Consider the following 72,089-nt stretch of genomic DNA (forward strand, 5'->3'; position numbering starts at 1 on the left):
TTAAGCTTTATTTGCAAATATGTGTGTCTGGCCTCTAACTTAGTTGGTAAGATGGCTGGGATCATTTGAACCTGTGACTCATCTTGTGATGTCTTAGTAAGTTTTCTCAGCCTGAGGTATAGTGCATACTCTTCAGAAATAGCCTCAATAAAGAGCTTCTGAAGTCTGTGTTCCCTTTTGTGTTATCTCATTGAACACACTCCCAAACGTTATGATGTCACCCCTTGTTATTGTCAACTCCAGTTCAGGCCCAGTGAGGCCACATAGAAGGAACTCCCAGTTTCAATTTCCTTTCTCTTTACTGTGACCAAATACCCATGTACACATAACTTAAGGGAGGGTTTATTTTGGCTCAAAGTTAGAGAAGAGAGATGGTCTATCATGACAAGGATACAAGGTGCCTGGTCACATTGTGATTGCATTTAGGAAGTAGACAGTGGGCAGGAGGAGGGATATGGCTATTAAATCTGAAGGTGAATCACTTCCTCCAGCAAGACTCCACCTAGTAATTGTTTCACAATATTCTCAAACACCACCACCAACTGGGAACCAAGTGTTCAAACACATGAGCCAAGAAAGACATTTCACATTCAAACTACAGCTCTCCATCCTGGCTAAATGATTGAGTTCCAAATTGTATTTGTTTATTTGGGAGAAAATGGCAGAGACAGAGAGAGGGAGAGAGAATGGGCACACCAGGGCCTCCAGCTACTACAAGCGAACTCCAGATGCATGCACCCCCTTGTGCATCTGGCTTATGTGGGTTCTGGAGAGTTGAATCGGGATCCTTTGGCTTTTCAGGCAAGTGCCTTAACCACTAAGCCATCTCTCCAGCCCAGTAAATTCATTTTAAGTATGAGAGAATATTTAGACATTTACTCCAAGGTATATAATTGTTCAACTAAATTTCAATCCCAGGACTAGAATACAGCCTGCAGCTTTGGCGTGGGACTCTAATCCCTAGCCATCACTTCAGTATGGAGAGATAGCCCTGTGTTATCCTGGTTCCTGCTATAGTCTTAGCATCCAGTAATCTTACCTCTACTGGGATCCACTTTATAGTGCTTAGCTTTCCAAAACTTTTGAGATTCCTTCTTTCTCCGTAAGCCTTGCATTTTCTAAGAAGTTGGTCACATCCTTGTTCTTTAGAAGCCCTCCTCTTGGGTGGTCTAGGCAAGCTTCCCAACAGAAGGAGGAGGAGGAGAAGGAGGCCACACTAAGTAGGCTGGCAGTACGGGGTGTTGTGCTTGAACTCCAGTGTGTCTCTCACAGGCTCATGTTATGAACCAATTTGTCCCCAGCTGGTTGCACTATTGCAGGAGGCTATTGGGTCTTTAAGAGGTGGCCCTCAGTGGCAACAGTGTGTCATTATAAATGGGTGTTTTGAGTTTCTACAGCCACTGGCTCTGGTCTAGATTTCTTTCTTAAAACATATTTTATTTATTTATTTGACACAGAGAAAGAGAGGAGAGAGAGAGAAGAGGGAGAGAGAATGGGCATGCCAGGGCTTCCAGCCACTGAAAACACTGCAAACAATCTCCTGACACATGTGCCCACCTGTGCATCTGGCTTACATGGGTCCTGGAGAATCAAACCAGGATCCCTTGGCTTTGCAAACAATCTCCTTAACTGCTAAGCCATCTCTCCAGTCCCTGGTCTAGCTTTCTACTTCTAGACCTGCCATGATGGAGAAGGCTCTGCCATATGCTCCCAGCCATGATCTGAGCTGCTACACCATGCCTTCCCCACCTTGATGGACTCTGAACTTAGAGCCAAAGTATATCCTTCCTCCTTAAAGTTGCTTCCATCAGGAACTGTGTTGACAGTGACATGAGAATAAGTAGCACAAGGCTGGAGAGATGGCTTAGCCATTCAGGCACATGCCTCTGAAGCCTAAGGACCCAGATTGTATTCTCCAGGTCCCACATAAGCCACATGCACATGGTGGCACATGCATATGGAGTTCATTTCCAGTGGCTAGAGGCCCTGGTATGCTCATTCTCTCTCTCTCTCTCTCTCTCTCTCTCTCTCTCTCCCTCTCTTTCTCTTTTTCTCCCTCCCTCTGTCTCTAATAAATAAATGATAATAAAAAAGAATATCTAATACAGGGGCCATTAGAAGAAGGGTGCTAGGTAGAAGTTATGGTCTCTGTATCTCACAAATGAAGGAGGACAATCTCACTGATTCTTAGCTCAGCCACACTGTCAAGCCCCTCCTGGCCCTTTTTTGTTTCTCTCTTTCTAAACAAGGACAATAGTGAAACCTTCACCAATATAGAAAATAATGGGTATGGGGGCACATGCCTTTTATCCCAGCACTCAGGAAACAAAGGTGGGAGGATTTCTGTGAGTTCAAGGCTGGCCTGAAACTAGCCTGGGCTAGATCGAGATCCAACCTCAAAAAACATACAAACCAACAACAACAAAAAAAAAAAACAAGAGAGATTGTTTAGTGGTCAAGGCTGTTGCCTATGAAGCCAAAGGACCCAGGTTCAATTTCCCAGTACCCATGTGAGCCACATGCACAAGGTGGTGCATCCATCTGGAGTTCATTTGCAATGGCTAGAGACCCTTAAATACCCTTTCTCTCTCTCTCTGTCTCTCATAATAAAAATAAATAAAAGAAAAATAAAATGATGATAAAATCAAGACAGATCTCAGTGGAGTGGTTACACATCTCCATGGGCTCAGGAAACACTTCAACTCGCCTAGCCATGAAGCCAGACAATGTCTCAAAAAAACCAGAAGATCTCTATGAGGCATACAAAGGGTGTGTGTTGGTGACAGTGAGTCAGTAGCTTCAGAAGGGGCCAAGCAGTGCCAGACTACAAAAAGCCACAGAGCAGCCATTTGCAGAGATCCCGTGTGCCAGGCTCACCCAGGCACATGCACAGCTGCCTGCGCCTCTCTCTGAGGGGTCTAGTTGCTGGTCAGGTTGGGGGACTAGAATGTAGGGGTTCAACATGTGTCCTCATGACTCAGACATGTGGGCCAGTCTACACGTCCACTGTGCACAACGCATGCTACCCTAACACACCTGCATTGGCCAGGCAAAGAGGTGGGGACACTGGAGGGTGTCAGCAGAGGCAGTTTTAAGGTTTAATAAGATGCCCACCCTTGTCACAGCACCTGGCCTCTCCCTGCAAGCCACTTCCCCACCTGTGAAGAGGTGCTGTTGAAGCCTCACTCAGGAGGCGGAAGCTGAGACTTTAGCAGGTCTGGCCAGAGATGACAGTTCACTCATGGTAGGAAAGAAGAGGTGAGTGTAACACAGGGGCATTGGGGCTGGGGCGATGGCTCAGTGGGCTGTGTGCTTGTGGACAAGCATGAGGAGCTGAGTTTGAAGCCTCAGCACCTGCATAAATGCTGGGTGCAGTAGTGTGTTGCTGTAAGCTCAGCACTGGGGAGGTGGAGACAGCTTAATTCTTGAGGCTTGCCAGCTTGCTAGTCTAGCCAAACCAGTGAGCTCCATGGTCAGTGAGAGACCTGGTGTCAATTAATAATGTGGAGAGCCTGCAGGCTGCTACTTGGGAACCTGGGTTTGACGCTGAGAAGAAAGAGAGACATTTGTGGAAGGCAGAATGGCAGCTGATTCAAGTCTCAATTTTCCTTTTTTGTTTTGTTTTGTGAGGGAGGATCTTACTCTGGCTCAGGCTGACCTGAAATGTACTATGTAGTCTCAGGGTGGCCTCAAACTCATGATGATCCTGCTACTTCTACCTCCCTATTGTTTGGATTAAAGGCATACACCGCCATGTCCTGCTCAATTTTCTTATCAATAGCAGGCAAGGATTCTGAGATTTCACAAAGAGCTAGTCAAGATTTTCACTCATGTCACCAAATGCGAGTTAACATGAGGGACATGAGAGTTGAATGTGAGTTGTCTATGAAAACTCTCTGCCATCTTCCCACCCTTTCCCTAAGCTTCATTATCTCCACATATAAAGGCAGGCTTTTTCCACATTTGTGTATGTGTAGCCATGTCTATATGCACATGGGCATATGTGTGTGTAGGTGCACATGCAGCATGTGTGTGGAAGCCAGCGATTAATGTCAGGGATCTTTCTCAGTCACTCTCCACCTTATTCTTTGAGACAGTGTCTCTTGCTAAACCTTGGAGCTCACTAATTGAATGGTGCTAGATGTGGTGGTTCACACCTTTAATCCCAGCACTTGGGAGGCAGAAGTAGAAGGATTGCTGTGAGTTTGAGGCCAGTCTGAGACTACATAGTGAATTCTAGGTGAGCCTGGGCTAGATGGAGTGAGACTCTACTAGAAAAAATATGGTGCCAGGAAGATGCCACCCTCCACTGTGAGGATATTCATATATTTCTCACACTGCAGGGAACAGAGCTGTGACTGTCACCCTCTCTTGGGGCTCTTCTTCCTCATGTCTTAAGCAAAGTTAGTAACCTGTTTGCAGTCAACTGTGGCCCTGGTAAATTTCCCCCCACCCCCCGTGGTGATGGGCATTGCACCTACCTGCACTCGATGGTTTCACACCTTCGAGGCTCCAGGCGCAAGGAAAGGCATTCCCAGTTCTGGCCTATTATTTATGAGACTTCCCAACAAGATGTCACCTTTCTGAAGGGGAACCTTCTCTCTGGGTTGGGCACCTGTGAGAACTATACTTCCCTTCAGTGGAGAAATCATATCACCATTTTCATTGTACTTCCTTGTGTGGTACAGGGAAGATGCTCAGGGGCCTCCAAGGGACTAACCTCATTCCTGCCTCTTCCTGTTTGTAGCTCACCCTTTCCCTCACTATGGCTTTATACCATCTCACTGTGTCACACAAGGTACCCTAGAATCCACAGGCTTATACCACTCACACCCCTCCTGGCCATGTGGAAGTACACATAAAAATTTCTAATGTGAAGATGCTTGGGTCTATAATTGTGTGGCCAGAGAAACAATCCAAATGTCCAGCACAGAGTGATGGACACAACCATAAAACAAATACTCTGCCCCTATGAAAATATCTAGACTGTTCTTTCTGTACTGACATGGGAAGATGTCCAGGATAACTTCAGTGGAAATGGCGGCATGCAGAAGAATGCACAGAATGTACTACTGTGAGCTGGCTGGAGAGATGGCTCAGCTGTAAAGGTGCTTGCCTGCAAAACCTACTGACATGCGTTCGATTCACCAGTTCTCATGTAAAGCCAAATGCACAAAAAGAGTGCATGCATCTGGAGTTTGTTTGCAGTAGCTAATGGCCCTTGTGTGCCCATTGTCTCTCTCTCTCTCTTTGTGTTTGCAAATTAATTAATTAATTAAAAATCTATTACTTGTGTGTGAAAGGGCATGAGAATATCAGTTTATTTACAAGCACATACATACAGAAAGTTTAGATGGACATGTAAAAAGACTAAGAAGTCGGCAATGTGTGGATATGGGAACTTAGCAGATGGAGGACAGGGAAGGAGGGAAAGTTTTGCTTTCTCTCTTAGAGAAATGAGCAATGAAATTGCAGTGTGGTGTAATTTCTCTGCTCTGAAAGCAGTAAACAACTATGGAAGCTTTATCAAAGGCAGCTGGGAGATGCACTTGAGAAGGGAGAGTCATCTGGCCCCACTTGGTATCTCAGGTGGACCCCTATGCCAGCTGTGTGCACTGATGCAGAAGGTCTCCTCAGTGGAGGTGGAGTACATAGAGGGCAAAGATCCGGGGACAATGAGCCCCAGTGAAGTGCTTCTTCCGATGGCCAGGCTCTGAGCAAGCCCTCACCCCAGGGCTGAGGTAAGAGCATCCTTGGGGATGATCCTGACATAGGGAACTCTACCTCACAAGGGTAGAGAGGTTGTCATCAGGGTTGGGGTCAGACTTCTCAGGTCTGTGTCTGCATTGGGAGCTTCACTTTCCTGTAAGTAACCCCTCACCAATACCACCCTGGTATTGGTGTAATCATACTTTGGTCTGCCATCCAAGCTTTACCTGATGGAGACAGGGTGCTCATCCAGGCTGCCAGATTTGCTAATCCAGCTGAATAAATGAGTTCCTTTGGCAGTGAAACCCTGTCTCAAGAAATGAAATGGAGGAGTTACAGAGCACCTAATGACCTCTGGCCTCTTCATATATGCACAAATGTGCATGTGCACTCACACACAGCATGTGAGCCCCCACACATATGAACATGCACATACACACACTCCACACATACAAATGTACTTGTAAAAAAAACAATTTTTAAAACTTGTTTTGTTGGCTGGAGAGATGGCTCATCAGATAAAGGAGCTTTCTTTTATTTGGAAGGAGAGGGGGGGGGAGGAGAAACACCAATAGAGAAAGAGAGAGAATGACAGTGAGGTAGAGTGAATGGGTATGGCATGGCCTCTTGCTAGTGCTTAAGAACTCCACATGCATGCACCACTTTGTGCATCTGGCTTTATGTGGATAATGGGAAATTGAACCAGGATCCCTAGGCTTTTCAGGAATGCACCTTAACCTCTGAACCATCTCCCCAGCCCTACAGGTGCTTTCTTGAAAATTCTGACTGTCCAGGTCCATTTCTCCAGTGCCCACATAGAGCCAGATGGTGCATGCATCTAGAGCTTGATGGCAGTGGAAGGAGGCCCTGGCATGTCAATTCTCTCACCCTTTCTACTCTCAAATTAATAAGTATTTTTGTTTAAAACTTATTTCGTTTTTAATACTCTAGATAAAGTATATGGTGTTAAATTTAATCATCTACACCATAACATTGGAATTATATGATTTATTCCACAGTAGATTTGCTTGCAATACAGAAAAGCTTAAAGGCATAATAAAACAAATTTCAAATATAATCAACTTTTCCATGCAAACAACTTTGCATACTGTGGTGTCAACTTCTGTTCTCTTCCTATGATCCCTTCAACTGTAAATTTTGGCCTTGTAATCTAATGATTTATCATTAGTATGTGTCAGTCATTATTCATATTATATCAATAACTAATTTTCATCTTATGACATTTCTGTGACTTCTCAACTTGCACGAGACATTAGCTATTCTCACTTTCCCCTAATACATAATGCTGTCACAGAATTCTTCACATAGGAACTGAGCAAATTTCTTCATCAAGTGCATGACAATTTTATAGTGCTGGCTGGAGCTGGGTGGATCATAGCTTCTAAAAGGGTAGAGCAATTTAATTCCTTCATTGTGGCCCTTTCAAGGGGCTCATTAGCCACCTTCCTTCTGTCTGTGTCACCCCTTAGAATTGATTTCATTTTCTCTAACTGGAACTTGTTTGGCCAGGAGCAGACCTCATTGGTCGTCATGAGTCACTCTTTGATTGACCCTGGGGAAATGTCAAGACAACTCTACCCTCTTCCTTGTAACTTGCAATTCAGTTGTTAAGCCACTACTGACCTCAGGGACATTATAGTCTGCCCTGGGATTGACTTGGAGTTAGTGAACTCACAAATTCTGTATCTGGGGGACAGTATGGGAGCTGCAGGAAATCACTGGCAAAAGCACCTGTGATGTGAATGCGCTAACATCTCACTCCATGGTAGGTGCTTATAGACACTTGTCCCTTCGGTTCATCGCCTCATGATGCTGGAGCCAACTCGCTTTGTGTAAGCATGCATTGTGATGTTTGCTTGGTGACCAAGTGCCAAGGCAAGTGTCAAGTGCCACTTATTTATTTACTTATTTGTGAATAGAATATGGATTCTTAGGTTTCACAGGCAATTGCCTTAGCCAGTAAGTCATTTCTCCATACACCAGTGTAGCCTGCTTGCTTGTTTGCTTCCTTCCTTCCTTCTTTCCTCCCTCCCTCTTCCTCCTTTCTTTCTTTCTATCCTGGAGAGAGAGAGAACCAAGCAAAGAGGAAGAGAGAATATGCACATCAGGGCCTCTATCCAGTGCAAAAAATCTACAAATGCATGTGCCACCTTGTGCATCTGGCTTACATGGGCACTTGGGAACCAAATCTGGGTCCTTAGGTTTCACAAGCAAGTGCCTCAACCAGTAAGCCATTTCTCCATTCCCCAATGTAGCCTTATTAATAAGGAATGCTAGATCCATGTCAGCATTAAAAAAAATATTTATTTGAGAGAGAGAGAGAGAGAGGGAGGATGGGTATGCCAGGGCCTCAGTCACTGCACATGAACTCCAGACTCATGTGCCCCTTGAGCATCTGACTTATGTGGGTCCTGAGGAAACAAAGAGGATACTTAGGCTTCACAGGCAAATGCCCTAACTGGTAAGCCATCTCTCCAGCCCCACGTCAGCAATTTTTAAAATTTCACATATAGCATGACTTGGTTCGGGTTCCCTAGCAAAGTCAGCTGGGATGTTTATTCAAGGGAGAACTTGAGGAAACCTGTTGCAGGAAAGGAGGTTAATCCCAAGGGGGAGTTCATCCCAAATGAAGTCAAAGAATGTGGATGATGTCACAGTGCTGCCTGCAAGGGCATGACAGAGACATTGGCCTTTTATACCAAATATCACTCAGGCATCTCAAGCTGTAGCTCCTGGGGTAGGGGCACAGTGTTGGGAGGGAACAATTCTCTGCAGAGGGGAACAGTTATGAGCTGTTAGCAGCCAATACTCCCAGCAACTGTGAGCTGCTGTGAAAGCAGGTGTCCTGAGTACTTGGTACACCATAAGCTATGCTGATGGCACATATCAGTGTGTCAGGGAACCTTAGAACCCCTATTGCCCATGTCATCACCAGGCCTCAAAACCCACACAGCAATGCCCCCGCCATACTAGTCTCGGAGAGGATCCTGGACCCTATTTATTGTCTAATCAAAGATTTTTTTATTTTTAAATTATTTTATTTATTTATTGGAGAAAGAGAGAGAGAGAGAGAGAGAGAGAGAGAGAGAGAGAGAGAGAGAGAATAGGCACACCAGCCATTGCAAATGAACTCCAGATACATGCATCACCTTGTGCATCTATCTGGCTCACATGGGTGTACTAGGGAACTGAACCTGGGTCCTTAGGCTACGCTGACAAAGGTCTTCACCACTAAATGAGCTCTTAAGTCCCCCATCACTACCTTTTGATGGCAAAAATAATAAAGTCACATTATGAAAAGATTATATGGAGTATGGTATGTCATGTAGTCTGTATTTAAATAATATTATCTGCCGTAATATTTAGTTTGGTGAGATTATATTTTTTGCATGTGCATGTGGATACTATGTGGTGTGTGTGTGTGTCTAGTGTATGCATGTGTGTGTGTGTAGATGCATGTGCCCTATGTGCATGCACACAGAAGCCAGAAGAGAACATCTGGGGTCCCCTTTCCTTTTTGTTTTATTTCAAGGTAGGTTTTGCTCTAGCCCAATCTGATGTGGAACTGACTCTGTAGTGCCAGGCTGGCCTTGAGCTCACAACAATCTTCCTACATCTGCCTTCCAAACACTGGGAGTAAAGGTGTGTGCCATCATGCCTGGCCCCTCTCCACTTAGCCCAGCTATTTAAATGGTTCCTGGGGAATCAATGGAATCTTGGGGATTTAAGGCCCTCATGTTTGCATGGGAAGGGCTCTTACCTGCTGAAACATCTCCCTAACCTTTAGTGTTTTTTATTTATTTACTTGAGAGAAATAGAAACAAAGAGAAAGAGGCAGCCAGAGAGGGGGGGGGAGAGAAAGAGAGGGAGAGAGAGAGAGAGAGAGAGAGAGAGAGAGAGAGAGAGAGAGAGAGAAAGGAAGAGAGAAATTAGTATGGGTGTGCTAGGGCTTCTTGCCACTGCATACAAACTCCAGATGTGCATGTACCACTTTGTACATCTGTATTTACATAAGTATTGGAGAATCAAACCCAGGCAAATAGACTTAGAAACAAATGTCTTTAACCACTGAGATATTTCTCCACACCCTTATTTTTTAATTGGAAAATTTGACCTGCTGTGGAACATGATACGTTACTGTTTTTATCTGACATGGTCACAGTTTGCTTACATTGCTACCATTTCTGTTTTAAGCTTTTTGTTTGTAATGTTTTTTCTTTGATCTTTTTTTTTTTAATTAACAACTTCCATGATTATAAAAAATACCCCATGGTAATACCCTCCCTCCCCTCACTTACCCCTTTGAAACTCCACTGTCCATCATACCCCCTCCCCATCTCAATCAGTCTCTCTTTGACTTTGATGTCATGATCTTTTCCTCCTCTTATGATGGTCTTATGCAAGTAGTGTCAGGCACTGTGAGGCCATGGATATCCAGGCCATTTTGTGTCTGGAGGGAGCATGTTGTATGGAGTCCTGCCCTTCCTTTGGCTCTTTCTGCCACCTCTTCTGCATTAGACCCTGAGCCTTGGAAGATGTGATACAGATATTGCAGTACTGAGCACTGCAGTCATTTCTTTCCATCACCATGATACCTTCTGAGTTGTCCCAAGGTCACTGCCATCTCAAAAGAGAAGATTCTCTATCAAAAGTGTGAGTAGCATTAATATAATGGTGTGAACATTAACAGAAGTGCTTACTGGGCAATTTGATAAGCATAGTATATACATTTGGCCAGACATCAGCAGATGTTACACTCCTAGAGCTCATGACTAGCCCTGTTTTAAGTCACTCTTCTTCTCCAGGCCACCAGGCTGAGGTCTCAAAATCAACTCCAGGTGGCAGCAGCAGTGGCTCCACTTCCCTCACAATGGTGGGCCATGGCAAAGACATTTTGGCAAAGATGACCACCTGGAATGTGGTGGGCCCTCCCTCTTTCTGCCTTTCTCAGTAGCCAGCTCTTTCATGATGCAAGACCAATACCCACGAATTCAAGAGGGTCATAGGAAGTAGATGTAGGAGGAGTCAGCCTTAGAAACATCTGATAACAACTGGCTATGATAGGAGCTTGCCTGAGAAACTAATGTAGCTCAGTGCCCCAAATGCTGGGGCAACATGCTTTTGAAACAAGGGCATAGAAAGTGCTGAAAGAACCGAAGACAGAAGGATCTAGGCAAAAGCCACCTGGAAAAACATGAAGGTCCAAGTTGTGCTTTTGTCTAGCTTCTGGATCTTATTGAGATGGTGCCTAGAAACACAAGGGCAGTTCCTAAAAGCTGGGACAGGCCCTGATTCGACAGGACCAATAACTTCTGCACTAGAAAATGTATACATAGTCCCAAATAAATATAGTTGATGAAAGAAGCAGGAGGAAGGGGCTTTTGCCAGTTCACTCTCCCTGTACAATCTTAGCCCCAGAGACTCCACCTCCACTCACCCTTAACACTTGAATACTATCTGTGGAGTCCTGAGGATTCCAGAATATTCTAAGACTTGTCCTTTGGACCTAGACAAGAATACATCATGAAGCCTTCCAAAGACCTGATGACCTACCCTGATGGGGAGTCTACTGACTTACCCAAGTTATCAGGATTTTCTACATATTACCTTAGTTAAAATTATACACCATACCTGTCATAACCCAAACTTCAGTGCCCCTGAGAGACCCCCTGCACCATCCTCAGCCTACAGTCAAACACTTCCTACACTTGGATTTGTCTCAGAGTGGGTCATGGTGTTGGAAAAGAATGAATATGAGTTCTGGAGCCCAACCATCCTGAATCCCAACCCCAAATCCATTCTTGTTCATTAAGTATTTAGGCTTACGTGATTTTTGTCCTTGGGCCTTTAGTTTTCTCGTCTGCAAAATGGGGTAGCAATAAAATTTACCCCAGAGGATTTTTGAGAATACAGCTTAAAAAGTCTGATGCATGGACAAGCTTGCTTTGTGATGCTTAGCACTGGGGCATCTAAGAAGCATTAGTGGGATGAACTGGCGAGTGTTGCATGTAGGTCACTAAGAAAACATTCCCAGTGCTATATTTATTAAACATTTTGCTTGTTGATGTGATGAAATACCTAAGCAAAATGATTTAAGGTGGGAAAATTTACCCTGGATCATGTTTCAGAGGGTTTGGTCCATCATGGCAGAAGGGCATGGTGGTCTGAAAGTGAACAGAGAGAATGATGTATTTGTTAATCCTCTCCTTTTCCTTCTTTAACTCCATCTAGATTCTCAACCAGTGGAATAGTGGCCCACACATCCAGAGCAGTCTTCTCTCCTTGGGTACTTCTTTCTGGAAGCATCTCACAGACATGCCCCCAAATATGGATTTGTAATCTACTAGGTTCTTCTCAACCCAATCAAATAAAAACTGACCAACACAGTACCTATTGCTGAAGACACCACATGCTTCAAGTAGCAGGACACAGAAAAATCAAGTTAGGATTGAGTTGGAAGCTCCACCCTGCTATCTAGTTTTCACAGTGCCAGAAAGAGTGATGCAATCTGCTCACAGTGAAAAGTCATCAACAAAGTTAGCCAGGTGTGGATACTATGCTCCATAACTGACCTGCTAGGCAAGATGTGCCCACTGGTATAATAGTGATATGACAGTTAAAGTTGTAACTAACTGCTCTCTGATGGGAGTTGAGGCCTGCTCCAAAGAAGGGAATTCATGCTTGACACTGTAAACCTGATCAACGTTCATGGCTAGCGAGGGATGTAGCTACCACGGTTGTTATATTTAATGGACAGGATTTGAAACTGCCTTCTGAATATTCATGTTAATAGTTTATTGTTGTATCCAATCACAGCAGTTTCTTTTTTTAGAACAGACTAAGGTTAATGCAGAGACATATCATTGGCTAAAGTTCTGAGAATAACTGACTTATGTGCTCAGCACTAAATGGAATGTCTTATACCACCCCCTCCAAGACTCAGGGAAAGTCATGAAAGAATGAGCAGAAAAAACCATAAAAGTTGGGGGGAGGGAGGGAATTACCATGGGATATTTTTTTATAATCATGGAAAATGCTAATAAAAATTTAAAAGAAAAAAAAAACATAGGACTGGAGAGATGGCTTAGCGGTTAAGCGCTTGCCTGTGAAGCCTAAGGACCCCGGCTCGAGGCTCGGTTCCCCAGGTCCCACGTTAGCCAGATGCACAAGGGGGCGCACGCGTCTGGAGTTTGCAGAGGCTGGAAGCCCTGGCACGCCCATTCTCTCTCTCTCCCTCTATCTGTCTTTCTCTGTGTGTCTGTCGCTCTCAAATAAATAAATAATTCAAAAAAAAAACATAAAAGTCAGAAGATGGGGAGGAGTACTGTATATGTTATCCATTGAACAACACAGCTGTTACACTCAAGAACTCACAAAATCTAAAGTTAAGATTGAGCCCATCAATATTCCATCATGAACGAGGGAGAGATCTGTGTTTGACTTCTCCCAGAGGAGCTTTGGGCAGTTATTGGTTGCTGAAGGAATTGGAGTCATATTCTTCAGTAGTGTAGCCACTGGTAAGCTGCACATTCTCTGGTTATCACTCACCCACCTTGCTCCTGCAAGCAACCCTAATTAAACCCAGTGGATCACCAAAAACAAAACAATACTATGAATGAAGGAAAGAGATTAATTGGGAAGAAGAAGGGGTATAGCAGGAGTTGGATGGAGCAAATAGAGGGTAATAGGTGAGGATTATCAAAATATATTACATATGTATATGACATTTCAAAATGTAAATTATAATATAAAATCTTATTGAGCAGCACATGGTGGCACAAGCCTTTAATAGCAGCACTTGGAAAGCAGATGTAGGGGGATTGCCTTGAGTTCAAGGTTACTCTGAGACTACATAGTGAATATAAGGTCAACCTGAACTAGAGTGAGACCCTACCTCAGGAAAAAAAAAAAAATTGACCATCAGGTACACCTTTCATCTCCTCTGCTACTCTCATAGTACCAGCCAGATGCTCAGCAGCTGCATATAGACCTGTCTACGCATTTTGCTTATTAGTTGGCTTTGAAGCTACATTTTTTATTTCTTCTGTAAATGTGTACAAATAAGAGCATCTTCCTCCTAGTTAACTTATGAGGATGACATGAGTTATCCTGGATAAAGCTCTTAGACCACAGAATAAACGTTCATAATACCTGCTGGCTGGCTTCATTATCTCCCATGTGGTAAATGGTAGTAATGCCTGAGTGGGCCTCTGCATCTGGTCATGTGAGTCACCTCCATGCAGCAATATAACAGTCAAGGTATTACTCTCAAAGTACAGATCTAACCGTATCCCCTTTCTTTCTAAAACCTACAGTGACTCCCCATGGTTCTTAAATTCTAGCATAAGATTTAGTCAGCTGGCTTTTCTAGCCATATCAACAGCTAGACTATTCTCATACTTGTTTTCCAGTCAATGCACACACACACACACACACACACACACACACACACACACACGTGGTCTGTCTTGAATCCTCATTTTTACCTCTCCACACCAGGGACAAAACTACTTTCAATTTTTTACTTTCACATTCAGAATCCTCAGTTCCAGAGGTGTCTCCTTGAAAACTATATTCACTCCCAATGCCAATGACATTCAGATGATCACATACTCTCCTAATGAAGTCAAGACCCTAAGTTGTCCATGAGACCCAGATGCTCTGCTTTAACCTGGGCTTGACTGTAGCTCTTCAGCAGCAATCCACCTCATGAAGACCACCAAGTAGACCAGATGTTCCTGCAGTTCTCCACACATTCCCAAGAACATTTCTTCCCATCAAGGTAATAAACCCTGTGTAGAGCCCTGGCTCAGGCTTCTGATCCAAGAAAGGAGAATTTCATTATTTATATGACATGGTTCAGCTCATTGCCTGACTTCTCTACAAAATCCCTAAGTGTGATAACTGCTTTTCTCCTGGTTCCCATAAAAGCAAAGCTGTCTTTTAATTTCCCTCACTGCCATGTCTCAAAAGAAGTATGACTCAGCATTCTGCAGAAAGCCTGTCAAACACAGCATGTTTCTCATAGATCCCCTCCTCAAGGGAACACCACATCACTTCAAATGAGGTCACAGGTGAGGTAGGGATGGTTTAAGATACCATGCTTCAATGACCAATGGTCCCAGAACCTCGAGTTCCTTAAAGTCAGAGCCGTTAGTTCCTTAAAATTTCTAGATTCCAATGAGCCTCCTGGCAGAGCTGTGACCCCAGCTACTTAGGTGGCTGAAGGTGGAAGATGAAGAGTCCAAGGCCAACCTGGACAATTTAGATTCTGTCTCTCAATTAGAAAATGAAGTGAAAACAAAGCTGAGAGCACAGAGATGGGTAGAGTGCTTGTCTTGTATGCACACAAAATACTAGACTGCCCAGCACATAGGTACACTTGATAAATCCAATCACATTTTACTTTAATGTGTTCTGCATATAATTCCATTATATTAAGCAAAGCTTAGTGAAGAGAAATGTAAAATGAATACAAATGTTGAGTCAACTTGTGAAAGGCTTTAACACAATCATGTATTCAAGTGCAAGCCAGTTCACTGTGCAAGTATATCCTTGGCACTTTGTAATGTCCCTTTTAATCCAAACCTAGTGACATACTTTATTAACCTCTGTTTTGGCACTGAACACGCAGAGACATGGAAAGTATCTGATTCTGAGGGCAAATGTTCTTTCTCCTTGACTTCTAGGGTCATTACAGAAGGTATTCAATGAAAACTACATGTTGAGGAATCACATACCTTGGCATCCTTCCAGAGCTGAAGAGGCCACATCTGTTTGCAATGTAGTTAAGTTATTATCAGCTGAAATTCAAGCACTGCAGAAGGGATAGGGGTGACAGGAGCCAAGGGGGGGGGGTCTAGGAAGCTGTAGAAGTTGGCCAATCAAATGTCTTAAATTGCCTGCATTTTAATGACTTCCATAAAATTTTCTATAATGCATGTTACCATAAATAAGGGAGTGCTGAGCAAGCTGCAGTGAGATGGCTTTGTGGCTGAGCTCCATGAAACCAGCCTCGTCATGACCCCCCCCCCATGATCTTGCTGTACAACGTCTGGCTCCCCAGGCCTAGATTTACTGGGTTCAGTCTGGCTAAGTTGTCTGCAAAGGGAGGTATTCAGGATTCAGCACTTAGTGGGGGGCCAGTTCCATTCTGGAATCCATCTCTGCTTACAAAGATATTGGAAGGGGGTCTGACCAAACCTAGAATCTATTTAGTCATCTCCATCTGAATCCAACTTCAACCTATCAGACAGCATAATCCCAAGTTCTGCCCCCAAGGAACCCAATCCAGGTATTGACGTCACCAGGTACACTTGAAATGTTCTGAAGACATGTGTTCAGGATGCACCTGGGCAATTGAAGGGACATGTGGAAGAGACATATTCAACTGGTGGTTTATCCCATACCTGCCTAATATCCAAAAATTGCCCTGGGCTGCTTGGACGTGTCAAGAGTGAGGAGGGCGATGATGACAGAGGTGAGCAGGCAGGAAGAGCCTGCATGCCCGAGTGTTTGCAGAGTGCCTCCTCCTTCCCTTCTTCCTTTAGTGTGTATGTGTGTACATGTGTGTACGTATGCTAGTATATGTGTGGGTATATGTACACATGTGGCCAGGGGGCAGTGTTGCAGGCTTTTCTCAGTAACTCTGCATCTTATTCTTTGACATATGGTTTCATTATTATTTTATTTTATGTTGTATTTATTTTTAAGTACAGAGAGATATAGAGATGGGGGGGGTAGAGAGAGAGAGAATGGTTGTGCCAGGGTCTCTAGCCTGCAAAAATTCCAGACACATGTGGCACAGCTGGTTTTATATGGATACTGGGGAATGGAACCCAAGTCATTTGGATTTTCAGTCAGGTGCCTTAACCACCTAACCATCTCTCCATCCTCCGTGGTTTCCTTCTTCTTTTTTTTTTTTTAAGATACTACTTATTTGTTAGAGAGAGGGAGCCAGAAAGAGAGAGAGAGAATGGGCATGCCAATGACTCCTGCCAAGGCCTCCTGCCAAGGTAAATGAACTCCAGATACATGTGCCACTTTATACACCTGGCTTAAATGGGTACTGGGGAATGAAACCCTGGAATAAAACTCAGCTTTTATCTACTGAGCCCTCTCCAGTCCTGACAGACAATCTCTTACTGAACCCAGAACCATTGATTCTACTGACTAGCAATATAAATTCCCTGGCCCAGCCTCCTTAGCGCTGGGATTACAGGTGTACACCACCACAGCTGGCATTTTACACATGCTGACACAAGAAGTACTTTACCCACTGAGCTCACAATGAGGCCATAACTCACTTTGACCTCTTGTGGTAACCATCATCCTTGGAAAAAGCAGTAGGTACAGAAATGCTAAGTGAGCTCGCAAGAAGGAAAAGGTCGGGATGGAGAGAAAGGAGGGAAGAGAATATCACATGTGCTGTGTCCTGGAGCCTTCACATGCTACAACAACAAATGCACACTTACTACAGGTTTCCCACCTGCCAGGAATCAGTGTTCAACAATGGATACATGTCATCTCATTTCATTTTAGAAAATCCATGAAGTACAACTAGTCCATTTCCCAGACCAGAAATCCCAGGCCATGTCCTGCTCTGTCTCCCCCAGAATGGATGAGGAAGTAGAGCTCAGAGTGCGGGGCCAGGAGGAGGCAGGGTGGGGACCTGGGATGATCTTCTTACTACTGCTTGTGAGCTGTTTGCTGTTTGGGGTGGCTGCTTCCTATGGCTTTATCATCCTGATGATGAAATACCTGATAGAAACACATCAATGGACAAAAGATTTATTGTCACTCATAGTGGTCAGAGGGTCAGTCCATCATGGTGCAGAAGGTGTGGTGGAGCCACCTTCATGGCAATGGGAGCCTGTGCCAGAGACTGTTCACATGTTCTAGACCAGGAGGGAGAAAGTGCAGCTGGAATCAGAAAGGGGCAGGACCTTCAAATTCTGCCCCTAGAGTGACCACTTCTACCAGCTCTATCAGAGTTCACTGGCTGAGTTTGGAATCACCTAAGAGACATGCTCTGGGCATGTGTGTGTGAGAAAGTTTCCAGAAAGGTGTTCTTTTCTTTTCTCTTTTTTCTTTCTTTCTTTTGTTTTTGATTTTTTTTTAATTTACAAGGGCTCAGAGAGAGAATGAATGAATGAATGAATGAATGAATGAATGAATGAATGATTATGGACATGCCAGGTCCTTCTGCCACTGCAAAAGAACTCCAGAATCATGCACCACTCTGCATCTGGCTTTACATGCATACTGGGGAATTTAACCTGGGTCTTTAGGCTTTGTAAGCAATAACCTTAACCATCTCTCTGACCACATTTTTTGTTTGGTAAGGTTTTTTATTTAATTTCAAGGACACACACACACACACACACACACACACAGAGAGAGAGAGAGAGAGAGAGAGAGAGAGAGAGAGAATGTTTCCAGAGTTTTAACTTAGTGGGAAATCCATCCTGTATGTGGGTGGCACCATCCCATGGATGGAAGTCCAGGACTGAATAAAAAGGAGATGCAAAGAGTGAGATGGACGAGGCATGGCGATGTGTTCCTTTCATTCCAGCACTTGGGAGGCAGAGGTAGGAGGATTTCTGTGAGTTCAGGGCCACCCTGAGGCTACATAGTGAATTCCAGATCAGCCTGGGATAGAGGGAGACAGCACCTCAGGGGAAATAAAAAGGAGAGGCACCACTGCTCATCCCTCCCTGCTTCTTAATTCCAGGCACAACCTAACCAGCTGCCTCCTGTTCCTGGCACCATGCCTTCCCGCCATGGTGGAGCATATTCCTTCTGATTGTGAGCAAAGTCAACCCTTCCCTCCTTAAGTTGCTTCATGTCAGGTCACAGCAGTAGGAAAAATAACTAATATACTAATATGTCTACCAAAACAGCTCCACCATCTGGGGACCAAGTGACACATGAGCCTGTGGGTGACATTTCACATTCAAACCATCACCCTCCCTTTAAAGTATTCCACATGACAGGTTCTCAGACAAGGCTATCTCACCCCTCCATCCCAACAGACATTTATCCATGTCTAGAGACATTTTTGTTGGCCATCACTGGGAATGGGGATGTTATTCGTATCTATGGGTAGGGGCAATAGATTAAGGTTGTTACTAAACACCATTCAATCTATAGGGGGGCTCCCCTACAAAGAACCACCCTTCCATGACTGCCAAAAGTTTAAAGCCAGGACATCCTCATCATGAACAAGGTCCCAAGGCTGGCTGCTCAGAAATCTGTTGCAAATGAAGATTTCCAGGCCCCCTATAGAGTTGGCTATTGTTTGTAACACTGACCCAGGGTAGGCAAGCATTCTACCATCTCTACAACTCTTTTTTAATATTTTTATATTTATTTATTTATTATAGGGAGGAGAGAGCTAGAGAATTGGCATGCTAGGGTGTGGAGCCACTGCAAATAGTCGACTCGTGTGCCATCATGTGCATCTGGTTTACATAGGTCCTGGGGAGTTCACTGCAGTATTTATCCTTCTCAGGCAAGTGCCTTAACCAATAAAATCCATCACTCCAGCTTTCTACCAAAATTCATCACTCAAGCCATCTACCCCTCTGTTGGAGACAGAGTCTCCCTAAGTTGCCAGCTCTCTAAGTACCCAGGCTCACATTAAACTTATCATCTTCTCACCTCAGCTTCTAGAGGAGCTAGTAATATGGGTCTGGGTCCACAGACCAAGATTCCCATGTAGAAATTGTGGTGGAGACTGGTGGGGTATAGCTCTGCCATTTGTATTTCCAACTAACAGGATTCAGGAGGGTTTTTTTTTTTTTTTCCCAGGTAGGGTCTCACTCCTAAAAATATTGTCTTACTTGGTACACAGAAAATGAATTTAAAATTACTTTATTGTATGTTTTAGCAATAAATACAGTGAATCACACTTGTTAGAAAAAAAAAGACTTTATATTTTATTCTACAATAGAGAAATTACATTTAATCAGTGAATAATATTACACTCATTTCTGGTTTTCTTTCAAATAATTTCATGTGCATACAAATACTGTACTGGCTTTTTTTTTTTTTTTTTTTTTTTGGTTTTTCAAGGTAGGGTCTCACTCTGGCTCAGGCTGACCTGGAATTCACTATGTAGTCTCAGGGTGGCCTCGAACTCTCGGAGATCCTCCTACCTCTGCCTCCCGAGAGCTGGGATTTGTACTGGCATCTTATAACATGTGGCCACCATTATAGGCTAGTAGGATAGAATTCAGTTAAGATTATCATGGTGGACACGGCATCTTTCTTTTAGGCATCACGTTTTCATAAATGTTACCATCTTCCTTGTGCCAGTAAAGACAAAAGTGTGGATTCTGGTTGTACTGATCAACCAGTGTGCATGATAGTTATCAGTTACTGTCTAATAGAAGCTTCAAAATCATATACTTTTAGTCTTTCATATTTTTCTATTGTCTATAATTCATTTTGCCTGTTTATATAAAAGAATGCAAGCATTCTGCAGAAAAATCAGAACTCAGGTAAGATTTTATACATTTCTAAAAATCACACATTAGATAATTATGGAATATCTAAATAAGAAACGAACATGACTCCTGGGAAGATGGCAAGAAAGAGAACCGGATTTTAGATTTTTAGGTCATATGTAGAATTTTGATCCTGGTGACATGTGCCTGTCACTCTAGCACTGAGGAGACACATCCAGGAGAGTCTTTGGGGCAGTCTGGCTACCTTGTTTAGCTGAGCAGGTGAGAGCAGTCTGGGTACAATGAGAGACCTTGCTATAAAATAGGTGGAGAGCAATTAAATAGGATCTCTGACAATAACCTTGGCCTCCAAGCTCTCATGAATACATAACACACAACAAATACAAAATTACATGCACTAAAACATCCATTCACACACACACATGCGAAAATATTTAAATAAATATTTAATATTTAAAGTATATTCTACTAAACCTTTTGCCACCAACAGACTTAGCCTAAACTGCATTAACTATGGTTGTAAGATGGATGGAAAATTCCAGGTGGGGAATGATGTTCCCAGAAGTAAAGCACACAGCTCTATGCCAGCTCCCTTGATCTCTCCCACCTCTGACTCAGACACTCCCTTTCCAGAGACTTCCTCCAGGCAAACTGGGATTGATGATTTCTGTGTTGGGGAAAGGACATTCCCAATAAATACATACACAGTTGGCTTTTGTACAACTACCATAGCAACACTAGAAACATTTCTTTGGGGGATTCTATTACTGTTTAAGGGCTAAGCAAAGCTTAATAGTTTATTTTTAAAACAGTATGTTGATTTACTTGACAGAGAGAGAAAGAGAGAATATGCCTGTACTATTACTCTTGCCCATGAATAGGAATTGTACACATATGAGCCATTTTGTGGGTATTGCTTCACATGAGTACCATGGTATCAGACCCAGGCCATCTGGTTTTGCAAGCGGCTCTTACCCCTGAGCCATTACCCAGCCCAATAGTTTCTTTTTAATAGATGCATTCTATGGTGAAAAGAAAACATGACTGTCTTTGGAAAATTTTAACTCTACTGCTTACATTTTGAAGCAGGCAATGTCAGTGGAGAGTGACAGTGCATCTGCTTACTTGTTTGGGGTTTATCAGTTAAGGTAGCACAAGTTATGCCAGCCATTGATTAGTCTTAGTTCTTCTTTCATTTCACGCAAAATTTAAAGACAAATCTTTTTCAGGCACTGCTACCTTATTGGCTATAAGTACTGGTAGGGAACAATCTGTGTTTACCCAACATTTCTAAGATGGAATAGGCACGAAGAAAAAGCATAAATGAAGCTATTGTAAAAGAAGAATATATGATTATAATTACAATGTACAGACACTTGAAATTTCACCTGTGTTTTGTAGAAGTGTCATATTTACTCATTTCATTGTGCATTTTGCTTTTCAGGCCTTATAACATTTCTGGTCATGAGGTGCCCTAACTACATCCAGTACAGATGAGTGCAATTTTAATGCCAAGGTAAAGAGCATTCTTGTGAAATTAATCTTCCTACTGTAAAATTGGTTTCAGTCTTATTTGCCCTTAACATTTCATATGACTTTACCTGTCATCTTTGTGAAAAAGTTAGTTAGAGGATATGATATTATAAGACTGATTAGTTATGCATTAAAAAATTATTACCACAGGACGAGTTATGGGAATATGGAGTGAAATAGATAGTTTAAAGGAAAATTTACACAGGAATAGGATTTCTATAACATAAAATTTGAAACTTGGTTAGTAATTATTAGTAAAAAAAAGTAAGTTGTTATAGGTTTTAAACAAAATTTTATTAAAGATTTAGTAAGTATTGAAGTCATTTTGCTTAATCTAAGGAGTATAAAATGGCAGTAGTGTCAATAATAAATAAAAAGTTACAAGGGGGCTGGAGAGATGACTTCGTGGTTAAGAAAATTGTCTGTAAAGCCAATGGGTCAAGTTCAATTCCCTGGGACCCATGTAAGCCAGATGTACAGAGTGTCAAGTGCATGTGCTGAGGTTGGATTCCCTGGCATGCCCATTCTCTTTTTCTATTTGTCCTCGTTCTCCAACAATAAACAAATAAATAAAAATATTTTTCTGGGCTTGGTAGTTCACACCTTTAATCTCAGCACTCAGGAGGTAGTGGTAGGAGGGTTGCTGTGAGATCAGAGTCACTCTGAGACTACATAATGAGATCCAGGTCAGCCTGGGCTAGAGCAAGACCTTACCTTGAGAAACAACAACAAGAAATACAAGTGCAGGGCTGGAGAGATGGCTTAGCGGTTAAGCGCTTGCCTGTGAAGCCTAAGGACCCCGGTTCGAGGCTCGGTTCCCCAGGTCCCACGTTAGCCAGATGCACAAGGGAGCGCACGCGTCTGGTGTTCGTTTGCAGAGGCTGGAAGCCCTGGCGCACCCATTCTCTCTCCCTCCCTCTATCTGTCTTTCTCTCTGTGTCTGTCGCTCTCAAATAAATAAATAAAAATTAAAAAAAAAAGAAATACAAGTGCACATGGATAATTAAGTTGGAGTATGACAAATGTTTGTAATCAATGTATGAAAACATTTTGTAGGAATATGATGACTTGGTGACTAAGATCTTTCTGATGTGATATTAAACGTTTTGAGTTTGCATGCATTTCTTTTATCATCATTGCTGTGCTATGTGGATGTTGCTTTTGCCAGATGAGGGTTTACCTATAGTCTTAATATAGAAAAATATAGTAATGGATGATGGAAAGAATGTAAGAGCCACAGGGTGGGAAGGTGTACTCTGATGCATGGCCCTCCCACCAGAAGCAGACTAGTGCAATGATTATCCCAAAGTGAAGACCAAAATCACAAAGGAGAAGGGCCCACTGTAAAATTTAGGTTGCTGAGAGGGGACATAAGTGTATAACCCTAGGGGAACATGACCAATTTGCACTAAGAACATACAATAAAGTTCTCCATAAAAACTTATGTAAAACATAAAATAATCACACACAAGTCATTAGAGCTGCTTTTAATTTTTTATTCAGTAATTTGTCAGCATTTATTTTGATCCAAAGAGTCTCTGTGTGTGCTCCTTTGTGTGAGTAGAGGTGCATGTGTGTTAAAGCCTCTGTGTGGAAGTTGGAGGACAATTTTTGGGTTGGTCCTCATCTGTCCATCTCATTCAAGGTAGAGTTTCTCACTTTAGATTTCACCTGCTGTTGTTTTTTACTCCGCTCACCAAGGACTTTCAGGAAAATGTCTTGTCTCATCCTCCCATTAGCATCAGTAGGCTTTGGATATAAAAGCTTGCTATGGCTGCTGGTTTTCCCCAGAAGTTCTTGGTGTTGAAATAGGGCACATCAGCTTGAGCAGCAAGCTCTGTATTGACTTGGGCACCTCAGCAGATAAAGCACTCTTGATTTCTTCATATTGTATTTATGCATATGTGGGTGTGCATGTGGAAACCTGTGAACAACCTCCTGAATCCTCTGGAATGATTTCCTTCTCCTTTGTGACAGGACATCTCAATGGCTTGAACCCACTAATTAGCCTAGACTGGCTGGCTAGGATGAATTACAGGTGTGTGCGACCATACCGGGCATTTTACAGAGGCACGGGAGATCAAGCTCAGGTCCTCAAACACTGTACCAACCAACTGAGCTTTCTCTCTCTCCAGCCCCACTACAAGTGGTTTAGAGAAATAAAAATTTTTAGTATACCTGTTGGCCAGAGTGAAGCACATTTTTAAATGTTTTTCTTACATTCATGAAATTATACCCAGAAATTTTATTTCCAAGCCATGTATCCTATTTAAGCACTCATTAATAGTAGGTTAATCAAAATACTAAAACCATGCTTTTAAGGTTTAAGTTTTTATTACTATAATTTTATTGGGTTTTCAAGGTAGGGTCTCACTCTGACCCAGACCGACCTGAAATTCACTATGTATTTTCAGGGTGGCCTCGAACTTGAGGTGATGCTCTTACCTTTGTCTCGCCAGTGCTGGGATTAAAGGTGTGTGCCACCATGCCTGGCAGGTTTATCTGGTTTTAATAGTATACAAAAAATGAATTTAATCATGACATTTTAATACACATTTGTTGAACTTTGTTCACATTGACCCCTACTAAACTATCATGTTTACCAAAGGATGTTCCAGTTACCTTCTCATGATGGGGACAAACACCTGAGATATACCTTCTGGAAATACCTTCTGGAAAGAAATGCATTATTTCAGGCATACTGACTCCAGGACAAGCTTTATCATGGTGGAAGAATTTGGCCCACTTCATAATCCACAGCAGAGCAGAGAGAGAAACATCAGCCAGCACCAGCAAAGGAGATCTGACCCTGCACACATCTTAGGGCTGAACTAAAGATCTGCCCAAGTAGGGCTCCACCTGCTGGAGAGGAAATCAGAAGCTTAATAAAAAACACCAGAGGTGCCTGAAATATGGTGCATCCCTTTAATCCCAGGACTAAAAAGGCTAAAATAGGAGGATCATTGAGAGTTCGAGGCCACCCTTAGACTACATAGTGAATTACAGGTCAGACTTGGGTATAACAAGACCCTTACCTTGCAACCTCCCCCCCAAAAAAAAACCTTACCAGAATCTACGGGGTCAATTACAGTACTCCAAAGTGAGAATCTTATTATTCCATGTCCTGGTACTATTCCTTTCCACCCACCTTCCTCAAAGATATACTGCTGCTTTCATGTTTTTTTTTTTTTTAGCTGTAAACACATCTAATATTGAAATATTATAGTAAATATGTGATGTTTTTCTGAATTAGGGTTTATTTTGCTTAACAATATACAATATAAATATAAGATATTTGTTCATAGGAAGTCTTTAAAGTGTAACATAATGTAGCAAACCCAATCTAATTTGAGAATCAATAAACACTATAGACTTCATTTTAGAACCAAATTTTACTGTAGTAAATATTCATCTCATTTCATACCACTATATTTTCTCCATAAGTATATTTAATTTCCATTGTCTTCTAGATGACTAAAACACCTGCCAGCATTCAAACGAATGGTTTTATAAGCTAAGACTGAGAATCAATTCCATTTTAACAACTTTTATCTGCAGGGGTGTATTGTATGATGTGCATAGGTTCATGTATGTGGAAACACATGTATATGGACATGCACATGGATCGAGGAGGTCAATGTTGAATAGTTTCCCCATTCACTTTGCATACTGTGTTTTGAGACAGGTATCTGATTGTTCCTGTTGCTCAGTTATTTGGCTAGATGAGCTAACCACAAGGCTGCTTGGATTATCTACTGCTAGCACCCCAATACAGGGTTAAAGGCCTGTGCCATTCTACCTGGCTTTTGTGTGAGTGCTGGGAATCTGAACTCATGTTCTTATGTTTGTGAGGCCAAGTCTTTACCAGCCAATCCATCTCTCAATGGCCCCTATTGTGATTCTTTACAAGGATGTATATGCTTAGTGTTAATATTTAGAAGGAAATTATGATGCTTTCTGGAACAAGTACAGAAATGTCCCAATGCAAAGGTAATAAGTTTATCCTGAATTATTATGTATGCATTGTGTGACATATGTAGCAATTAAGTGTCCTGCTTTAGAACCTATCCAGTTTGCCATTGAAGAGAAAGTACCTGTTTCAAGGGACACACAAGAAATGACTGAGGCACAAGAATTGATCATTGTTAAAGTTTGCCTTATAAATCACTTGAATATAAGTATAGTAAAGTTTAAAATGATAGCTGTCATCTCATGCCTAATTCTGATTACCTCCAACCAAACATTATGGTCAAGAGTTGTATAAAATGCAAATCCCACAGTTGGCATCTATCATAGAAAATGCTATTATCCAATACACAATGATGTTTTACATCATTAAATGTTCAAGCAAGGCATTTCTAATTTAATTTTTCAGTACCCCAAACAAACATTGTGGAATGTCGTTACTTGAGGATTTATGGAGTTTGACTGTGGAACTCATGTCACCTTTCCTAAGACTATAAAGTGTTTCTGGAAAGTCTGAGTCTAAGTTGCACACCTGTAATTCTCCACATATTGAAACAGGCTACAGATTTATTTATAACTCTTTTGTTGATGTTGTTTATTTAAGGTACGGTCTCTTGCCAGCACTGATCTGGGACTCACTCTCTAGACAACAGCTGTCCTCATTCAAACTCACACCAATTCTCCTATCTCAGTCTCCCAAATGCTTTTGATTAAAGTGTGTACCACCTTGTCTGCTGTTTCTGTTTTTTTTTGGGGGGGGGAGGGGGGAGGGATGTTGAGGTAGGACCTCATTGTAGACCAGGATGACCTGTAACTTATTCTGTAGCTCCAAAAATAGTCTCTAACTAGCAGCTTTGCTTCTACCTCAACCTCCTGAGTGATGAGGTTAAAGTTATGTTCAATAATGCCTGACATCATTTATAACCCTTGAAACTGTTATTTAACCTTATCTTTTGCTCCTGGGCAACTTTATTCACCATCCTCCATAGTACCTCTTCTACTTTCATACATTTTATGCATAGGTAAGTCTAGAATCCACACCTCAGAAAAAAAAAAGTGCTTTTGCTTTTATTCAAGCTGACTTATTTTGCTTAAAATGCTGCATTAGATTGATTGCAGATATCTAATTTTTGCTTCAGTTATTTGCTTTATAAAATTCTTCAAATAAAACAAATTACATGGGCTAGAAAGATGGCTTAGCAGTTAAAGAACTTGCCTGCAAAGCCTAAGGACCCACGAATGATTCCCCAGCACCCACATAAGCCAGACGCACAGTATGGCACATTCATCTGGAGTTTGTTTGTACAGGCTGGAGACCATGGTGTTCCTATTCTCTCTCTCTGTCTCGTCCTGTATCTCTCTCTCTCTTCCTGTGTCTATCAATCTCTCTCTCTCTTTCTCTCTTAAATAAATAAAATATTTTTAAAAATTTAAATGATATTGCAACCTAGTCTAAAATGAGAAACAACAACATATCATGCTTTATTTTATTCTTGCCAATATTCTTACTTTTAGTAATATTCCCATGACTTTTAAAAATATTTCATTTTATTTCATAAGTTCAGAGAGAGAAAGAGAGACAGGTAGAGCGAGATAAAGTGAGCATGTCAGCGCCTTCAGCCACTGCAAACTAAGTCCAGACACATGTACTACATTGTGCAGCTGGGTTACCTGGGTCATGGAGAGTTGAACCTGGTCCTTTGGTTTGAAAGCAAGTGCCTTAACTACTAAGCCAGCTCTCCAGCCCTCCATTGATTTTTTTTAAATGCTTCATTTATTTTATTTTACTTCTTTATTTGAAAGAGAGAGAGAGAGAGAGGGAGAGAGAGAGAGAGACAGAGAGACAGAGAGAATGGGCATGGAAGGGCCTTCAGCCACTGCAAACAAACTCCAGATACATGTGCCACTTTGTGCAACTGGCTTACATGGGTCCTTGGGGACATAAAACATGGATCCTTTGGCTTTGAAGGCAAGTGTCTTAACCATTAAGCATTTTCTCTAGTGTTGCGCCCCTCCCGCCAGCAGGAAGAACAACAACAACAGGATTCTTCTCAAGCACACTTTATTGGGAGCTCCAGACTGAAAGAGAGAAGGACCCTGACCCTACAGAGCCCCAAGCTTATATACTAGTGGTCAGATGATTGTGCAGTGTCGTCTGATTGGCTTAAGTCTCATCAGCTGACTATGCATCACCCAATCGGGATAGGTGAGCAGCCATGTTAGGATAACATCATGTGCTCATGCACAGACAATTAGGATACAAAAGCAGTAAACAAGCTGACACAGCAAAGCCTGATAAAGCCAGCAAGGCTTCCCACAGTAGCTGACACAGCAAAGCCTGATAAAGCCAGCATGGCTTCCCACAGTTCCCCCTTTAAAAATTGTTTTGAACCTCAGGATACCCGATCCAGGACCAGCCCTCATGATGGCCAGTCTGATCAAGGGTAGAGCCCAAGACCAAAAGCCTGCTTCAGCACCTTCCCGAGTGCAATGGAAAAATCCCTTCAGGGTGCAAAGGCTGCTCATGCAGGAATGTAAGCCTTCCAAGGTGCAATGACAACAAGGTCACTTGGTGTGCAAAGGCCTTACAGTAAGCAGGGTGGAACTAACCATTTTGCAGGCTTGCCAGCCACACTTGTGGAGATGCTCCTTGATCCAAGGCCATAAGTGCCTGAACAATCTTTATGTTATCCTGGTGACGTTGTCGTCTGATTCGACAGATAAGCCAGAGACAGAACACCATACCACACAAAAGGGCTGCTCCAAACATAGCCACCCCCACCCATTCCTTAAAGAAAGAAAATGCAGAAGATAACCAAGAAGTAAAATCTCCCAAAGAGATTGGCTCCAAATGAGTTCCATTCAGCTGTACAATCTGGAACAGTAACTTCCGAGATAGCTGCTCTCCTTCAAGCGTCCAGTTTCCTGCCAAAAATTTAGCTAGCTTGTGACTCTGATTAAAAGAAGCAGTAAAATTAAATTGTAAAGGAGTAATACACAAATGTTGATACTGAGACACACATCCAAGTTGTATTATTTTATATAATTTCTCTACTTGATTTTGTACCAAATCTACTCTTTGATTGACTAGATGAATACCAGCAAGAAGGTGTGTATTAATTGCTTCTTGTGTTTCTAATGCTGTAGAAGTCTTTTCTACTATATTATTAACAACTTCCACAGTTTGAGCCTGAGATGTCATGGCAATAGCAGCAGTAGTTGCTGCTGCAGCTGAAATGACGATGGCGGAAATGATTGCTGCAGTAATACCAAAATCTCTTTTATGACGAATAAGTCCTACTAAAGGAAAGGTATTTGGATCCGCCTCTACTGGAATGGGGACAAAAGTAGGTAATTTTACTATTAAAGCTAGATTAACTCTAGCATTCCAGCACTCTGCAAGCCAACATGTGATAGTTCTACAATCTATCAAAGAGATGTTAGTGCTAACATTTGCTGTCAGAAAAAAGAATGGAGCTTGTACACAAATTGAGGCTGGATTGAAGCTACTATTAATCCATTGGTGATTTTTATTTATGTCTTTAATATAAATTTTATCATTTATATTAACTCTAACTGCTGAAACATTCCATAATGCATGTTTAGTTCCCAATAATCCTGCTAAAGCTGACACATCTGCCATAGCACCGGCCTCATTGGACAGAAGCCATTTATACCAGGGCCAACCAGCACTATTACTAAGAGTATCATCTCCTTTACTTTTAAATTGGTAACGCCTTAATGGAGGGGTCATTTGAAATCCCTGTAAGATCTGTTTCTGGATTTTATCTGAACTCTGACATGGAGTAAAAATCGGAGGAAATGTATAATTAGGTTCACACCAGGGAGCACCTTTTACATTACTAGCATATATCTTAAGATTGGGCTGTCTAGAAGGGACAGTCACTTCACTCTGTATCAATAATGTGGTAATATTAACATTTGTAACATTACCTCCCTCTCTTGACCCATTTTGTTTTTTCTTAGTAATCTGAGTTAAAGTTGCAAGTATTATACTCATATCAACTTTAGACTTTTCTAATGGGTCCTGCCAAGCACTAAGATTTTGTTTTTGTAATACAATACATGGGGGAGCTAGGTTCTTATTACCCTGGAAAAAACACAAAGTGCCATTCAGATGAAAAGAAGTTTGATTATAAATTGTTGGTGTTTGCATAGGATCCCTGATGTAAGGCATTTCCCCTTGGCAAGATGTGGAAAATAGAGTAGGTAAGACACTAGAATATGAATGAACTGGCATAGGGACAGGCCATGTTCTGGCCATAGCCCAAAACTGCATCTTAATTCCCTTTATCATCATCGGCAGGAACAGGCTCAGGATCATCAGTAGTAATGCGGAGGTTGTCATTCCTTGTTGTCTCATGACGCACGATTCGAGTCAACCGCTCTGGCACCCAGATAGGATCAGCTTGGCCCTGTGGAAAAACACAAACAGCTCCCCTGGATCTGGCTATAACTAGATCCGGGCCTTTCCAGACATTTTCAAGTACATCCTTATATCCTATAGCTTTATGATATCTATTATTGGTATTAGGATCCTCAAAGACTGGATAAGCATTAGCCAGCTTTTTCCAAGTATCTGGTTTTATCAGACTACATCCGGATGAAGGACGTGCCCCAAACGGAAGTCGGCCATCTTGTTGTTTACACTTTTTACTCATAGAAGCATAAGCTGGAGGAGAAGCAAAGACGCCATCTTGTCTGGGTCTAGAACACTCCCGACCACATTCAGTCTCTACTTCCTCAAAATCCTGTTCTTCCTCTGGAGTTAATTCTTCTCCCTCAGATTCACTAGAACTTTCTATATATAAATTTGCAAGTTCCATTAAATCTGGATATAACTTAGGACCTGAATTTGGCCCTTCCTTTTGTGATTCATTTTTATTCTGTGCACTTTTATTCTGTTCTATTTGAAACCTAGGTTCTCCTTTTATTTTAACCTTTTTTTGTTTTCCCCTTTTATTTTCTTCAGACTCTGACATACTATCTTGATGATGTGCTAATATGCGTTGACCTTCCCTGATCACTTCTTCACAATGTTTGTCCTCCAAACAGGATCGCACCAAACGCCATAAGGGCTGTGTACCTGCGCGCAACTTTCGCGTTTCTGACTCACGGTCAATGTCTCTGCCTAATTTATCCCAGCAGGTCAAATTTAAACCTCCAGTCAGCTCAAACCAAGGCGCTATCATAGCCACTTCTTCCAAAAACCCTTTAAGAGTTTTATCTGAAATCTTAAGTCTACGTTGTGTTAGTACTTCCTGAAGTGGCTCCAAAAAGGTGGAGTGGTGCTGTCCCATTTTGCAACCTTATGTATGTTACTTAGAGATCAGTTACAGGCCAAAACTTATCATATAGCACCAGGGGAACTTACCGGTACCGCCGCTCCGTGTGTTGAGTTCTGAATCCTCCCTCGGAAGTATCCTCAGGGGTCCTCTCAATTGGCCGTTTGTTGACAAGTTCCCGGGTTTTCGGCACCACTTGTTGCGCCCCTCCCGCCAGCAGGAAGAACAACAACAACAGGATTCTTCTCAAGCACACTTTATTGGGAGCTCCAGACTGAAAGAGAGAAGGACCCTGACCCTACAGAGCCCCAAGCTTATATACTAGTGGTCAGATGATTGTGCAGTGTCGTCTGATTGGCTTAAGTCTCATCAGCTGACTATGCATCACCCAATCGGGATAGGTGAGCAGCCATGTTAGGATAACATCATGTGCTCATGCACAGACAATTAGGATACAAAAGCAGTAAACAAGCTGACACAGCAAAGCCTGATAAAGCCAGCAAGGCTTCCCACAGTAGCTGACACAGCAAAGCCTGATAAAGCCAGCATGGCTTCCCACACTCTAGCTCTCCTCTCAACTTTTATCAGTATATTTTCATCAGTTTATTTCATCATTTTGCTATCCAGACCCACAAAGCCTGAAGTCAAAGTAATAATATTGTAAGCTAATAAAAAGAATTCCATCTTATTTTGTGTTTGCCTGTGTGAGGATGGCGTGAATGTGTTCACACTCCAATTAAGATGCATCTGCATATCAACATGAATAACTTCTTCAACTACTTCCATATTTACATTTAAAAAATATTTGTGTGCCTATGCATGTGTGTGTATTAGTCATGACAGTTTCACCTGCACACTAAGGAAAGCACATGTCAGTGGATCAGTGCTCTCATTAGTCCATCCATTTCTGTAAACACTGTGCCAACAATGCATACCTATCCCAAGGGAACCAATATTTCATACTTCACATTTCACAGTTGTATGCCATATAATAGTAATGATTTCCCAAAAGTGTAAAGGAACCATGATAATAAAACATATAACAATGTCTCAATATTTTGCTATACCGAGCTCTATCATTCAGGTTTGATTACTTAGGAGTGTAAGTCTTTCCACTGAATGTTACATTGACATTTTGCTCAACAGGATGACATGATTTTATTGCTTATTACAGACTTTATTATCTGACTCATAAAGTCACAGTAGCAGGGTGTGGTGACACTCACCATTAATCCCAGTAGTCCAGAGACAGAGAGAGGAGGTTTGCTGTGACTCTGAGGCCACCCTGAGACTAGATATGAATTCCAGGTCAGCCTGGGCTGGAGCATGACACTACCTCAAAAAACAAACCAAGCAAACAACAATAAAAATATATTCACAGTGATACTGACTGTACAGGTGGGTAATATGTGTTTGCTAATTACTTCTGTTTCAGTAAGTTCAGACGTCCTCACAAGTATAGATTTACATTTTGTCATGTAGAGTTCGACTATTTTATTTTCAAGCAATCATTACACAATCTCATAAACTAGATACCTTAAATTTTTTCATTATTAAATGGTGCTATGACCATAATTGTTTCTGAGTTAAATGATAACAGACTACATCATTATTAAGCATATTCTGTTGTTTCTGTTTATATTTTTAGGTTTTTTGTGTTGGACATCAAAAACACAAGGTAATACTTCTTTTGTTTTTGTTTTTCGAGGTAGGGTCTCACTCTAGCCCAGGCTGACCTGGAATTCACTATGTAGTCTCAGGGTGGCCTCGAACTCACGGTGATCCTCCTACCTCTGCCTCCCGAGTGCTGGGATTAAAGGAGTGCGCCACCACGCCCGGCAGAAGGTAATACTTCTTATTCACCTTTGAGTCACTAAGCTGGTAACCACACCTGGATAGATGAGCTTTGCTGGCAAGTGTCTTAACCGCTGAGTCATAAGTCCAGACCCAACATTCTCAAATTAAAAGAAAAAGAGGTTAAAAAAAGCGCACTGCGCATGCTCAGAGCAGGGCGGGTCTGTTGGCTGGGGGCGGGGCACAGGCGGCCGCACATGCGCACAGCGCACGGCTGCTCTATGACGTCAGTGCTGGGGGAGGCGCGGCGGCTCCGCGTCTGTCGGTCGCTGTGGAGACGGAGTCCGGGGCAGGACCGGCGCCCGCGGATCCGAACCTGAGCAGCCCCGGCAGCGCCCGAGGCAGACGAGGCTGCCCGGTGGACGGCGCGGTGCCTGAGGAGCCCTCAGGAGACAGCAGACGGACGCGTGGACAGAGGCTGGACCCGGCGGACCGCGGGCTCCTCACAGCTGCGCAGCTCCCAGGGCCGGACCGCCTCGGCCCGCGTCCCGCCCGCGGGTCCCGACCTCCAGGCCGGCGCCGGGCGAAGACCCCGCTTCTCTGCAGACCCGAGGGGGCCGAGCACAGGTCCGTGTCCTTCTTGGTCGGAGCCCTGGGAAGTGAGGGCCAGGCCGAGGCTTCTAGAAGCCGAGGCTCAGGTAGAGTGGCGCATGTCAGTGCAGCTGGGGACTTTGTTAGAGCTGGTGTTTGAGCTGTGCCCCAAGGAGCCTAATGGTCCCTTCATTGTAACTGTGCAATAATTAGGGCTGTGCAACTTCCATATTACTGTGCACTCAGGGACTTGAAGAAGTAGGAATGCTGCAGTCAGAAGGATAGTTGATAACATAAGATAATAGTAGTAGTATGAGATTTTTCTGTCACCCTTTCAATGGTTGTAATATACTTATAAAAGTAATGAAGAGATTACTATAATTCCTGCTTTATTGCATATGTGGGATGGAGACACAATAGTAAAGGTGAAATTAATGTTAAGTATAAATATTACTGGCATTAATATAAATAAATCAAGAAGTATAATTGATAGATTATAAATTGATGGCTATTACGCATTGTATGTGATCTTTAGATGTATAAACTAGGATTTTTCATGATTGTGTTTCATTTTTGCCTCCTCAGCCACCAATTGTAGGGCTTAGAGGGTATTAGTTTCAGTGATGCTGGCAGTAGTTTTACAGATGTTAATGATACCTCTTGTGAACTTCTTGTTTTCAGAAGTGGAATGGGGACAGGCCTAGTCTCATTACTAGTGATAATGTTATGAGCAAGGGTATAATTTCATTGTTTGATTTATGTACAAGTCCCTGGCCTTGAATATATAATGTTGATTCAAATTGCTGGTAAGAGAAGGATTGAGGTGGTTGCTTGTGTCAGAAAATATTTCGCTGCTACTCATTCAGAGTGGGAATCTGATGTTTTAATTAGAATTGGGATAATTACTAACTTGTGCATTTCAAGGCCTGCTGGTATAACTAAAGCACGAGGCATAAAGATGGTGATTATGGACACTGAGATTACTGCTACTATAATAGACATTGATCAAAACTTTTTTTTTTTGGTGGTTGTACAGGAAGGATATAAACCAACATTTTCAGTGGATGGGCCTGCCAGCTTCATATCTGGTATCACTTATGATGTAGTGGACTTTGTAGTACAGATATATTTATGAATCATTTCAAAGCTTAACATTTTAGAAATAAAAAAGGCTTGATCCTTTTGTGATTTCCTCTATGAAAGTAACTTTGTTTTTCTTATTGAGGCAGAGTCTCACTGCAGCTCAGGTTGGCCTCAAACACATGGTGACCCACCACATTAAATCTCTGTAGTGTTGGAATTAAAGGCATGTGCCACCATGGCCTACTCAAAGTGACTCTTCTTTTGCAGACATATTTCTGTATATAAGGGGTATTAGAAAATGTAGTAATAGGTAACGATACATGTCAAAGAGTTAATGCTAGAGGTAGAAATTATTTTTCATAATCAGTTCCTTAATTGATCATTCTGGAATTATGGGCATGATGCTCAAATTCATAAAAATAGAAATGACAAGATTAATATTTTAATTATGAAATCTAAGATTAATCATTTTTGAATAAGGGAATCATAAGAGTACCTAAGAAATTAGTAGTAGTTAGGACATTAATTAGAATAATGTTTATATATTCAGTTATAAAAATACTGTGGATGGGACTGAAATACATTCTACATCAAAACCAGACACTACTTCAGAAATCCCTGAGATCAGATAGGGCATGGTTATTTTTTTTTTGTTTGTTTGTTTGTTTTTGTTTTTGTTTTTCGAGGTAGGGTATCACTCTGGTCCCGGCTGACCTGGAATTAACTCTGTCATCTCAGGGTGGCCTTGAACTCATGGCAATCCTCCTACCTCTGCCTCCTGAGTGCTGGGATTAAAGGCGTGCGCCACCACGCCCGGCCATGGTTGGTTTCTGTTAATGACATTATAGCTAAGGGTCTGGTGGGTAAAATCAGTCACATTTATTCTTGGGTGTGAGTTAGTGAGGACAGAGTAAATGACCATTAAACAGGAGAACTGAGAGTACGGTGATCGCTAGTGACACTTCACATGAGATGGACAGAGCTACAGCTGAAGTGCTCCAGTGAGTGCACATGTAGAGTTTGATACTGATAGAATGGAATATAGTGATAGAATTCACATAGCCAAGATTGATATGGTTCCGAGACTTATTTCTGAAAGTGCCTGGAGCATGGGTAGTGGGATCCATAAATTAAGTCTGGAATTAATGCTAGGGTTGTGGCTACTATAAATAAGGGACTAAATAGAGAGTTTTGGTGAAGGAGTTCTTTAATAAATAATTTATGTCATCAGAATATGGTTGGAGAAGCCCATATAGATTGACAATATTTGACCCTTTTTGTAGTTGTTTATATTTCAGTAGTTTATGTTGGTGATTGAGATAGAGATAAATAATGCTATGGTATTAATTAGATGTATTCATGTTAATGAGAAAAACTGAATCTCTGAAAATTAAGCTTTAAATATTATGCAATTACTGCTTCTACCACCTGAACAAGTCATGTTCTTGAACAGGTTTCTTGCAGTTACTTTCTTGCTGACCACAAGCAGCTGATGGGAGGAAATTGTTTTGTTTGGCTTACAGTCTGAGTCTTGAAAGGGCTAGGAAGCTTCATCATGGCAAGAAGAATTGCTAGTAGATAGAAACCAACCTGGCCTTCAGGATGCTCTAATCCAACATTGAGGCCATAAACCCTATTTCTGTACTCTAGAATAGGCTAGTACAGTTATCTATAGGGTTATTTGGCTTGTAGGTCAATTTTATTGGGTCGATTTTTCATATTAATAAATTTGTTAAATTCATTCAGAGAAGTTTTTGTTATCCAAAAGTCAATTCAACCAAAATTATTAATTATGATTTTTATTAATTAGTCTATGAAGTTAAAGTTTTGGTAGTGAATCAGGCATGGTGGCACATGCCTTTAATCACATCACTAGGGATGCAGAGGTAGGAGGATTGCCATGAGTTCAAGGTCACCCTGAGACTACATAGTGAATTCCAGGTCAGCCTGAGCTAGCCTACTTCAAAAAAACCATAAATAAATATAGTTTTGGTAACTAATTAAAAAGTTTTAACTCCAGAAGGCTGTATGATTAGGTTATAAAGTTCCATGGGCTGCTGAAAAGAACGTGTATTCAAGGGCTGGAATGATGGCTTAGTGGTTAAGGCATTTGCCTGCAAAGCCAAAGGTCCCAGGTTCAAATCCCCAGGACCCATGTTAGCCAGATGCACAAGTGAGCATATGTGTCTGAGCATATCTGAAGTTTGTTTGCAGTGGCTGTAGGTCCTGGTGAGCCAATTCTCATTCTCTTTCTCTATCAAATAATTAAATAAATAAATCAAAGGAATGTATTTGGTAGAATTGGGGTGGAAAGTACTGTAGATATCCATTAGGTAGATTTGATATATGGTGGTTTTGAGCTCTATTATTTCCCTTTTGATTTTCTGCTTGGATGACCTGTCTATTGATAATGGTGAAGCATTGAAGTATTCGACTATGATGGTGTTGGTGTTTATTTGTTTTGTTGTCAAGTATGTTTTGATTTCTAAAATGTGATGAATCTGTGTTTGGCACATATAGATTTATGGTCCTGATGTTCTCATTTTGGATGATTTCCTTAGTGAGTACGAAGTGGTCTTATTTGTCCTTTTTAATTACTTTTGGTTTGAAGTCTATTTTGTCATATATTAATATCACAACAGCTGCTTGTTTCTTTTTTCAGTTTGCTTTGGATACAATTGTCCAACCTGTCACCCTGAGGAGGTTTCTGTCTTTAGTGATGAGGTGAGTTTCTTGAATACAGCAGATAGAAGGATCCACTTTTTTGATCCACTCTGATAACTTGTGTCTTTTGATGGATAAATTAAGACAATTAATACTTAGTTTGTAGCTGTTATGTTTTATTTAATCCCTGCCATGATGGCTTATTTCATGGGGTTTGGTACATTCTTGTGTTTTGTACTTTTTTGAGCCTGGTATAAATTTAGTTATTGTGATCTTTTTCGTGTAGGCTAAGATTTGTTGTGTGACTCTTCTGTGTGGAATATTCTCTGAAGTAATTTCTGTAGGTTTGGCTTTGTGTTCATATAATCATAGAGTTGACTTTTTCATGAAGTGATTTTCTTTCATCATCTATTATGAGGGATACTTTCACTGAGTACATTAGATGGTTTGAAAGCCATAGTTTTTTAGACTTTAAAGTGTTCCATTCTAGTCCCTTTTTGCTTTCAGGGTTTCCATTGAGATATCTGAGGTAATTTTGATGGAATTGCCTTTGTATGTGGTGAGTTTCTCCCTTACTGCTTTTAGCTCTCTCTGTTTGCTTTCATTGTTAAGATTTTTGACTATTATTTGCCTTGGAGAGTTTCTTCTTTATTTCTGTCTGTTTGGTGTTCTGTGAGCTTCTTGTAATTAGATGGGCCTCTCTTTTCAGAGATTAGGAAATTTTTCTTCGGTAGTTTTATTGAATATGTTCTCTTTGTCTCTGGTCTGGATTTCCTCTGCTTGTGGTATATCCATGTTCCCGATGTATAGTCATTTTAGGGTACCCACAGTTCTTTCATATTCTCTTCATATGATTTTTTTGAACTTAGCAAAGTTTTTGGCCTCCTGCTAAACTTCTGTCTTACCTTCCAGGTCAGAAGATTTGCCTTCCCCAAGTGTAAGTATTTGTGATGGGTTCTAGAGAGGTTTTTGAAAGCTCTGTTAGATTTATGTTTTCTGTTTTTTTTTAATTTTTTTTAATTTTTGTTATTTTTATTCATTTATTTGAGAGTGACAGACAAAGAGGCAGACAGAGAGAGAGAGAGAGAATGGGCACGCCAGGGCCTCTAGCCACTGCAAATGAACTCCAGATGCATGTGCCCCCTTGTGCATCTGGTTAACGTGGGTCCTGGGGAGTCAAGCCTTGAACCAGGGTCCTTAGGCTTCACAGGCAAGTGCTTAACCGCTAAGCCATCTCTCCAGCCCTCTGTTGTTTTTTTACATTGTGTCCATCTCCTTTTTGAGGTGTGATTTCAGTTCAAGGTCTGATTTTTCTTGATGGTTCCTGGAAATCATTGTTATATTTGATCTTCATTAAGCTGAATCAACTTGTTATTTAGATCTTCTCTTTATTGACTTACCTTCAATTCAGTTATATCTCATTTGAGGCTTCTTAGAACTTCTTCTATTAACTTAAGCCTTGTGTCAAATGCTGAGTTCTCTAAGTGATGATCCTAGTCAATTTCATTTATGTAATTGTTGGTTTTTTGAAAGCTTGCTTCCAGTTCAGTAATTTTTTTTTTTTTGAGTTAGGGTTGTAGGGAATCAAACGTGGATCCTTAGTCTTCTCAGGAAGTGACTTAACCACTAAAGCCATCTCTCCATCCCTCAGCAATACTTAAAAAAAAATATATATATATATATATATATATATATATATATATATATATATATATGAATGACAGAGAAAGAGGGAAAGAGAGAGAGAGGGAGAGAATGGGCATTTTAGGGCCTGCAGTCATTACAAACAAACTCCAGATGCATGCACCTCTTCTGTATCTGGCTAACTTGGGTCCTGGAGAATCGAACCTGGGTCCATGGCTTTGCAGGCAAATGCCTTAGCTGCTAAGCCATCCCTCCAGCCCTCTCAGCAATTCTTCTGATATGGCCACATTGGTTGTTGTGTTTTCATTTTGGTACTCACTTTTTGTTATTTTCTCTATTTCGTTGAAGGCTTCCATTATGGGAAGAGGCATCCTTGGTGGCAGTGTCTCAGTTTTCAGGTTCTTGCTTTTATTCCTTTTCTTGTGATCTACCCATCTTGGGGAAATGTTTTATTCTATTGAGAGGGAAGCAAGTATTTATCCTTGTAAGATCTTCAGTAGGCATTCTATTTTAAATGTGGACCATATTGGTGTATGATGGTGTTATAACCACAGATACACAGACTGGAGAATGCAAGTACATCAAAGGCACCTGAGGTACTGGTAAGTGGGAAACTTGGAGCTCTGGCCTATTCACTCTACTTGCATGTGCTCAGCATGTGGGAATCAGGTTTTGGGGATCCAGGAGCCAGAAATGTTTAGATACAGGGGCAAGATGCCAGCTTCTACAATGGCTTGTATACCCTCTGGCTCAGGGGAATAGGGCTTCGGTATCCAGGGACTAATCGGGAAATACAACCTCTAAATCCAACAACTCTAGACAGTGACAAATCTCCAAGTCCAATAATTCTAAGCAGTAACAAGTCCCTGAAGTTCCAGTTATGCCCCTCCAGCTAGGCTGCTCACAGTCTTGGAAAACTTCATTCAGGGCCAGCAGCTTTTCTTAGCAGCCATCTCATGGTCCCAGCATCTCCACTGATTATGCAGTGCAACTCACGGTCCATCCTCATGGCTCCATGCAGGCATGCAGCAAACCTGCTTCACACTGCCCATGGCCATTTCCAAAACACAAGATTGCACTGCAAACTCAATGACCCTCTCGTTCCTGCATTTCTTATACTTCACAATACCAGGTAGGGTGCCAGTTTGTTAACCCCAGGGGGAATAAAGCAGACTTTGAAGAACAGGAGAATCCTTTAGCATTTAGGCCCCTTCAAAACAGTCTACACTCTTCCTGTTGCCCCAGTGCAGGTCAGCTGGCCCAGTCTCAAATGTTGAAATCTCTCATATAATTGCAGGTGCACGGGCAGAAGTTTCAGCCCAAACATTTCATTTCTGTGCCATATCCCTCTGCTCACACCAGCTAATTTCTATGCAAAGCAACCCTGCAGAAATTCTCAGGACAGAGGAATAACAGCAAGCCTCTCACACAAAGTGCTTCTAGCCCAAGTCCAAGCAAATCTATTTCTCACCCTCATAAACCAAACCTCACAGTCCATATTTCTTACTGCATTCAGGCCTGTCTTACCTGACTAGTCTATCAAGGGGTACTTACAGCACTACAAGGCATCTCTTCAGCCAAGGTATTAAATTCTTCCACATTCCTCTTGAAAATCAGCTCCAAAATGCCAAACCCACACAGTGAGATATCCAGCAGCAAATGACACTTCTCCTCAGTACCAACTTTACTGTTGCAGTCAGGTTCACAATATTGGGAAAAATCACTCAACCAAGAAAAGCTTTTGGGAAAATCTGTCTTATTTTGGCTTCCTGACTCCAGTAGAAAGTCCATGCTAGCAGGGAAAACGACGTCACAATCAGAGGGTGTGCATCACTCCCTGGCCACATAAGGTGGACCATGGCAACAGGAGAGTGTGCCAAACACTGGCAAGGGGAAACTGTCTATAATACCCATAATTCTGCCCCTAACAATACAGTGCCTCCAAGAGGCATTACTTTCTGAATCTCCATCAGTTGAGAAGTAGCATTCAGAACACCTAAGCTTATGTGGGACACCTGAATCAAACAACCACAAGAGGCTTGCCTGCAAAGACTAGGAACTCATGTTCAACTCTCCTGGTCTCACATAAACCAGACACACCAAGTGACATCAGCATAGCAAAGTGGCACATGTGTCCAGAGTTTGAATATAGCGGCTAGAGGCCATGGTGTGTCAATTCTCTCTCTCTCTTTGTCTTATTAAAAAAAATTATATTTATAATATGTTGTTATATAGCATTACAAATAGAAGGCTTTATAAAAGAAAGGTCCCACTCTCAATTCTGACCCTACTATCCAGTTTGCTCCTGACTTTCTTTTTTTTTTTTTTTTTTTTTTTTGGTTTTTCGAGGTAGGGTCTCACTCTAGTCCAGGCTGACCTGGAATTAACTCTGTAGTCTCAGGGTGACCTTGAACTCACGGCGATCCTCCTACCTCTGCCTCCCGAGTGCTGGGATTAAAGGCGTGCGCCACCACGCCCGGCTGCTCCTGACTTTCATAGGTAATTATTTTCATTAGTTTTTGATTAATCTTTTCATAGTTTCTTCTTTTATGTTATTTATTTATTTATTTATAGTTTATTGAGGTAGGGTCTCACACTAGCCCAGGCTGACCTAAAATTCATGGAAATCATGGAGATCCTCCTACCTTTGCCTCCCAAATGCTGGTATTAAAGGGTGATACCACACCTGGATTCACTGTTTCTTCTTTAAAAAAAGAAAGAAAGAAGATCATGTGCACAGGTATTTTCTATCTAAATACTGCATACAAATAGTGTGTTTCTAAAATAGGCTCACTTTCACCACCACCCAGTTTGCTCCTGAATTTCTAGGTAACTATCTTAATTATTTTAATCTTTTTATTGTTTTTTCTTAAATAAAGAAAAGTATGTGCATAGCCATTGTACCACAAAAGTCTCAGTGTGTGTGTACATTGTACATGTGTATATAATGTATACATACACTCTCTCTTACATAAAATAGCATCCCCTCCCTCTAGGATCGTATGTATTTTTACCTTTAAGCAAAGTGAAAGCTAGCCAGCAGGAAAGAAGCTTCCAGATCATTTCCAACTTGATTTATCTGTCCTACAACCAATGTATGTATGTATTCAGCAATAGGGATACATGCCATATAATTCTTGTGGGAAACCAAGGAAAATGTCAATAGTCTGTGAGTGACTTTGGTGCTCCAGTGGCCAACAACTCATCTAGAAATATTCCACTTCTGGGCTGGAGACATGGCTTAGCAGTAACATGCTTGCCTGCAAAGACAAAGGGCCCAGTTTTGATTCCACAGGACCCAGGTAAGCTAGATGCACAAAGTGGTACATATTTCTGGAGTTCATTTGCAGTGGTTGATGATTCTGGCTTTCCCATTCTGTCTCTCTCACTTATAAATAAATAAATAAATAAATAAAATTAATAAATATCCTACTTGTAGCACTGTAACTTTCATTTAATAAACTCTCCTCTCTGGGAGCGGCTTTATCCACACCTTCAGGGTACCTCCATTCAAACTGTCTTTTTCTTAGTTGTTCTAGTTGACCAGTGGGGCTGTGATATTCTGTTCTCTTCCCCCAATAGAATTGAACTTACAGGCATGTGTGGACATGCTGGGGTTTTACATGGGCTCTAGAGATTAAACTCATTCATTCTTCAACCCTTGTGCTTGCGTGATGTGGTGATTTGAACATAGATATTGCCCTAGTTTCAGATGCGTGTGATTAAGCATCCTAGTTAGTCCTCAGCTGCTGGAGCATTTGAAAGATGTAGCTTTAGTACCTCTGTTTCTGGAGGCAGACATTGGAGTTGAGCAGTCTAGCCCTATTGTGTGTTCAGTTAGTTCATGCTTGCTCTTCTCTCTCTACTTCTAATGTGTGATGAAGTGAGCTGTCTTCCTCCACCATGATGAATTTTCCCCTGGAAAATTTAAAACTGAAATAAACTTTTTCCTTCAAAAACCTGCTTCCCCAAGAACAAGAGGGCAACCACCACACATGGCAAGCACTCTTACACACTGAGCCCTTTCTCCAGCTCCTCAAATCATCTATAATGACTTTTTAAGGTAGGATATCTCTCTAGTCTAAGCTGACCTAGATTTCACTATAGTTTCATGATAGCCTCAAACTCATAGTAATTCTCCTATGTCTGCCTCCCAACCACTGGAATTAATGGTGTGTACTACTGTGTCTGGAAAATGTTATTTAATTAGCTTACAAAGCAGCAGGTTTATGGCTTGTTATACAACTGTAGTTTTGGTTAGCTCTTCCCCATTACCTCTTCCAGTTACATAATTTTCATTGAGTAGATATACTAATTTTTCCCCTGCATCACTATTGGTGGACATATGGATTATTTTTTGATTTTTTTTAGTTCTTTTTTATGATGCAGTTTATAACACAGTCCATGCATTACTTTATAGCTCTACAAGCTTAAAGTTTTCCTTTTTAAAATGCTTTGTAGAAAACTCAGGGCTTCATGTATATGTGGTAGTTTGAATAGATGTCACAAAACACTCAGTTTATTGAAGTTTGTAATTTAGATCTACAGCCACCTGTTTGGTGTCAGTTACATGGTGTCTTTGTACTGTGGTCTGTAAATAACATAACTTGAAATCAAGTATAAGGATACCTGCAGCATAATTATTTTTGCTCACTAATTTTTTTTTTTTTTTTTGGTTTTTCGAGGTAGGGCCTCACTGTGGTCCAGGCTGACCTGGAATTAACTCTGTAGTCTCAGGGTGGCCTTGAACTCATGGCGATCCTCCTACCTCTGCCTCCTGAGTGCTGGGATTAAAGGCGTGCGCCACCACACCCGGCTGTTTTTGCTCACTATTAATTTTAGCTACTTGTGGTTTTCTTTTTTGTATCTTCCTGTGATTTCTAGAATATTTTTTCTATTTCTGTGAAGAATATCATTGCAATTTTGATTTGGATTGTAATGAATATGTAATTTGCTTTTGGCAGATTGTATTTTCACTATAGTCATTCTAATCCATATGCATGGGAGGTCTTTCCGTATTGTGTCTTCAGTTTCTTACCTCAGTATTTTGAAGTTATTATTGTAGAACCCTTTGATTAAGATTAGTCAAAAGTGTTTGTTTGTTTCCTTCCCTCCTTCCTTCCTTCCTTCCTTCCTTCCTTCCTTCCTTCCTTCCTTCCTTCCTTCCTTCCTTCCTTTCTTCTACCTACCTACCTGCCTGCCTACCTACCTACCTACCTACCTAATTATCTATCTATCTATCATCTATATATCTAGCTCTCATCATCTTTCAAAGGCAATTGTGAATATGATTATTTAACTGATTTCTTTTTAAAATATTTTATTTATTTATTTGCAAGGAGAGAGAGAATGGGCCTCTCACCACTATACAAGTACTCTAGATGCATGCTTCACTTTGTGCATCTGGCTTTATGTGGGTAGTAGGAATTGAACCCAGAGTTTTAGGCTTTACAGGCAAGTGTGTTCACTGCTGAGCCATCACTCCATCACTGACAGTTATCACCTTATTTGTTATGGGAATATAAGCATTTTTTGTTTCATATTATTTTCTTTTCTTTTGTGACAATGTCTCATTATAGCCCAGGCTGTTGAAGAAGTCACTCTGTAGCCCTGGATGGCCTCAACTCTAAGCAGTCGTCCTACCTTAGCCTCCAGAATGGTGGGATTAAACACCCATGCTACCATGATTTTGGATGTTAATTTTGTATCCTGCCACTTTTCTGAAAGTGCTTATCAGATCTAAGAGTTTTCTTGGGAGACACTAGTGTGTCTCAATTATAAAACAATATTATTTGCTAATTGTACTTTAACTTCTTCATTTCGTAAGTGCATCACTTTATTTTCTAATGTTCTCTTATTACTCTATCTTATTACCTTCAAGTACTACATTGAATAAAAGTGGGAAAAGTAGATACTGTTGTCTTGTTCCTAATTTTTTAGAAGTACTCCTGGTGTTTCCCAATTTAGCATAATGTTGGGTAAGATTACATACATATATATAACATTCATAGCCTTTATTATGTTTCAGGATGTTTCTCTTATTCTAGGTATCTTCAAGGCTTTTATCATGAAAAGATATTGGGTTTCTATCAGAAAATTTCTGCATCTACAGAGATGTTATTTCTGTCATTGAGTCTGTTTATGTAATGTATAACTAATTATTTTGCATATGTAGAACCATCTCTACATATCAAAAATTAAGCCAACTTGATCATATTGGGTGGTCTTTTGATGTGTATTTGAAGTTGGTTTGCAAGTAATTTAAGGAAGATTAGTGTAGATTTTACAACGTATCTTTATTTATTTGAGAGAGGTAAAGAGAGGGAGCAAGAGAGAGGAGAGGGAAAGAATGGGAGCTCCATGGCCTCTAGCCACTGTACACAAACTCCAGACACACACTTCAAAAGCATGCATGACCTTGTACATCTAGCTTATAGCATACTGAGGAATCAAACTTGGGTCTTTAGGCTTTGCAAGTGAATGCCCTAACTTTTAAGCCAACCCTCCAGTCCAAAATGCATCTTTATCTTTCTTTGGTATTCATAATTTTTGGTTTCATAAATGTTTGGTAGTGTTTCTTCCTTTCTTACTTTATGACACCATAATAGCTTGATAAACATTCCTGTCTTTGAAAGTTTATTTTAAGAAATTAGCTGTTAAACTGGGCATGGTGGCACATGCCTTTAATCCCAGCACTTGGGAGGCAGAGGTAGGAGGATCACTGTGAGTTCTAGGCCACCCTGAGATGACATAGTGTATTCCAGGTCAGCCTGGGCTAGAGCGAGACCCTACCTCAAACAAACAAACAAACAAACAAACAAAAGAAATTAGCAATTAGCTGTTAATCTGCAAAGAATGCCTTGGTGTTTCTCTCTTGTAGCTTTCAATATACATTCTGTTATATTTAATGTTTTAACTATAGTGCAGGTGCAGGATATTCTTCTCTGGTCCTATCTATGAGTTTTTGAAATATATCTTGTTCCTGGTTGGCATTTCTTTCCATATATTTGGGAACTTTTTGTCATGATTTTATTGAAAAGGTTTGGTGCCTTTAGTATAAATTTTTTGTTGGATTGTAATTCACAGATATGTTCTTTTTATAGTGTACCATACATCTCAAATGTTATTTATATTTTCTTAACATTTTGTCCTTTTCATTGTCTGAATGTTCCAGTTCTTCTTCTTTCTCTTTAAATTCTGATGTATTTTCCTCTCCTTATTCCATTTTATCATGGAGGCTTTATTTTCTATTCAGCTTTTTTATTGGACTTAATTAACTTTGTTTTTCTGTTATTTTGTTTTTTTTTCTTCAGTATTTCTATTTCTTTATTGAATTATGTTTTCATTTATCCTATGTTGGATTTTCTATTTTATTCGTTTGTTTGTTTGCATTTTCTTAGAGTTCACTCAGTTTATTTGTGTCATCTTTGATGTTTTAAAGCCTACTTATAAACTGTGCCTGTGTGTCATCTACCCTCTTCTGAAAGCTTCAGGTCTTCCTGTTTATCTTGTATTAGACTTTGTTAATGTGAGAATGTGTATGTAGTGACTTCTAAATTTTAAATCACATACTAAAGTTATTGTAGCCTATTTTTCAAATGTTCAATATAGTTTGAATTATATTAGAATGCTTTGTTAACCATATGTATGTATAATTATCTATGCTTATTTACTTTTTGTTGTTTAAATTCTAGAACTATTTCCTTTTAAATTTTAGCTGATGATTAAGTAAAGTAAATAAATTTGATTTTATTGGTTTGGAAATATTTTTAAAGGATATGGATAGAGGAAACTATTTGGTCCAGTACCAAAACAGAAAAGTGATTTCTTTTTGTGTCAGTTGCCCTTTGACTTGACACACCTTCTTGCTCCCTGTTTTTGAGGTAAGGTCTCACTCTAGCCATGGCTGACGTGGATCACACTCTGTAGTCCAGGCTGGCCTAAAACCCAGAGCAATATTTTGACCTCTCCCACCCAAGTAATGAAATTAAAGGCATGTGGCATAAGACCCTGCTTTTGACCTGACTGGGTTGAGGAAATTGAAACAAATAGGGACAAATCTATAACATATAATATCAGTATGAATGAAAAAAAATAATTATAAGTCTAGGAGAAATTACTGGAAAATACAAATGGCTGTTATAGTGTTAAGTTTGCCATGTCTTGTTTCAAAATTTACATAGACTACTTTCATTGCTTCATGATGGCACTACTTGCAGAGTACTGACCTGGTGGAAGTATGCATGGCAGCCAGTGTTCCCTTGAGCAATGATTCTAGCTGCTCTTCTGTTGATAGAAGATACACTTCAGCATGCTAAGTAATGACATTCTTTTGGTGTAGAAGTTTATACAACATATTTAATTTTTTTTTCTTTATTGAGCCATGGTCTTATTTAGTGTAGCCTGGCCTGAAACTCCTTATGTAACTGAAGATGTTCATGAATCCCTGATCCGCCTCTACCACCAGAATGCTGAACTTATAGTTGTTTACCAACACACTCATTTTATGTGGTGCTTGGTATTAAACTCAGAGTTTTGTGCATGGTAAGCAGTCACTTTGCTCACAGAACCACATCCCAAGACCCTATACCATGCATTTCAAAAAATAATTTTATACTAGAAAATTTTTATAGCTTTAAGTTAGTGCTATTTGTTCAGAGTACAGTTCATAACTGTCATGTATAATATGAAAATCCTCAAAGAATTGTCCTTGTGTTCATGTGGGGCTAGGAAAACATTAGGCAAGTATCTAAAGCTAAAGTGGTGGTTCGAGCCAATACATCTGTAGTTTGCTTCTCCCAGTTGTCCACTAACAGGTATAGCTCCTGTTTTTAGCTCTGTGTGATAGGCAGAAGCTCCTTAGTTCTCACAAAGTGATTTGACAATAAAATCATAGACAGTAGATAAAGGCAGCTTAAGTGTGATGAGTGCATCATTTCAGTGCCTGGGCAGATGCTTCCTTCATATCAGAACCAGTGTTCAGCTTCTCACTTGCAGCAGAATGTATCCAAACACACATTCATTTGAGATGGTTTCTAACCTTATAAGATGACTCAACTGTCAGCTGATGAGCTTACTCACTTTTCACCACTTTCATAGCTTGTTTTGACTAAGTTCCATAACTTCATAATCTTTAAAATTATCAAACAAATTAGTCATTTTCATTTTTTGTTATATTTTTTAAAAGAAATTTATATCTTTTTTGTTGTGTTGATTAATTTTTAATTTAATTTTTATTTATTTGAGAGCCACAGACAGAGAAAGAGGGAGAAAGGGAGAGAGAGAGAGAGAGAGAGAGAGAGAGAGAGAGAGAGGGAGAGAGAGAGAGAGAGGGAGAGAGAATGGGCACATCAGGTCATTCAGCCACTGCAAACGTACTCCAGATGCATGTGCCACCTTGTGCTTCTGGATTACGTAGGTACTGGAGAATCGAGCCTCGAACTGGGTTCCTTAGTCTTCACAGACCAGCTGTTAACCACTCAGCCATCTTGCCAGCCCTGTTGTGTTAAGTATTAAATACATCCCAAGTGCTATACCTTATTTTTTGGAAAAATATTTATTTATTATTGCATGTGTGTGCATGTGTATGTGTCTGTGTATATATGTGTGTATGTGCATGCCTGCATGGCAAGTGAAAGACAGACACAGATGCCACTTTTTGTGTTCAGCTTTTTATAGGTGCTGAGAAATCTTAACTTTTTGCAACAAACATTGCAAGCAATCAGCTTTAACCACTTTATTTTTTTTTAATTTTTTATTAACATTTTCCATGATTATAAAATATATCCCATGGTAATTCCCTCCCTCCCCACCCCCACACTTTCCCATTTGAAATTCCATTCTCCATCATATTACCTCCCCATTACAATCATTGTAATTACATATATACAATATCAACTTATTAAGTATCCTCCTCTCTTCCTTTCTCTACCCTTTATGTCTCCTTTTTAACTTACTGGCCTCTGCTACTAAGTATTTTCATTCTCATGCAGAAGCCCAGTCATCTGTAGCTAGGCTCCACATATGAGAGAGAACATGTGGCGCTTGGCTTTCTGGGTCTTAACCACTTTATTTTTTAATTAATGTTTTTATTAATTAGTTTTGTACTCAGTAAATACAGTCAAGTTGGTACCATTGTTAGGATCATCCAAGTCCTACCCTCTCCCTCCGGCCCCTCCTTGTTGAGGTATATGGGTCATGCATTGTGGAGTTAGCCCACAGTATGGGCAGGAGAAGTGTTTGTGCATATCATGACCCAACATGTGGCTCTGATTCTTTCCACCCCTCTTCTGCAAAATTTCCCTGAGCCATGTTAGGTTAATTTTTTTGGTCTGCTTCAGTGATGAAGAGTTGGGAGCCTCTGTGTCTCTGTAGGAGTTCATTGTTCTCTTTGTGGGTCTCCTTCACCCTTGTGCTGGTACCTGGTTCACCAAGAAAACAGCACCCTTGCTTGTTTCACAAATTATTCTTAGTTTCAACTGGGGCCCTTCTTGAGGTATGATGGGATGGTTCTCTCATTAGGATCTGTATCTCTCTGAAAAAGAGAAGCAGATTATCCAATGGAGAGTAAAGTTAGCACCAGATAAAAAGGATAACTCTTATTCTTTATAGAGAATTTAATAGGTGTAGGCCCTCTTGTAGCCCACGATTGGTGGTAGCTTGATAATGGAGAGCAGGCTCATGTTTGGATATGGTTCTGACTTGTTTGCCAGCTCCAGCTATGGGTCCTGTTCCACTGAACAAACCAGTTAGCCAAATCAAGAGCAGTTGGTTTCCCACCATGGCTGTGTGCCACTCTTGCTCTTTTTTTTTAAATTTTTTTTGTCCATTATTTATTTATTTATTATTTGAGAGTGACAGACACAGAGAGAAAGACAGATAGAGGGGGAGAGAGAGAGAATGGGCACGCCAGGGCTTCCAGCCTCTGAAAACGAACTCCAGACGCATGCGCCCCCTTGTGCATCTGGCTAACGTGGGACCTGGGGAACCGAGCCTCGAACCGGGGTCCTTAGGCTTCACAGGCAAGCGCTTAACCGCTAAGCCATCTCTCCAGCCCCACTCTTGCTCTTGTGTGAGCATCATGACAGGTGTTTTTGCTGCTAAGTAGGTTAGACCATGAGTTGCTTGGACAGATATTGGTCATTTTTCCCCAGTCACCCATGTAGTACCTTCTGACACTAGACACGCTGACTGGGGACTGACTCTCTTCCAGCTTCCAGCCATGCCATTCCATTTTATGTGTCAACTACATATGATATCTTTAGCAGTAGGGTATTACCACAAACTTTTGGTGGGTCATCAAGTACTCTGACAGAAATCTCTCTTACTTTTAGGAATCGTTATAGGTCTCTCTGATCAAAAGTTCATTGTAGATGATAGCCACATGCTGGTACAGGGAGTTACAGATCAGTGCCCCGTAAGAGAAGGAAGAAAAAGATAACTAATATGAGAGAAAGAGAGAGAGTGGGAGGGAGAGAGAGAGAGAGAGAGGCTGTAGAAGATTAAGGTCAGTGTTCATTGTATCCTCTCCAGTGCCTTGTGGCTCAGGTGTTCCCTCTAAGGGCCTGGTGAAGGTCTTCCTTTTATGATGTAGAATTTTGTGGTACCATTGCCATTTGGGTCTAGATTTGTGTTTCCCACTACCTCCCTTGCTGTCCCCTCCCTCCCCACCAACCATATTGTCTAGTCCTCCACCTGCCTGCTGGGTATATTGGCATCTTGAGTAGATTCAGGTTAGGTGCTGTAGATGAGTGAGACTCTGCAGTAGTTAACATTCTGTGATTGGGTAGGTTCACTGAGAATGATCCGTTCCTGGTTCAACCATTTTTTCTGCAAATTTCGTTATATCATTTTTTCTTCCTGCTGTGTAGAATTCCATTGTGTAGATATACCACATCTTAGTTACCCATTCTTATAGTGATGGGCATCTGGGTTGATTCCAGCTCTTACCTATTACGAATTGAGCTGCAATAAACATGGTTGAGCAAATCTGTCTGGACTGATATTTAAAGGTTTTAGGGTGCATGCCCAGTAAGGGAATGACAGGGTCTGTTGTTAACTCTATAGTCAGCTTTTCTAGGAATCTCCATATTGCTTTCCACAGTGGTTGTACCATCTTACATTTCCATCGACAGTGGATAAGGGTTCCTATTTTTCCACATCCTCACCAGCATTTATTTTCATTTGAGTTTTTGATGTTTGCTATCCTTACTGGGGTAAGATGGAATCTCATAGTTGTTTTAATTTGCATTTCCCTGATGATTAAGGATGCTGAACATTTTCTTAAGTGTGTGTTTGCCATTTGTATTGCTTCCCCTGTGAACTGCCTGTCCAGCTCTTTGCCCATTTTGTGAGTGTGTTGTTTGACTTTTTATTGTTTAGGTTTTGGAATTCTTTGTAGAGTCTAGAGATTAGGCCTCTGTCAGTTGGATATTCAGCAAATATTTTCTCCCATTCTGTGGGTAACCTATTGGCTTTCTTTATTGTATGCTTGTCTGTGAAGAAAATCTTCAGCTTCATGTGATCCCATTGGTTGAGAGACTGTTTATGATCATGTGCTACTGGAATTTTGTTCAGGAAGTTTTTTTCCATTCCTATATAATGGAAAGTTCCTCCTATATTTTCTTCCAGTAGTAGCCAAGTTTGTGGTCTTATATTGAGGTCTTTGATCCATTTGGATTTGAGTGTTGTGCATGTTGAGATGTATGGATCAAGTTTCAATTTTCTGCATATAGGTATACAGTTTGTTAGGCACCATTGGATGAAGGTGCTCTCTTTTTCTCCAACCTATATTGTTAGGGCCTTTGTCAAATATGTAGTAGCTGTAGTTGCTTGACCCAAAGTCCAGGTCCTCAATTCTACTCCATTAGTCTGTACTTCTGTTTTTATGCCAGTACCATTCTTGTTTTATTACTATTTCTTTGTAATATAGCTTTAGATCAGGTATGGTGATGCCTCCAGAAGTATTTCTTTTGCTGAGGATATTCTTGGATATCTGAGGTCTTCTGCCTTTCCATATGAAATCTGAGATTTTTTTTTTATCTCTGTGAAGAACACTGTTGGGGTTTTAATTGCAATTGCATTAACTCTGTATATTGTCTTTGGTAGGATTTCCATCTTCACAATGTTAATTCTGCCTATTCAGGAGCATGGGAGGTCTTTCCATTTTCTCAAGACCTCCTCAATTTCTTTTTTGATTGTATTTATGTTTTTGTTGTATATTTCTTTCACTTCCTTGGTTAACATTTTTCCAAGGTATTTTTGTTGTTATTGCTATTGAAGATGGTATCCTGTCCCTTATTTCTTTCTTTGTATCTTTGTCATTTGCATATAGGAAGGCTACTTATTTTTGTGCATTGATTTTGTATCATGTTCCTTTGCTATAGGAGTTAATCACCTTCAAGAGCTTTGGATGGAGTCACTCCAATGTTTTGATCATGAAGTGATGTTGTATTTTGTCAAAGGCTTTTTCTGAATCTATCATGTGGTTTTTGTGTTTAACCTTGACAGATTTCCGTATGTTGAACCACCCCAGTGTTCCTGGGATGAATCCCACTTGGTCAAGGTGGATAATGCTTTTGATGTGCTATTGGATTCAGTTTGTGAGGATTTGTTCATAGTCTTTGCATCTAAGTTCTTCATGGAAATAGTTCTGTAGATTTTTTTCTTGTGGCAATTCTGCCTGGTTTTGGAATTAGGGTGATACTAGCTTCATAGAAGGAGTTGGGGTGCTTTCCCTGTTCTCCAATTGTGTGGCACAGTTTGAGAAAGATAGACTTGAGTTCTTCCATAAAGGATTGATAGTATTCAGTTGAGAAGCTATCTGATCCTGGACTCTTCTTTTTGGGGAGGGTTTTTTATTACCTTTCAGTCTCAATGAATGTGATAGGTTTGTTTAGGAGATTTATCTGCTCTGAGTTTAGCTTTGATAGATGGCATGTGTCCAGGAATTTATCCATTTCCTTCACATTATCCAGATTTGTGGACTAGAAGTTTTTGAAATAAGTCCTGATGATTCTCCCAATTTCTCTTATGTCCATTGTGATCTCTCCTTTTTCATTTTGAATTTTGTTAATTTGAAGCGTCTCTCTCTCTCTCTCTCTCTCTCTCTTTTATTATTTTTTTTCTTGATCAAATTGGCCAGGGGTTTGTCAATCTAGTTTATTTTTTCAAAGAACCAGCTCTGTGTTTTGTCAATTTTCTTAATTGTATTACTAGTTTCCAATTTTTAATTTCTGCTCTGATGTTATTTATTTCTTTCCTTCTGGAGCTTTTTGGGTTGTATTTTTCATGCTTTTCCAGTGCCTTTAGGTGGATGACTAGGTTATTGATTTGGAATCACTCTGTCTTTGTTATGAAGGCATTGAGTGCTATTTTTTCCCAAGGACCACCTTATTTGTTTCCCATAAGATTTGGTATGATGTATTCTCATTGTCATTCAATGCTAGAAATTTTGCAATTTCATTTTTTATTTCATCCACTATCCATTTATTGTTTAAAAGTGTGCAGTTTAGTTTCCAGGCTCTGGTGGATTCTTAGTGGGTCTTTTGTTGTTAATTTCTAGCAATATAGCATTGTGATCTGATATCTTGCAGGGAATTATGTCAATCTTCCTAAATATGTAGAGGCAGACTTGTGACCCAGTATATGGTCTATGGTCTATTTTAGAGAATCTTCCATGGGCTGCTGAGAAGAATGTGTAGTCTGTGGATTTGGGAGGGAATGTTCTGTAGATGTATGTTAGGTCTAAGTGATCTATGGTTTTGTTGAGCTCTCTTACTTCCCTGTTGAGTTTCTGTTTGGATGATCTGTCTATTGCTGATAATGGTGTATTGAAGTCCTCAACTATGATGGTGTTGGTGCTTATTTCTGTTTTATTCTCAAGTAGGTTTTACTTTATGAACTGTGGTGCCCCTGGGTTTGGTGCATACAGGTTTGTGATTGTAATATCCTCTTGGTAGATCATTCCCTTGATAAGTAGGAAGTGTCCTTCTTTGTCTATTTTTATTATTTTTGGTTTGAAGTCTATATTATCTGATATTAATATAGTTACACCTGCTTGTTTCTTATTCCCGTTTGCTTGGAATATTGTTTTCCACCCTTTCACCCTGAGGAGGTGTCTGTCTTTAATGGTGAGATGGGTTTCTTGAAGAGAACAGATTGAACGGTCTAATTTTCTGATCCATCCTGTTAGCTTGTGTCTGTTGATGGGTGAATTAAGGCCATTAATAATTAGGGTGATGACTATGATGTTTGATATGATCCCTGCCATATTGTGATGGTAAATGTGGCTTGGTGTTTTCATGGACTTTGATGTTTTTTGTGCCTTCTCTTGGTTTGGTTATTGTGATCTGTTTCTTATAGACATTTGAGGTTGATTATTTGATTCTTCTGTATGGAAAATTTCCTGAAATACTCTCTGTAGGTTTGGTTTTGTGTTCATTTAAATTGTAAATCTGAGTTTTGTCATGGAAAGTTTTTCTTTCACCATCTACTATGAGGGATACTTTTGGGCTTCCGCTTAAGATGGTGGCTTAGGTACCACACCAAGCAGCCTAGGGGGAAAAAGACTGAAAAAACTCAGCAAAATGCACACTTTTACTAAAAAGTGAGGTGTATAGGATTTTGAAACGGCAGTGGAGAAGTAGAAGAGATCCAGAGCATCCAGAGCCCGCACAGGTTGGCAAAAGCGGCCCCACCAGGTCCGCCGACCACAGTGGCGGCAGCGCACTGGAATGCCACCAGGCTCGGCTCCAGCCACAGGAAAAGCCAGATGAGGGGAGCTTCCACTCACATCGGCGCTCTCCGCAACTCAAGAAACGTGAAGGGAGAGAAACAGTGAACAATGGAGGAGCAGATCACAAGGTAGAAGGAAACGTGGAACAGTGAGAGAACTAGAGCAGCTGCAGTCCCCTCCCCTCCCCCAGTGACTGTGCCCAGCTCCAGCGAACAGAGCAGCGGTCCCTGGACCCGGCCACGCCAACTTGAGCAAACAGCGAGACCCAAGCAGGAGCAGAGTCTAGCAGCAACATCAGCGGCTCTGGCACCAGTAACAGCAGCCCCAGCAGCAGCAGATCCAGTAGTGGCAGCAGTGGCAGACCCAGCAGCAGCAGCTTCAGAGGCAGAAGTCACTTATCCAGCAGCAGCAGCGGTGGACCCAGCAGAGGAAAAGCCAGTGCCCAGCTCCAGAAATCAGAACGGCAGCCCGACCCAGCCAGCAACTTGTCTGAGACCAAAATCATCCAAAAAGGTAACTGGGATTGATTGCACCAGGGAAGGGTCTCACTTGGTTACAAGCTGACTTGGATCCCTCAACAGACCAGAAATATTAACCTCTTTGTTGATAGAGGATCTGTTTGTTATAATAACTACTCTTGCATAAATATTCAGTGCTGTTTTTGATTGAATGTGTACAGTGTTTAGTTAAATTTTAGAATCTACCTGAATTTTATTCCACTCAGCCTACTTGAATACTCCCATAGCAGGGAAACTCAAACCCTAGGAACACCTTTGTAGATACTCTGAGAGCCTTAAGAGCCACACCTAACACCTTAAGCTCCTATCCTGAAGATATATAACATCAAATCAATTCGTACAGCTAAGAATACCTAGCTAGCTAGAAAATCAAAGCATTATCTTAATCCAAGATGCAAAAATATATACATTATAACACAAGAAACACTAAAAAGCAAGACAGTATAAATCCAACTAACAGTATTAATGCATCAGAAATGACCTCCAGTGAGAACGAGTTAGAGGAAATGCCTGAGAAAGATTTCAAAAGAATGATTGTAAATATGTTTAAAGAAGTCAGGGAAAAAATCAAAGGAGTCAAAGAGGAACTCAAAAAGGAAATCAAAGGAATCAAAGAAGATGCAGGACACCAATTTCATGAAATAAAGAAGGCAATACAAGACATAAATAAGGAAATAGAAATAATAAAGAAAACCCAGTCAGAATTACTAGCAATAAAGAACACAGTTAATGAAATAAAAAACTCTGTAGAAAATCTCACCAATAGAATGGACAAAGGTGAGGACAGAATATCTAAGCTAGAAGACCAGGTGGCAGATCTAATACAGTCCAACAAAGAGAAAGACAAACTTATAGAAAAGTATCAGTGGGAATTTCAAGATATTCGAGACAATATGAAAAGATCAAATATAAGAATTCAGGGAATAGAAGGAGAAGAATTCTACTCCAAAGGCATAGTAGGTGTCTTCAGCAAAATCACAGAAGAAAACTTCCCCCAAATTGGGAAAGAGGTGCCAATGCAGATGCAGGAAGCCTTTAGAACCCCAGCCAGACAAAACCTGGAAAGAACCTCTCCTCACCATATTATAATCAAACTACCAAACACACAAACCAAGGGATACTTTTGATGTATAAAGTAGTTTGGGTTGGAGGCCATAGTTTCTTAGACTTTGCAGTGTTTCATTCCAGGACCTTCTGGCTTTCAGCATTTCAACTGAGAAGTCTGAAGTCATTCTGATGGGGTTACCATTAAAAGTGTGCTAAGGAGGTGCATGCATCTAGAGTTTGTTTGCAGTGGCTAGAGGCTCTGGTGCACCCATTCTCTCCCCACCTCCTCTCTCTCTCTCTTTCTCTCTGCTTGCAAATAAATTAAATAAATATTTTTTTTCTTTTTTTTGTATGTTTTTTTTTCTTTCTTTTTGTTTTTTTTCTCTTTTGTCTTTTTTTTGTTTTTTTTTTTTTAAATAAATATTTTTTTTTTAAAAGTGTTGTGCTGTTTTTCCATAGCTGCTTTTAGGATTTTTTCTTTGGTGTCAATGTTTAATCTTAATGACAATATATTTGGAGAGTTTCTCCATTGGTCCAATCTGTTTGGAGTTCTGTTACCTTCTTATACCTTGATGGGCCTTTCTTTTGAGAGAGTAACAAAGTTTTCTTTGATTATTTTGTTAAATAATTTCTCCATGTCTTTGGTCTGAATTTCTTCTCCTTCTGGTATTCCAGTGATCTGGATATTAGGACGTTTAAGGGTATCCCACAATTTTCTGATGTTTTATTCACAGAAATTTTCGAACTTATTGAAACTTTTGAACTCTCGAACTGTTTCTTCCATCTTGTCTTCCAGAATAGAATTTCTATCCTCCACATGGCTGACTCTATTCTGGAGAGCTCCTAGAGAGTTTTTGACTTGTTCAATTAGTTTTGCATTTTTACTCATTTTCTATGTATAGTTTCCATCCCTCTGTCATGCTCCCATTTCACATAATTTTCTGATTTTCTTGATGCTTCTTGGAATTTGCATTTCTTTGTGTCTTTATTTGGCATTGCCAGCTGATTTTTTTCGGTCCTGTTTTTTTTTTTTTTTTTTTTTTGTCGCACTCTTCTTCATATCTCTTAACTGTCCTTGAACTCCTTCCATTTTCTTTTTCTGTTTTTTTAATTTATTTATTTGAGAGTGACAGACACAGAGAGAAAGACAGATAGATGGAAAGAGAGAGAATGGGCGCGCCAGGGCTTCCAGCCTCTGAAAACGAACTCCAGACGCATGCGCCCCCTTGTGCATCTGGCTAACATGGGACCTGGGGAACCGAGCCTCGAACCGGGGTCCTTAGGCTTCACAGGCAAGCGCTTAACCGCTAAGCCATCTCTCCAGCCCTCCTTCCATTTTCTTATCTGTTAGGTCTAGTCTAGTGATGGTAGCATCCACACGATTATTGGTCCTTTGTTGCTTTTCTGCAAGTTCTACGAGCAGCTTGGCCAGGGTTGCATTGCTCATAGCTTCATTTTGGTGTTCTGATCCTAATGTCTCTTCTATGTTTTGATTAGAGATGTTCATTGTAGCACTGAGCGTCCAACTAGATTTACTTGCATTTGGTTTTTCATGTCATTTCTTTTGCATTGTGGTCTACCCATCACAGTGTATGGGCAGGGAGAGTATGACTGAGGTGTTGATGGGCAGAGGAAGTGGTGCCTCTTGGGGGAGGTAGATTGGGCTAGCCGGCAGGCAAACAGATGGGCTGAGTTGTCCTGACATAATATGTGGGTAGGTGGATCAGCCTGAGCATAAGTACAGTGGGAAGATGAAGCAGCCTGAGGCCAGATGCCAAAGCACTCTGAGCCCTCACTTGGTGGAATGCCAAAGCAGCCAGAGCTTCTGCATTTCAGGGTGCCAAAGTTGCCTGAACTCTCACCAGGTAATCCACCAAAGCTGCCTGAGCTTGCACTCGGTGGGACGCAGAAGCACCAAGCACTGAAGCAGCCTAGACTCTCATGGCTGGACCCTGGGACACAGAAGAAGTCTGAGCTTGCATGCAACAGGACACTGGCAGGCAGCCTCCATAGCAGACAGGCAGGGGATTGTGCCTAAGCTGGCACATGTGGACAGGCAGAGTGAGCTGGAGCTCACATGGGCATGTGGAATGGGCCTGAGCTTGTGCGTGGATTGGTGGTGGCTGGAGCTGTAAGTGAGTAAATGAGCAGAGCAGGCTAAGTTTGCACAAATGGGGATCGGCAGCATGCATGTGATGGGCACATGGACTGATAGAGCCTGAGCTCCAGCAGGCCAGTGTGTGGAGCCTCCCCAAGATCACACGTGGGCAGGGTTAGGAGAGCAATTGCCCCTGTGCAGTGAGGTGAATGGAACTATGTTGGCCTGGGTCCCCTTTCCTACAGTAAGTGCAGGGGTATCCTGAAGCTGGGACTATGGGTACAGTGGATGCTTGGGGGGTTTGGGGGGGCTGGTGGCCTACCTGCAAGCAAGGCAATCAGCAATTCCTTTTCATTTCCCCTCTGTGCCCTCCCGTTGGCAATCTACTAGAGATTGCTTTCGCCTAAAAGACCCAGTGAACCCTTAATGCCTTGCCTTTCTTTCCTGGGGATGTGTGGCACAGTTGGATGGTCACCCTCTTTACTATTAGCTTTAACCACCTTAAATTCAGCTACTTCTATCATATTCTTGATTAAAACCTTTTCTCATACACCATTTGCATATATGCTTTATTTAAATCATTATTTCAATATTCCAATGCAATACTATTAAATGCCATGTTATAGCTCTATTCTTTAAGAAATTGTGTACTATGGCTCTTCCAGTTTAAATGATAGCATTTACAAAGAATTGTAGTATGACTTTATAACATTTTTAGACATTTACCATTGTTTTTGAATTTTCTTAAAGGTATATACTTGAGTATAGTTTCCCTCTTCTGTTTCCCATAATTCTGTTTCTCATCCATTGTTTTTCCTCTTCTAATTCCTCTAGCTCTCCTAAAAAGGCTCACTTCTACTTTGTATAAGTATATGCATATATAATTTAATATGATTATATAAAATATAGGAACCACAAATGAGAGAAATCATTTTCTGCAGCTGGGTTTTGTTTAATATCATTGTCACCAGTGTGTTCTTGCTTTTTTGTTGTTATTTCATGTGTGTGTATGTCTGCAGTGTGTGTGTGTGTGCGTGTGTGTGTGTATACCTATACGTAGATGCAAGTGTCTTGTTATGTTTGCATGGATGCCAAAGGTGGAGCTCTTTCTCAGTCACTCTTCTGTACTGTTTCCTTGTTCTAAATACAGATTTGACATATAAGATATTATAAAGAAAACAGGCTGTAAGGCTGTGGAGATGGTTCAGTGGTTCAGAGTGTTTGCTGTAAAACCATAAGGACTTCTGTCCAATCACCAGGCCCCACATAAATGTCAGGCATGGCCCTGTAAACCTAGAACTGAGAGGAGCATTAACAGAAGGATCACTGAGCCTTGCTCATCAGCCCTAGCTAGAACCCAGCAAGCTCCAGGTTTAGCGAGAGACCATGTTTCAAGGAACAAACACAAAGTGAAGTATTTATTTTAAAGTTTCTCAGTAAGTTTTTCTATTATCTAAAATCATAGAATCTCAAAAAAGGATGATTATAAATAAGTTAGGGATGAGACTAACCTTTACTTTTTCCTTTTTATCCTTTTATTATTATGAGGTTTAAAGAACAAATTATCAGGCAACAAGAGAAATAACATCTTCAAATGACATGCTTGCCCCTGTGTGTGCTTCCCTATCCTCAGAATATTTGTAGTATGCTTTCCCATGATGTAAATAAAAATATTTTTAACTTAATATTACAAGATGAAATTTCCCTGTCTCCTCACCGTACATCACATCACAGTGGTTCTAGTGAGAGACCAAGATGAGTCAACTCACACTAGATTACATCACAGTGATATTTTTGAGGATCCAGGCTGTGTTTCCTCACACTGGGTAGTTTCACAGTGGTTCTTCAGAGGACCCAGGCTGTGTCACCACACAGTGGATGGCATCAAAGTTGTACTAGAGAGAGGCCAGGCACTGTCCCCTCAGTGCATTGCTTTATAGTGGTACTAATGAGAGCTCAGTCAGTGTCTCCTCATAGTGATGTTATGACAGTGTCTAGTGACGATTCAAGGTATGTCTACTCAAAGCACATGACATTTCAGTGGCTTTATTGAGAGCCCAGGCCATGCATCCTCACAGTGTGTAGCATTACAGTGGTTCTAGTAAGAGACCATTCTATGCCTACTCACAGTGGATGGGATCATATTGTTATTAGTGAGGACCCAGGCTATGTCTCCTCACAGTGGATAGTGACATCACAGTGGTTGTAATGAGAACCCAGGACCAACCCTTTCTGTTTACAGTGCATGGCATCACAGCAGTTACATTGAGAACCCAGGCCATGACTCCTCACAGTGAATGGCATCACAGTGGTTCTAGTGAAAGACCATTCTATGCTTATTCATAGTGGATGGGATCATATTGTTATTAGTGAGGATTCAGGCTATGTCTCCTCACAGTGGATAGTGACATCACAGTGGTTGTAATGAGAACCCAGGACCAACCCTCTCTCTTTATAGTGCATGGCATCACAGCAGTTCCATTGAGAACCCAGGCCATGTTCCTACCAGTGAATGGCATTACTGTGGTTCTAGTGAGAGCCTGGGCCATGTCTCCTCACAGTGGATGACATCACAGAGTGACTCCTCACAGTGAATGGCATCACAGTGTTTCTAGTGAGAGTCCAGGGTGTGTCTCCTCACAGTGATTGGCATCACAGTGGTTCTAGTGACAGGCCTGGCCCTGTCTCCTCACAAGGCATGGCTTCAGAGTAGTTCTAGTGACAGGACTGGCCCTGTTTCCTTACAGTACATGGCATCACAGTGCTTGTAGTGAGAGCCCAGGGATGTCTCTTCACAGTGGTTCTAGAAAAAAGTCTGGCCCTGTCTCCTCATAGAGCATGACATCACATTGGCTCTTTTGAGAGCCCATGCTTAGTCTCCTCACAGTGCGTGACATCACAGTACTTCTAGTTAGAGGCAGAGCCCTGTCCCTTCACAGTGCATTTCTTCACAGTGGTATTAGTTGGAGCCCAGTCAGTGTCTCCTCACAGTGATGGCATGATAGTGGATCTAATGAGGACACAGGTGATGTCTCCTCATAGTGCATGACATCACAATGGCATTATTGAGAGGTCAGGTCTTGTGTCCTCACAGTAGATGGCATCACAGTGGTTCTAGTGAAAAACCTGCTGCTGTCTCCTCACAGTGCATAGCACCACAGAATTTTCTACTGAGAGGCCAGTTCATGACTCCTCACAGTGAATGGCATCACTGTGGTTGCAGTGTCAGGCCCGGCCCTGTCTCCTCCAGTGCATGGCATCACAGTGTTTCTAGTGAGAGCCCAGGCTGTATATCCTCACAGTGGACAGTTTCATAGTTGCCCAGGGAGGACCACGACTGTGTCTCCTCACACTGCATGGCATCACTTTGGTTCTAGGGAGAGTTGAGGCCATGTCTCCTCACAGTGAATGGCATCACAGTGGTTGTAGTGACAGCCTGACACCGTCACTTCACAGTGCATGGTATCACAGTGGTTGTAATGAGAGCGCAGACCATGTCTCCTCACAATGGATGGCATCACAGTGGTTATTGTGACAGGACCTACCCTATCTCCTCACAGTGTATGGCATCACTGTATTTTTTTTGAAAGCCCAGGCCATTTCTCCTCACAGTAGATGGCATCACAGTGGCTCTAGTGAGGTCCCAGGCCATGTCTCCTCATAGTGAATGGCATCACAATTGTTCTAGTGAAAGATCCTGCCCTTTTTCCTCACAGTGCCTGGCATCACCATGTTTCCAATGAGAGTCAAGGACATGTCTCATCACAGTGAATGGCATCACAGTGGTTCCAGCGACAGGCCCAGCCCTGTCTCATCACAGTACATGGCATCACAGTGTTTCTAGTGAGGGCCAGGTGTGTTTCCTCACAGTGCATGGCATCACATTGGTTCTTTTGGGAGCCCAAGCCTTGTCTCCTCACAGTGCATGGCATCACAGTGGTTCTGTGAGAGCCCAAGCCGTGTCTCTTCACAGTGGATGCCATCACAGTTTCTCCAGTATAAACACAGACAGTGTGTCTTCACAGTGGATGACACACAGTGGTTATATTGAGAGCTCAGATTGTGTCTCCTAAAAGTATACAGCATCACAGTGGTTCTACTGTGAGCCTAGGCCATGTCTCCTCACATTTGGGTGACATCACAGTGGTTGCATTGGGTGTCCGGGCTGTATCTCCTCAATGTCGATTGCATCACAGTGGCTGTAGTGTGAGCCCAGGCCGTGTCTCTGCACAGTGGATGGCATCACAGTGGTTCTAGTTGGAACCGAGACCATGTCTCTTCATTGCAGATGCTATCACATTGGTTACAGTGAGAGGCCCAGACCTAACTCCTCAGAGTGCATGGCATCACAATGGCTGTACTAAGAATCCAGGCCATGTCTCATCTTAGTGGATGGTATCACAGTGGTTCTAGTGACAGGCCCCGCCCTGTCTCCTCACAGTGCATGGCATCACTGTGTTTTCAGCGAGAGCACAGGGCGTGTCTCCTCACAGTGAATGGCATCACAGTGGTTCCAGAGACAGGCCTGCCCCTGTCTCCTCACAGTGCATGGCATCACATTGGTCATTTTGAGAGCCCAAGCACTGTCTCCTCACAGTGCATGGCATCACATTGGTCATTTTGAGAGCCCAAGCACTGTCTCCTCACAGTGCATGGCATCACATTGGTCCTTTTGAGCCCAAGCACTGTCTCCACAAAGTGCATGGCATCACAGTGGTTCTAGTGACAGTCCTGGCCCTGTCTCCTAATAGTACATGGCATCATAGTGTTTATAGTGAGAGCAAAGGCATGTCTCCTCACAGTGAATGTGATCACAGTGGTTTTATTTTTTTTTAATTTTTTTTTATTTTTATTTATTCATTTGAGAGCAACAGACAGAAGGAGGTAGAAAGAGAGAGAGAGATGCATGCGCCCCCTTGTGCATCTGGCTTACATGGGTCCTCGAACCGGTGTCCTTAGGTTTCACAGGCAAGTGGTTAACCACTAAGCCATCTCTCCAGCTCACAGTAGTTCTATTGGTAGGCATGGTCCTATCTCCTCACATTGCATGGCATTATATGGGTTATTTTGAGAGCCCAGGCTGTGTCTCCTCACAGGGAATGGCATCCCAGTGGTTGTGGTGACCAGCCTGGCTCTGTGTCCTCACAGTGGAAGGCATCACAGTGGCTCTAGTGAGATCTGAGGCCATGTCTCTTCACAGTGAATGGTATCATAGTAGCTCGAGTGATAGGGCTATTCATGTCTCCTCACGGTGCATGGCGTCACAGGGGTTCTAGTGAGACTCAGTCTGTGTCTTCTCACTGTGAATGGCATCATGTTGTTTGTTGTGACAGGCCCACCTTGTCTCCTCACAGTGCATGGGATCTAGTGGTTCCATTTAGAGTTCAGGCTGTGTCTCCTCACAGTGGATGCCATCACAGTGGCTCCAGTGCAAACACAAGCCATGTGTCTTCACAGTAGATGGCATCACAGTGGTTATATTGAGAGCCCAGGTTGTGTCTCCTAAAAGTGGATTGCATCACAGTGGTTCTACTGTGAGCCTAGGCCATGTCTCCTCACAGTGGATGACATCATAGTGGTTGCAGTGAGAGCCCAGGCTGTATCTCCTCAAAGTGGATCACATTACAGTGGTTTTAATGAGAGCCCAGGACTTGTCTCCTCACAGTGAATGGCATCACAGTAGTTCTAGTGAGAGACCATTCTATGTCTACCCACAGGGGATGGGAGCATATTATTATTAGTGAGGACCAAGGCTGTGTCTCCTCACAGTGGATAGTTTCACAGTGGTTCAAGGGAGGACCCAGGATGTGTCTCCTGACAGTGAATGGCATCACAGTGGTTCTACTAAGAGCTTAGGCGGTGTCTCCTCACAGTGGATGACATCACAGTGGTTGCATTGAGATCCCAGGCTTAGGCGGTGTCTCCTGAAAGTGGATGGCATCACTGTGGTTTTTCTAGTGAGAGGCTGAACCCTGTCTCCTCACAGTGAATGATATCACAGTGGTTTCAGTGAAAGCCTGGACTGTATCTCTTCAAGGTGGATGGCATCACAGTTGTTCTAGTGAGAGAGTAGGCTGTGTCCCCTCTCAGTGTGTGGGATCTCACTGGTTCGAGTGAGAGCCAAATTGGTGACTTCTCACAGTGAATGGTATTACAGTTGATCTAGTGAGGACCCAGGCCATGTCTCCTTACAGTTTATAGCATCACAGTGGCTCGACTGAGAGCTGAGGTTTTGTCACACTGGATGGCATCACAATGTATTTAGTGACAGGCCTGGCCCTGTCACTTCACAGTGCATGGCATCACAGTGTTTCTAGTGAGAGCCCAGGCCATGTCTCCTCACAGTGCATTGCATCACAGTGCTACTAAAGTAGACTAAGTACGTGTTTCCTCACAATGGATGACATCACAGTGCTTCTAAAGAGGACCAAGGACATGTCTCCTCACAGTGAATGGTATCCCAGTGGTTTCAGTGATAGCCTGGGGTATATCTCCTCAAAGTGGATGGCATCACAGTGGTTCTAATGAGAACCCAAACCTGATCTCCTCAGGGTGAGTGGCATCACAGTTGTTTTTTGTGAGAGATTAGGGCATGTCTCCTCACAGTGGATGACATCATAGTGTTTCTAGTGAGAAAACAGTCCCTCTCTCCTCATAGTGCATTGGGTCACAGTGGTATTAGTGAGGGCCCAGTCATTGTCTCCTCAGAGTGAGTGGCATCACAATGGATCTAGTGACAACCCAGACAATGTTTCCTTGGAATGCATGACATCACAATGGCACTACTGAGAGTCCAGGTCATGTCTCCTCCCAGTGGATACCATCACAATGGTTCTAGTGACAGGCCCACCCCTGTCTCTTCACAGTGCATGTCATCACAATGGTTCTTGTGAGAGCCCAGGCCATTTCTCCTCACAGTGAATGGCATCACGGTGGTTCTACTGACAGGACTGGCCCTGTCTCCACATAGTGCATGGCATCACAGTGGTTTTGTGAGACCCCAGTCAGTGTCTCCTTACAGTGGATGGCATCACCATGGCTCTACTAGGATCCCAGGCCATGTCTCATTGTAGCAGATGCTGTCACATTGGCAATAGTGAGAGTCATGGCCTTGTTTCCTCAGAGTACATGGCAAGACAGTGGGTCTAGTGAATGCCCAGGCCATGTATCCTCAAAATAGATGGCATCACAGTAGTTCTAGTAATGCCTGTCCCTGTATCTTCACAGGGCATGGCATCAGAGTGGCCCAGTCAGTGTCTCCTCTCAGTGAATGGCATGACAGTGGTTCTAGTGAGGTCCCAGGAAATGTTTTCTCAGAATGCATGACATCACAATGGCTCTATTAAGAGTCCAGGCCATGTTTCCTCACAGTGTATGGCATTGCAGTTGTTCTTGTGAGAGACTAGGCCGTGTCTCCTCACAGGGGATGGCATCACAGTGGTTCTAGTGACAGACCTGGCTCTGTCTCCTCAAAGTGCATTTCATGACAGTGGTATTGAGTGCCCAGTCAATTTGTCCTCACAGTGAATGGAATGGTGTCACAGTGGATCTAGTGAGAACACAGGAGATGTTTCCTGAGCCTGCAAGATATCACAATGGCTATATTGAAAAACCAGGCTGTGTCTCCTCATGGTGGATGGCATCACAATGGTTCTAGTGACAAGACTGGCCCTGTCTCCTCACATTGAATGTCATCACAACTGTTCTAGTGACAGACCCACCCTGTCTCCTCACAGTGCATGGCATAACAGTGGTTCTTTTGAGAGCCCAGATCAAATCTCACAGTGGATGGCATCACACCGGTTCTAGTGAGAGACAAGGCTATGCCTACTCACAGTGGATGGCATCACAGTGGTATTAGTGAGGACCCAGGCTGTGTCTCCTCAGAGTGGATAGTTTCACTGTGGTTGTAGGGAAGACTCAGGCCATGTCTCCTCACAGTGCATGACATCACAATGGCTCTATTGAGAGCCCAAACATTTTCTCCTCACAGTAGATGGCATCAGAATGGTTTTAGTGACAGTCTCAGCCCTGTGTCCTGATATTGCATGGCATCACAGTGGTTCTAATGAGAGCCTAGGCAGTGCCATCTTACTGTGTATGGCATCTCAGTGGTTCTAGTGAGAGCCCAGACCGTGTCTCTTCACAGTGGATGAAACCACAGTGATTCTAGTGAGAGCACAGGCCGCGTTTACACATAGCAGATAGCATCACATTATTTACTGTGAGAGACAAGGCCATCTCCTCACAGTGCATGGCATCATAGTGGCTCTAGTGAATGACCAGGCCATGTCTCCTCACAGTGGGTGACATTACAGTGTTTCTATTGACAGTCCAGGCCATGTCTCCACATAATAGTTTGTATCACCATGGTTCTCCTGAGAGCCTATGCCATGTCTCCTGAAAGTGAAATGACATCACAGAGGTTGCAGTGAGAGCATGGGCTATTTTTCCTCAAAGGGATGGCATCACAGTGGTTCTAGTGAGAAACCAGGCAGGGTATCCTCCCAGTGAATGATATCAGAGTTGTTCTAATTAGAGACCAGGCCATGTTTCCTCTCAGTGGATGACATTACAGTAGTTCTAGTAAGAGGACAGGCCCTGTCTCCTCAGTGTGCATTGCTTCCCAGTGGTATTAGTGAGGGCCTTGTCTGTGTCTCCTCACAGTGATGGCATGACAGTGAATCTAGTGAGGACCCAGGCAATGTCACCACAGAGTGCCTGACAATCACAATGGTTCTAGTGACCAGACTAGCCCTTCTCCTCACAATACATGGCATCACATGGTTCTCTATTAAGAACCCAGGCCATGTATCCTTACAGTGGATGATATCACAAGGGTTCTTGTGACAGTACCAGCCCTGTCTTCTCATAGTGCATGAATCACTGTGATTCTAGTGAGAGCACAAGCCATGTCTTCTCACTGTGAATGGCATCTCAGTAGTTAGTTCTAGTAACAGGCTCGGCCCTGGCTCCTCACAGTGCATTGCATCACAGTGGTATTAGTCAGGGCCCAGTCAGTGTCTCCTCAAAGTGAATGGCATCACATTGGATCTAGTGAGGGTGCAGTTGATGTTTCCTCCAAGTTCCTGTCATCATCATGGCTCTATTGAGAGTACAGACCAATTCTCCTACAGTGGATGGCATAAAGTTGTTCTTGTGAGAGATGGGACCATATGTCCTCACAGGGGATGGCATCACAGTGGTTCTATGACAACCCTGCCCTGTCTCCTCAAAGTGCATGACGGTAGTATTTGTGATGGCCCAGTCAGTTTCTCCTCATAGTGAATGGCATCACAGTGGAGGTATTGAGGACCCAGGCAATGGTTCCTGAGAGTTCATGAACTCACAATGGCTCTATTGAGAGTCCAGGCCATGTCTTCTTACAGTGGATGGAATCACAGTGGTTCTAATAAGAGTCCAGGCCATGCCACCTCACAGTGAATGGCATCACAGTGGTTTTAGTAAGAAACCAGGAAGGGTATCCTCCCAGTGAATGGCATCAGAGTTGTTCTAGTGAGAGAATAGGCCATGTCTCCTCACAGTGGATGACATCACAGTATCTGTAGTGAGAGGACAGTCCCTGTCTCCTCACAGTGCATTGCTTCCCAGTGGTATTAGTGAGGGCCTTGTCTGTGTCTCCTCACAGTGATGGCATGACAGTGAATCTAGTCAGAACCCAGGCAATGCTTCTCAGAGTGCATGACATCACACATGCACTTTTGAGAGCCCCAGCCATGTATCCTCACAGTGGATGGTATCACAATGGTTCTAGTGACAGGACCAGTCCTTTCTCCTCACAGTGCATTGCATCACAGTGGTATTAGTGAGGGCCCAGTCAGTGTCTCCTCAAAATGAATGGCATCACAGTGGATCTAGTGAGGATGCAGTTGATGTTTCCTCAGCGTGCCTGTCATCACAATGGCTCTCTTGAGAGTCCAGACAAATTTTCCTACAGTGGATGGCATAAAGTTGTTCTTGTGAGAGACCAGGCCATGTGTCCTCACATGGGATGGCATCACAGTGGTTCTAGTGACAACCCGCCCTGTCTATTCAAACCGCATTGCAAAATGTTGGTATTAGTGATGGCTCAGTCAGTTTCTCCTCACAGTGAAAGGCGTCACAGTGAATGTGTTGAGGACCCAGGCAATGCTTCTTGAGAGTGCATGAATTCACAGTGGATCTATTGAGAGTCCAGGTCGTGTCTCTTCACAATGGATGGAATCACAATGGTTCTAGTGACCAGACTAGCCCTTCTCCTCACAATACATGGCATCACATGGTTCAAGTGAGAGCTCAGGCTCTGTCTTTCACAGTGGTTCCAGTGACAGGCCTGGCCATGTCTCCTCACAGTGCATGACATCACAGTGGTTCTAATGAGAGCCCAGTCCATGTTTACTCACAGTGGATGGTATCACAGTGGCTCTAGGGTGAGCCAAGGCCATCTGTCCCCACAGTGGATAGCATCGCAGTGGTTCTAGTGAGAGAACAGTCTGGATCTTCTCACAGTGAATTTTATGACAGTTGACCCAATGAGTACCAAGGCATCACAATGGTTCTGTTGAGAGTTCAGGCATTGTCTCCTCACAGTAGATGGCATCAGAATGGTTTTAGTGAGAGTCTTGGCCCTGTGTCCTGACATTGCATGGCATCACAGTGGTTCTAATGAGAGCCCAGGACAGGCCCTGTTTTCTCATAATGCATTGCTTCACTGCTATTAGTGAGGGCCTAGTGTGTTTCCTCACAGTGATGGCATGACGGTGTATCTAGTGAGGACCCAGAAGATGTCTCCTCAGAGTGCAAGACATCACAATGGTTTTACTTTAACCCAGACCCTGTATCCTCGTAGTGGATAGCATCAAATGGTTGTAGTGACAGGACCAGGGCCCTGTCTCCTCAGAGTGCATGGCATAATAGTGGTTCTAGTGAGAGACCAGGCCGTGTCTCCTCACACTGAATGGCATCATAGTGGTTCTAGTGAGAGCCCAGTCCATGTCTCCTCACAATGGATGGCATCACAGTCACTCTAGGGCGAGCCTAGGCTATAAGTCCCCACAGTGGATGCCATCACAGTGGTTCTAGTTGGAGCCTAGGCCCTGACTCTTCATATTGGTTGCTATCACATTGGTTATATTGAGAGGCCTGGCCCTGTCTCTTCAGAGTGCATGGCCACATGGTGGCTTTAATGAATGCACAGACCATGTCTCCTCACAATAGATGGCATCACAGTGGTTCTAGTGAAGCCCAAGATGTGTCCCTTCACACCAGATCATATCATATTTGTACTAGTGAGGACCTAGGCTGGGTCTCCTCACAGTGGATAGTTTCGCAGTGGTTTCCAGGAGGACCAAAGCTGTGTCCCCACACAGTGCATGGCATTACCTGGTTGTCTTGAGGACCAAGGCCATGTCTCCTGACAGTACATGGCATCACAGTGGTTCTTGTGAGAGCTTAGTCCATATTTCCTCACAGCAGATAGCATAACCCTGGTTCTAGTGTGAGGTCAGCCCATATCACCTCATAGTGGATGGCATCACAATGGTTCTACTTGGAGCCATGTCTCTTTATAGCAAATGCTGTTTACATTGGAGATGGTGAGAGGCCCAGCCCAATCTCCTTAAGAGTGCATGATAAGACAGTGGCTCTATTGAATTCCCAGGCCATGTCTCTTCAAAATAGATGGCATCACAGTGGTTCTAGTGAGAGGCCAGGCCCTGTCTCCTCACAATGCATTGCATCTCAATGGTATCACCAAGGGCCCAGTCAGTGTCTCCTCACAGTGAATGGCATGACAGTGGATCTGGTGAGGACCCAGGTAATGTTTCTGCTGAGTGCGTGACATCAAAATTGCTCTACTGAGAGTCCAGGCCATGTCTTCTCACAGTGGATGGCATAAGAATGGTTCTAGTGACAGGCACAGCCCTGTCTCCTCACAGTGCATTGCATAACAGTAGTATTATTGAGGGCCCAGTCAGTGTCTCCTCAAAGTGAATGGCATCACAGTGGATCTAGTGGGGATGCAGATGATGTTTACTCAGAGTGCCTATCATCACAAATGGCTCTATTGAGAGTACAGGCCAATTCTCCATCACAGTGGTTCTAGTGAGAGCCCAGGCTGTGTCTCCTCATAGTGAATGGCATCACAGTGGTTCAAGTGACAGGCCTGGCCCTGTCTCCTCACAGTGCATGGCAAAACAGTGGTTCACAGAGTTTCTAGTAAGAGGCCAGGCTATGCATACTCACGGTGGATGGCATCACAGTTGTATTAGTGAGGACCCAGGGTGTTTCTCCTTAGAGTGGATAGTTTCACAGTGGTTCTATGGATGACCTAGGCTGTGTCTCCATACAGTGAATGGCATCACAGTAATTCTAGTGAGAGACCAGACTATGCCTACTCACAGTGAATAGCATAACAGTGGTATTAGTTAGGACTCAGGCTGCCATAGAGTGGATATTTTCACAGTGGTTCTAGGGAGGTCCCAGGTTGTATCTCCATGCAGTGAATGGCATCACAGTGGTTATTGTGAGAGAACAGTCCATGTTTCCTCAAAGCAGATAGCATCACGTTATTTATTGTGAGAGACATGGCCCTGTCTCCTCACAGTGCATGGCATCATAGTGGCTCTAGTGAATGCCTAGGCCATGTCTCCTCACAGTGCATTTCATCAAATGTGCTCTATGGAAGACCTGGGCTCTGTATCCTCACAATAGATGGCATCACAGTGGTTCTAGTGAGAGCCCAAGATGAGCCTCCTCACAGTGGATGGCATAACAGTATTGCTATTAAGGACCCAGCCAGTGTCTCCTCACAGTGGATAGTTTCACAGTGGATCTAGGCAAGGCACAGCCTGTGTCTCCTCACAGTGCATGGCATCACACTGCTTCTAGAGAGCCCAGGCCATGGCTCCTCACAGTGAATGGTATCACAGTGTTTCTAGTGAGAGAGCGGGCCATATCTCCTCACAGTGGATGGCAGCATCACAGTGGTTCTAGTGACGGGTCTGGTTCTGTCTTTGCACAGAATGTGGTATCACAGTGATTCTAGTGAGAGTCCAAGATGTGCCTCTTTACAGTGGACGGAATCACATTGGTACTAGTGAGGACCCAGGCTGTGTCTCCTCACAGTGGATAGTTTCACATTTGTTCTCGGAGGACCTACACTGTGTCTCCTCACAGTGGATGGCATCAGAGTGGTTCTATTGAGAGCCCAGGCAGTGTCTCCTCACAGTAAAGGGCATGAATCTGGTTCTTGTAAGAGCCCAGGACATGTCTCCTCACAGTGGATGGCATGACAGTGGTTCTAGTGAGTGCCCAGGCCATGTCTCCTCACAGTGGATAGCATCACAGTGGTTGCAGTGAGAGCCCGGCTGTATTTCCTCAAAGTGGATGGCATCACTGTGGTTCTTGTGAGAGGCCAGGCCATGTCTCCTCACAGTGATGACATCACTATGATTGCAGTGAGAGCCCAGCTGTATCTCCTCAAAGTGGATGGTAACACTGTCATTCTTGTGAGAGCCCAGGCTGTGTCTGTCTGTCCACTGTGTCTTCTCACAGTGAAGGGCATGAATCTGGTTCTTGTGAGAGACCAGGAATTGTCTTCTCACAGTAGATGGCATCACAGTGGTTCTGGTGAGTGCCAAGGCCATGTCTCCTAACAGTGGATAGTATCATAGTGGTTGCAGTGAGAGCCTGGCTGTCTTTCCTCAAAGTGGCTGGCATCACTGTGGTTCTTGTGAGAGCCTCACAGTAGATGACGTCACCGTGTTTCTAGTGAGAGGCCAGGATGTGTTTCCTTTCAGTGGATTGCATCCCAGTGGTTCTAATGTGAGCCTAGGCCATGTCTCTTAAAAGTGCATAGCATCACAGTGGTTCTACTGAAAGCCCAGACTGTGTATCCTCACAGTGGAT

Source organism: Jaculus jaculus, unplaced genomic scaffold (genome assembly GCF_020740685.1).
Source record: "Jaculus jaculus isolate mJacJac1 unplaced genomic scaffold, mJacJac1.mat.Y.cur mat_scaffold_37_1_1805170_arrow_ctg1, whole genome shotgun sequence".
NCBI lineage: Eukaryota > Metazoa > Chordata > Mammalia > Rodentia > Dipodidae > Jaculus > Jaculus jaculus.